The 72,089-nt window shown below is 31.8% G+C and overlaps 1 protein-coding gene and 1 long non-coding RNA gene across 5 annotated transcripts; both read right to left on the bottom strand.

Moving 5' to 3' along the window:
* Window positions 1–19,574: 19,574 nt before the first annotated feature.
* Window positions 19,575–57,015, bottom strand: LOC125050432 (hemicentin-2-like). 4 transcript variants are annotated; one of them, XM_047650283.1, is made up of 7 exons: window positions 56,807–57,015; window positions 49,225–49,460; window positions 43,168–43,304; window positions 31,232–31,442; window positions 30,276–30,375; window positions 24,053–24,210; window positions 19,575–21,184 (listed from the first exon to the last, which is right to left on the bottom strand). In XM_047650283.1, exons 2-7 carry the CDS (start codon window positions 49,262–49,264, stop codon window positions 20,937–20,939), a joined length of 894 nt encoding a protein of 297 aa, XP_047506239.1. In that variant the 5' UTR covers window positions 49,265–49,460; window positions 56,807–57,015; the 3' UTR covers window positions 19,575–20,936. The 4 variants fall into 4 exon arrangements, with proteins under 4 accessions (XP_047506239.1, XP_047506240.1, XP_047506241.1 ...); XM_047650284.1 differs by having other exon boundaries at window positions 49,225–49,409; XM_047650285.1 differs by having other exon boundaries at window positions 49,225–49,405.
* On the bottom strand, window positions 40,993–41,633 carry LOC125050433. Its single transcript, XR_007117144.1, has 2 exons — window positions 41,490–41,633; window positions 40,993–41,334 (listed from the first exon to the last, which is right to left on the bottom strand). It is a non-coding gene; the product is annotated as an uncharacterized LOC125050433 (long non-coding RNA).
* Window positions 57,016–72,089: the final 15,074 nt, after the last annotated feature.

Raw genomic sequence — 72,089 nt, 5'->3', positions numbered from 1 at the left:
ACAGGTTAAATTACAAAATTAACATAAAATTTGTTTTCTGTTTCGTATATATTGTTTATCTATGTAATCTGTTTTGGCTTTCTGTATTGTCTTAGTGTTTTGTTTTATAATATGTAATATGTATGTTAGCTGTAAGATTACTTATAATAAAATAAAACCATTGTATTGAATATATACATTATACATACGCACTTATTAAGATAAAAAGTACAGTGAGTTGTGTAACATGCGCGAACCTATCAATAATAGGTAAACATATTTTACAGACATGTTCGTTTATTTCAGAAGAAACGAAAGAGAGAAAGTGTGTAATTTAATACAAATAAAGAGAGTTCCTTAAACGTTTCATAACAATATAACACGAAACCTAAAAGGTATGGTGACTGTAAAATTATATTTGATATACTATAACTATTAAATTGTACTAATATTATCAAACCGACATGAAAAAGAGACAGGAAAAATATTTTTTCTTATTATTAGCAACACTTTTCACATTATAATTAAATCCTCGAAGCATTAATTGAAAAAATATTATAAAAATCTTTCTCATTAAGAACACGCAAAGGCATCTTATTAAAGCACCGTATAAAATACTCTAGCGAAAAGAATAAAAGGTGTGAATGAAATATTTACTTTGAAGCTTCACTAAAGCGAGCTGATTACCTACTTTCACGATATTTCAAACGGGGAATTTATATATATTTTTTGAAAGGACTTTAAAGAATTTGGTTCTAACAGACATCAAGTCAAATCATCAAAATAAGACTTTAAGTCAATACGGTATTATTTTACTTCTTTATTTATCCTTATTGGGGCTTATTCACAGATGTTATTGGTGAAGCGTGTTAGAAGTGGAATTTTCTCATAAGAAAACTGTAAGTTGGCGCAACTACTAATCTACGGATTAAATAAATTAAATGATAATACGCCAACCTAAGCCTAATATTTACTCTTGTGAACTAATAATCGCGTGAACACTACAAAATAAATAAATTAATCATACTTCATTAGGCAAAATTACCTTCTATTCATCATCTCGTAGAAATTGGGTGTACATTAAAATATAATTAATTAGCTACACAGCAAAAACCCTCTTTACCCAATTCATATTGTGATAAGCTAATTAAATTATCTATTGAATGTGGGTGGAAATTTCACAAATTAATTTTACGTACATTATCTTGGCCTCGTTCTGAGTTCATATTAAAATGGACTTGATTATTAAATTTGGCACGGAGGACTTGCGACAGAATCCCAGGGGATATCAAACATCCAAATAGAATTGGAGTTGAAAGAGTTTTGATCTAGATGTCACGGTAAGGGCACATAAATATACACTAGTGAATAATTATATTTGGATTTCGAGAGTACCCATATATAAATTGGTATCGAATAATTAAAAGGTGATTGTCACTTAATTAAATCCACGACTACTTCGAATCAACCAGTTAAGTCTATATTTCAAAATGCGTTATACTCGTAATCGCTCGAATAAGTTTAATTTGGTGGCAGATAAGAAATGCTTTATATAAACAGTATTTATGGTTTGACTAAGTTACGTATATCTTGTATCTGCTACACAAGCAGAACTGCAATTTGCGGTTTCGTCGTTGAAATGCATAGATCCGGAAAGCAGCCCGGTGAACGTAATTAGTCATTGTGCTATTCATTATGTAAGCCCCTTCAAGACACGTTGACGCTCAGAGCATAATTAGACCCTCTAGCTAAACTAGCCGCCTAGGTTCTCCTTACAAGGCTCTGAATATAGCTTAATAAAAACACTAATTCTAGGCTTTAAACATGAATCAAGACTGAACATACCTTAAATAAGAGGTTTTGTTTAATACGTATAATATTATAGATTCATTCTTCATTGTTTATTTAAGTATTTTAAGACAAAAATTTAATTTAAATATCATATGTAATAGAAAACCAAACAGAGTTAAAACCCAGATGCACACCAATGTATTTCTTCACACAGAAAGCAAATGCATAACACTTGCACGATGAAGATAAACGTCGCGAGGAAACGGCATGGACGCGCAGAAGATTGATTGCCTTGTTTATTAGATAAAATGAACAAATAAGAGACGCACCCAAGACCCATATAGGGTTGTAGCGTCACTGCATTATTATTATGTTAGATAAGCATGGCAAGCACGCCCTTTTCCAGTGAACACAAGTTACACAGGAAAAAAGGGAGTATTTTTCTTAGAACTCTAGGTAACATAATGTATGTAAAAACATGATTACCTATCAAGTTAATAAGATGTATGTCGGAACAATGGCGCTGGTATCAGCTGCCATTGTCATTACGTGTCACAGAGCTCATAAATTGACAACGTCAAAGTCGAACCAGCTTATAACTTTTAAACCTTGTTGTTTATTCGATTCGCTAATATTATAGTAGGGGAGCCCACGATGCTAAATGGGGATTTACTCGAGCGTCGTAGAGACCTATTGGGATGCAAAGCTTAGATGATAAGAAGAAAAAAATGTTATATGATATATACCTTTTCATCGGTGGGGGAAGCGGCTATAGATTGTTAAATATGTGAAAAAAAACTGTTGCATGGACATCCTCGAGCGCGTCAGATATTGATAGCATCAATGCCCTACGTATTTTTAATAATGTACGTATGTTAATCTGATCGTTTGCATGATGCGGGTGGTTGTATTTAAGGGTTGAAAATGAAAAAAAAAAAAATTATCGAGTGCGTCAGATTTTCTAAGGGAGTGTTAAGTGCACCAAAAAAAGCTCTCATTCACAAATCTGACGATTTCGATGGGTCGCAAACCCACGGCCATTTTCATAATTTGCAAAAAAAAATAGCAATTTTGAAAAACGGTTCACCTAAAGGGCCATCCCTGCAACTTCTCGCTAATTCCATTCCTGGGCGCTTAAAATTGATATTTTGAGCTCGCTGAGTTCAAAGAAATAATATTTCTTTGCATTTGAGCTCTCCCAGCTCGAAAGTCTGATAGAAGTTTCATAGAACACTATTTTTGGAATTTTCAAACCGCAATAACTTTTGAATGGATCAAGCAATTTTCACGCGGCGGCATTCGACGCAGTTTTATCATCCTCATAAGTAATTTTGCAATTTTAATTGATCGAACCACAAATATCGGAGTAATCCCGAAAAAACACTTTTTCGGGTTTCTTTCGTTCATGATATCTCTCGATCGAATCAACCGCTTTTGACCAGCTTGGTGGCGATCGACGTGGTTTTTCAAGCTCAAAGGCGGATTAGTTTTTGAAGTTGATCGATAAAGAAACCACTTTAAAAAAAAAATATTTCTTATTTTTTTAAGATTTTTCAAAATTTCTCAAAATCTATCGGTCCGAATCGGTTCAAATTCACAGGAAATGTAATTTCGAGGGAAATATTAAGAACGCCGTTTAGTAGATTCCGATCGGTTTATGGTAGGGGAGCCCAAGAGGGGATTTCGGGATTTACTAAAGCGCGGCAGATTAATATATAGGGGGATACCTTGTACCCGGTTAAGTACCTCCACAAAATATGAGGCCCATATATAAGGCCGCCCGTGAAGGAGAAAGGATCAGATTGGTAAAAAAAAATTGACCATCAGAAATTCCCGAGCGCGTCAGCTTAAGGTAGGGTGAGTTAATTACATCCTAAAAAGTGTATATTTCACTAATCTGACAATTTGAGAGTGACGGAAAAAAAGGGGAGGGCAACAAAGTTGTAAAAAAAAAACGTCATCTCGACATTCTCGAGCGTAGCTAATTTTTTTTTTATTTTGAAGGAAATAATTCAAGAATAATGAAAAATATATAATCTGACGATTTCCGCAAGCCGAAATAACAAAAATTCGTCGATAAAGTTAAATGCGTGCAGCTGCGTGATGCCTACATTTCCTTAAACCGATTGGAATCTACTAAACGGCGTTCTAAATATTTCCCTCAAAATTACATTTCCTGTGAATTTGAACCGATTCGGACCGATAGATTTTGAGAAATTTTGAAAAATCTTAAAAAAATAAGAAATATTTTTTTTTTAAGTGGTTTCTTTATCGATCAACTTCAAAAACTAATCCGCCTTTGAGCTTGAAAAACCACGTCGATCGCCACCAAGCTGGTCAAAAGCGGTTGATTCGTTTGAGAGATATCGTGAACGAAAGAAACCCGTAAAAGTGTTTTTTCGGGATTACTCCGAAATTTGTAGTTCGATCAATTAAAATTGCAAAATTACTTAATTACTTATGAGGATGATAAAACTGCGTCGAAAGCCGCCAACCGCGTGAAAATTGCTTGATCCATTCAAAAGTTATTGCGGTTTGAAAATTCCAAAAATAGTGTTCTATGAAACTTCTATCAGACTTTCGAGCTGGGAGAGCTCAGATACATAGAAATATTATTTCTTTGAACTCAGCGAGCTCAAAATATCAATTTTAAGCGCCCAGGAATGGAATTAGCGGGAAGTTGCAGGGATGGTCCTTTAGGTGAACCGTTTTTCTAATTTTTTTTTGTCAGATCAGGCGAATCCCTCTAGATAATCGTCAGATTATGAGACAGTACGCTTAGAACATAAAGATGAACCACATATATCTTAATCTGACGCGCTTGAGTATTTCAAAATTGCGATTTTTTTTTGCAAAATATGAAAATGGTCGTGGGTTTGCGTCCCATCGAAATCGTCAGATTAGTGAATGAGAGCTTTTTTTTGGTGCACTTAACACTCCCTTAGAAAATGGTCGTGGGTTTGCGTCCCATCGAAATCGTCAGATTAGTGAATGAGAGCTTTTTTTTGGTGCACTTAACACTCCCTTAGAAAATCTGACGCGTTCAATAATTTTTATTTTTTTTTCATTTTCAACCCTTAAATACAACCACCCGCATCATGCAAACGATCAGATTAACATACGTACATTATTAAAAATACGTAGGGCATTGATGCTATCAATATCTGACGCGCTCGAGGATGTCCATGCAACAGTTTTTTTACATATTTAACAATCTATAGCCGCTTCCCCCACCGATGAAAAGGTATATATCATATAACATTTTTTTCTTCTTATCATCTAAGCTTTGCATCCCAATAGGTCTCTACGACGCTCGAGTAAATCCCCATTTAGCATCGTGGGCTCCCCTACCATTAAGGAAATGTAGGCATCACACAGCTGCACGCATTTAACTTTATCGACGAATTTTTGTTATTTCGGCTTGCGGAAATCGTCAGATTATATATTTTTCATTATTCTTGAATTATTTCCTTCAAAATAAAAAAAAAATTAGCTACGCTCGAGAATGTCGAGATGACGTTTTTTTTTTACAACTTTGTTGCCCTCCCCTTTTTTTACGTCACTCTCAAATTGTCAGATTAGTGGAATTTACACTTTTTAGGATGTAATTAACTCACCCTACCTTAATCTGACGCGCTCGGGAATTTCTGATGGTCAATTTTTTTTACTAATCTGATCCTGTCTCCTTCACGGGCGGCCTTATATATGGGCCTCATGTTTTGTGGAGGTACTTAACCGGGTACAAGGTATCCCCTATATATTAATCTGCCGCGCTTTAGTAAATCCCGAAATCCCCTCTTGGGCTCCCCTACCATTATTAGATTATTTGATAGTCCATAGTAATAGTGATACCATAGTCATTATTATTAAAAATAATTTATTATGTCGGAACAATGGTGTCACTGTCAGCTGTCATTGGTTTATAACACAGAGCTTATAAATTAACATATCTACTCAAAGTCAATTTAGTTCAAAACCATTAATACCTGTGGTTTATTTGATTTGCCAATATTATGAGATCTACAAATTTACGATTATTTCATAGTCCATAGTCATAGTGATATCATAGTCATTATTATTAAAACTAATTTATTGTCGGAACAATGTCAGCTGCTATTCACATTATAATTTAATAACATCAAAGTCAAATTAATAAAGTTACCGTTATTATAGTTATTTCACAATGTTTCTAGATCTATAAATTAACGACTATTAATGGAAAAGTAATTGTGAAGTGATGATGAAAATATTTCCCAATTTTTTTTTCTATTATAACATATTATTTTATGACACTAATTTATACACTCGAAATGAAACGCGTTACAAATATTTAGTCTGTTTTAATATTTATAAACATATACATAATTAAAAATCATGCGTAAGCAAATTATAATCTTAATCGGAATAGTCAATACAAACACGATTTATAACTATATTATATCGTATTATGTCAATCATGTAATTTTAGCACATTTCTAAGAAACTTTCTGGGCCGTAAACCCTAGACCCTTCTGATTAAAAAGGATTTCCGCGCCATTCATCTTTCATTCACGCATGTGTTTTGTTCGGATATACGTAAATATTTCACTATTTTCCCAACGAATAATTCAAAGTCGACCCTTTCTTTCAATGCATAAAAATAATTCAGAGACCCAGGAGGTAGATGTGTAGTGTATCAGCCGACCCCACATTTATCATACAAGGCGAGCGAAACAACTATGTGACACTGATATACACTCTTTCATTATATTTAACTGAAATGCATGTCATGTGTTCAAATGCTGGTGTTTGTGTGCATTGAATGACGTTTATATAATAAATAATGCTTACAAAATGTTTAGTACGCATTTGTTTTTTGACGACGTTAATAGACTTAAATATTTTCGTCTATATCGAAGTTCTTTAAATTTTTAGGTTTATCATAAGTCAGTATCCTAGGTGGTGGAAGTCTTTTCAGTAGCGGGTTCCACAGTCTTAGACAAAATCTCTTAAAATTATTTGTTCAACGGCCTTTGTTACTTTTAGTAACGTACTCAATTGTTTTTTTTTTCGTTGTCTTTTTATTATTATTTCCTATATGTCGTGCAGTGTAATAATAATGAATAGTTTATAGGTATAGCGAAAACGCTTAAATAACATTATTTGTTCAGTTTGGTTTCTATTAAAAACATATCAAAAGTAAATTGTACTCTAAAGTTTATTGTAACCGTAAAAGCATTAAAAAGGTAAACAAATAAAATGTAAACACAACTGGTCTTCAAGTTAACATAATATGGACTGACACAATCTATTATGTATTATAATGATTAATGGACGTTTTACAAAAGAAAATACCCCTTAAATACAATAGGGGTAAAATGTGACAAAGATCTGTTATGGAATCCGTCAATCTTTTCATATAAATGTATGAAATTAATTTCCGTGATGGTATCTATTTTGTACCGAGAGGCTTTGTTACTAGAAAACCGGAAATACCGGAAGCGGTATTATTAGTATTTTAATATTAACCACAATAGAGGTTGCATGGTCCACGGATAGTTGTTGTATGTAACGGGCGATTTGAGTCCTGGGAAATCACTAGACTTCAATGTAAGTTTAGTTAAAATGAATGTATATTCTTCTTCCTATTCGGTACCCTCTTGACAGAGCGGTCGCTATATAGTAATAGTATTAGAAAGGGCAGAAGTGATGCGCTTCACGTCGTTTCGCCATCTTGCCTATAAAGGTCATCCTGTTGAACTCATGGAGTGAACCTCCTATGGCAGACTTGATCTGTTCAGTTCAACGCGTAGGTGACGTTCCGCGCGGTTTAGTGATTTTTTTATACTATTAAAATTACTCAAAATGTTTGAAAAATCAAATCAATATTCACTTGGCAGTTTGAAGTCCTTGATCTCAGAACTTGATTAACAGAACCATATATTGATATATTACTTAAAAGGAAAGAGCGTGCGATGCGTTGAGCTCATGGAATAAATAGCTCATCTCCAACAACAGCAGTCTATTAAAACAGGATGAGACAGTCACTCAAACAATTTAGTATGAGACCGACGAAGAAGAACTTGAAGATAACTATACACCTGTGGAAGATACGAATTATAAAGTAACTAGAGAAAAGCCTAAAAAAGAACCTAATTCTGAAACATCCTTCAGTCATATTTACCAAAACACTTTTCGTAATCGAACTTCAAAAGATGAATATTCTGAATTGAAACAAATAAAAATTGGGGTACCACAAAGAAGTGTTTTAGTCCGGTCCTGTACCTGTTATACACGTGAAACATTTCAGTACTAGAAAATAAAACAATCGCAACCTTTGATGATGATACTGCTACCATACGGCGGCTACGTTAGGAATGCCAAACTCCGATGAAAAGTTTAGCAACTCTTCGCACTTTTTATTAACATAGACTTTGTTACAATAAATTGTACTGGTTTCTTGGAAGGCGTTCTACATTATCAGTGCAAAATAAATTATTACTAACCAAACAACTCGTGATGCCTATTTGGACTTGTGCTTGTCAGCTGTGGGGCTGTACCAGTAAGAGTAACATTCAAATAATCCATCAAAACAAAGTTCTCTGAGAAAATGTCTACGCTCTCTGATACGTTAGTAATTATGGGGCTATCCATTGTACTTCCTCCATCGGGACTTTAACTCGCGACGTTAACGTCGTCACCTTCTACACTGTAACGTCGCCAAAACAATTAGAAAGATAGCTGGAGCTCGCGAACCAATACGTCACCATACCGAAAATGTATGTAAATTCTTGACACCACAAGTATCAAAAAATGAATTATTAATAAATTATTTATTATAAATGAATAAACTAGTGATAGACCTTAGCATTAAATGGAAAAACTAGACTAACACAAGAATAGAATGTGTTTCTCCTAATAGAGACTGTAAATATTTCTTATGTTAAATATCTCTATAAGTAAATTAGGTTACACTTAAATTACTTATGACATATAAGTAATGTAAGTTATGTTTGGCTTGATTGTAATATCCAATGATGTGTAGAATTATAAAAAAAATACCTCCATAGATGCACATGCTTAAGCCACAAGGCATCTTAGAATCTATAATAAAGTCTGATATTTACATCCATTAACCTTTCAACCTATTCTAGAATTCTGGTTTTAATGTTTTATGCCAAACTTTAACGCTTTTATAAGGTATAAATAAAGTAACATGAAGTTGAGTGCGTTGCCCAATCAAAAAACTTGATTTGCATTTATTACGTTACAAAAGATGATTTGTTATATCTCAAAACCAGTATTAAAACAAATATTGCAAGGAGCTCTTTTTTATCTGAAACTCACACTATATTTGTTCATCTTGTTTGAGAACGTTCTTGCCATTTTAACAGATACCTTTTACCTTGAAAATGCTTTAACCTTTTTGCGTCGGAGAATTTTCCGAACTTTTCAATCCTACCTTATAACTTTTTCCATCACAATAACTTAGGTTAAAACGATACAAATAACAAAAGTCGTTGGATAACAATCGTTGCATTGTGTTCTGTAACTCTTGGGAAAATTAAACATTTTGTTTTATTACTTGTTTATTTGTACACCAACTTTTTATCTGCTTTAATAGTGATTCGATTTTATAACGCAAATGAAACAAGTATTGAATTTATAATAAACCATTTAATTGCGATTACTCCAAATTAATGATTGAACTTTGTGTGATGAAAACACCGTCATTTTGTTAATCTGAGATTAATGATCTATTTTTATGTTCCTCATTTTCTCTGGTATTTTTCACTTTGCCTATATTTGACTTACATCCAAATAGAATGTACAAAGTTAAGGAAACTGTAAATTGTTCGAGAGAGCGGACGCTTAGTCGAATTTATGACGGGTTGAGGCAAATAAAAAAGGGATTGCATGATAGAATAGCAGAAATGAGGTTGATTTAGCAACCCTATAGACTATAGCGGCTTACAAGCACCCCAATGAAATATTGGCATTGCATATCGCAATTTACACTCCATTTTGATTTTGCTAATTCGAGGTACGTTCAATAAATGACAAGTGGGATTATCAGATAGCAGCGCCCGTGAATACTAACATTGTGAATAGTAAAGTTTTGTTCGCATTTAACCTATTTGATAGCAAACGCAAACATACAACTTGTAATTTAAACTAGGTACACAATAATCGATATATTTCAGTTAATTTTCTTATAATCAGTATGCATTTCTTCCAGTTTCGTGGTCATTTACAACAAAATCATACATATGGATATTCCGAGGTGGTTCAATTATCGCGATACAAACTACTGAAAATAACAAAATATTTCTTATCAGAACTGAATTAATTGCAGAAAATTTACTACGTTTGGTCGTAAAATTACTACACTCAAAATAATGTAAATTTGGAATGTAATATTTGATTTTTTTACTATATATTATATTTTTAAGTACTCGTGTTCGAGAGAGAAAGATCACCCACAAGGAGGAATATTCTAGTGTGGGGACCATAATAATCCATTGTTGCATTATTTTACAGACGCTGGGAATAAGTATTGATTTAAATAAAAACCTTTCATGAATTAAAAACCGTGCAAAATCCTTTTGGTAGATTTCATTTTATAATACGTGTGAATATGGAATTTTAATATTGTTAACGCAAAGCAATACAGGAACAGTTTTTGTTAATACTTAGTTATTAAATTTTTGTAAAAGTAATTTCTTTTATCTTATTCTAATTTAATCGTAAAACATAAGGTTTCTAATATGTCTCACACATACCACAGGTTTTATATCTTCATTAATCCATATCTAAAAGCGCATCATATGACACGATGTGAAAATTGTATTTTTTCCATAAATATTCGCGTAAGCGTATGAAACTTGAAAGTATCCAATGCTATAAATCTTTAGAGTTTTTGCTCAGGATTACAGGCGGAAGAAGCTATATCTTACGTGAAAGTTGCGACGGCGTGAATTTCCCCTTGATATCCTATTTCGATTATAAAAGTCAACATTGTTAAGATACTGTTTTCTATAATATAATAGGTACAAACATAATATTAATATGTGTTTGATATTTTAATTAAATATTATATAACAATGTTAAGTCCACATCAAACATCTGACAATAAAATGAATTCACTGATGAAGAGAGTATTTCATGAGAGTATTTTTATAACTTTCAGAAGTTCTTAAACGCCTCGAATTATTAATCACACAGATTGAATCGACTAACTACAAATGTAAGTAATGAAGTAATAAGAAATATAACATAAAATTAAAAACATAGTGAGTTTAATCATCGGACGTCGAGGCAGAACGAACCATATTATCTATTTCTGAACCAATTTAACTAGGGTCCTTCAAAAAGAGTGTACCATTTCACAAAAGGCCGGCAACGAGACTTCTGGCAATCTGAATATCCATGGACGACAGTACCACTTAACATCAAGTGAGCCTCTTGCCTCTTTGTCTCCTGTTATTGTAAAACAGATAATAGAAAAAAATCATAGATGGGATAATAACTCAGTTTTGTTGGTGTCAACTTGTTTAGATTAATGATTAAGACAGTGTGCTGTTATTATAGGCTATTTACCGTTTGTTTTTCCTAATGAAACTAAATAAAACAAAAGTTCCATATGTTAAATCTATAAGGGGTTTGACAAACGAAAGTACTAGTTTAAACCGACAACGTGCATCAAGCAAGTCTCCTATTACTTAAAAAGAAAAATTATCAATTAAACCGATGCAAAATTTTATACCAAGACCATAGTTTGTCTCAATCTTAAGATTTATATTGTATGCCTTTACATTACGGGCTAGAGCAGTGAGGTTGTAGGTTAGCGTGTTTAAAATTCGCTCGTTCGGTATAGAAAAACGTCGTGAGGAAATCGGCATGCATGCCTCAAAAATAATCTCGAAACAGAAATCTGATCATTACGGGCTAGATATAAATTTAACAATTTGAGCACTATATTACCATAGTTCATGCTCGCTTTATCAAGGATATAAATGTAAAAAAGTTTTTTGAGCAAAGGACTTTTGTCCTATGAATAATGAAAATATTTACTAGATGAGACGGTCAGTGGAATTTGTTCTTCAATAAGGGTCGGATGACAAATGAGCTTCTTCGTGACTAGCGGAAAATAAAGAATGGATATAAGTCCCTAGAGAATTTGAGGTTTTGTTTTATAAATCCATAGTGAATTTCGAAATACAAGAGTGATGATAATGTCTATGACATATATGACTATAAATCTTTATTTTTTAAATTTCTCTTGATGGCACATTGGACATTGGTAATTCATTTTTATATTGAACAAGATAGAGAGGCCTAACCCATCAACCCTGTTTATTTATAAGACTTATAAAGACGTAAAAAGTCCTGTTTTAAAATTCCATACATAACTTAAGTCTAGCTCCGCCATTATACATTCTATACTCTAATGAATTCTCCAGTCAAATATAGGTCAAAGTGAATGTGAACATACTAATTAGCCACTTTGGGACTAAAGTGTAGATTGTAGACATACCACTTTAAATGTAAGCCTCTCTAATAAGAGTATATTTTTTCTAGAGATTTTCTTCGTTACTGCTCGGAAATAAAAATATTAATGGGACGCGATGAATGTTATGAACTGATAAATGAATGATAACTCTTCAAGAATATGTGCAGGAAAAGGTTAATAGGAGTATTATTCGACTATTCTATACATTCTCGACCAGTGTTATATTAGCCTTATAGCTTTAGAGTTCAACTTTAGAGTAGCTTTAGGGTTGTAGATTCAATTCCCGGCTATGCACCAATGGACATTATGTTTATATGCAAATTTAACACTCCCTTATGCCTGCCTTAGATCCAAAAGTCGACGGAGCTCCGATCACCTACATTCAGATTAGAAAAAACCTAAAAGGTTGTAGTGCTACTTTTTCGTTTTCTTATGTACAATTCCTGTTTAAAGAGGATGTAGGAGGTTCAATCTCCGGTGAAACAATCAATGTATTAGGTTTTGCTGAATCACCCACGACATATTTTATAAATTTATATTGATAGCAATTCACAATACCAATACACTTTGATAGTATATGTTGAATTGTAAGCACCCGTTGTATTTATTTTACCTGACATAAAATTTTTAGTAACAAAAGTATATTTATATACTGTGTATTATTAAGCGCTGAGCGAACATAAACCTTTGTGATACTTTAATAAAAACTGCAACAGAATTCTAGTTAATATTGACAGAATTGTTGTTGCGAAATGGAAACAGGATATTATTGCATTTATATCACATTTGTAGACTTATTGTTTTAAATACACATAACAAAATACACTTCGAAAAAAAACATCCTTCTTCGGACTTTTTGTACCGTACATACAACATAAATATATTCTAACTTATTTATTTATATAATTTAAATAAATATTTTATTTATTGGAGGTTCGTTTTAAGCTTTGAATAACTACAAGTCTTGTAGAAATGATTCGCAAGGACCGGACACTTCTATCTGAGAAATGCAAAACAAATATCATAATAATACACGAATGTCACAAAAAAATAAGGATTTATTACTTGAAAAAAATCCCATAGTGATCCTTTTGTTTAGATACGTATTTTGTTCCGCAGGCGCTTTTAATAAATTCAAAGAGATCCGGAAATTTATTCAATATCACGGGTCACGCGAACGCGTAAGTGTTTACACAAAAGTTGTTTGTGAATTCAACCAAAAAGATTTTTCCAATTTACCAAAAAAGGCTTCGATGTTAGAGAGGTCACAAAGCGAATAGTAAAAATATATTCCCAAAACGTGACCGTAACTTTCCCCACCCAAGGGACTGCTACATGACAAATATAAACGAAAACGCCATTCGGTCCTAGAAAAATGTACCAACCACGAATTTGTGCCAAACTGAAAACTAACGCTTTTATGCAGCGATTCTCTTTTACGGCACAATTTTAAAATTCATCGCCTGTATCCTGTTCATGTTTGCCCTAATAGGATTATTAGAGTCCTCACATGTAATTTACAACAATATCAGCTTAAGCTTTTAACTTTTATGCTGGCTTTAAAATAAGACCATTTAAATTATGCTAATGGAGCCGTTTTTCTTATATTATAGTATCGTTGTAATATTAGACTATGATATACATATTGTCGAGCAGTATTGGCTTAGTGGCTTCAGCGTGCGACTCTCATCCCTGAAGTCGTAGGTTACTTCCCCGGCTGTGCACCAATGGACTTTCTTTCTATGTGCGCATTTGACATTCGCTCGAACGGTGAAGGAAACATCGCGAGGTAACCGAAACGTCTTAGACCCAAATAGTCGACGGCGTGTGTTAGGCACAGGAGGCTGATCAACTACTTGCCTACGGATATTACAATAATGTTTTACAAAAATTACAAAATAAAAACTAGTGGCATATCCTTTTGGAGGCCAAGCAAGCATTAAATGTGCTTAATAACGAACAAATACTTACTTACTTACTTAACTAACATACAAGTTATTTCTTTAGTATCTATTTTTAGTTCTATAGAAAATGTTTATGTTTCTTTACTGAGCTTTCTTCCAACCTCACTTTATACTAACTGTAAAGAGACAAGGTATTTCATAAATAACCATTCATTTAAATAGCTGAAGAACTAAAAATACTGAACATTGTTCACTACAAAATATTTAAAGAACAGTTCTTTCGCATTTATTACATTATTTTTAAGCCGTGGCCTACAATGAAGAAAAGCTTTTTCTTTAATGTCGCAATTTAGTATACGTTTTTAAATATGTATTATATCAGCCGACGCGGCAACACTGATTTACTATATAAAGATTATTACAGTACTAATATCTCTACTAATAATGAGGGTTGGTGTTAGAAGAGTGAGAATTAAGGATTTATATGTATTTTTAAAATAAGACGAATAACAAAAGTTATAGACGTCTTAAATTATGCCCTAAAACAGAAGTGTCAATGGGCGGGGCATATAGCAAGATGCACGGACTAAAGATGGACTTTAAAGACAACTATATCGAAAGAAATAAGGGGAGACAAAAGAAACAAAAGAGCTCTCTGGAAAAGGGCGGATAGAAGATATAGAAGCCTATGGAGAAAGACAGCCATGGATAGAGAAATTTTGGATTTTGGGAGGTGAAGGTGCTGCTCTCATTTCTGGAAAAGCAATCAATACTCTCTGAGTACCAATTACAAAGATCTAAAATAAGGCTAGCTCTGCTCTTGTTTAAATCTTACCTTAAAGGTAGACAACTGCACATTAGCCTTAGTAGATGATGATGATGTTCATTTTACCAGACGTAACGATATTATGTGTCATTTGGAGTACCATAAGGCAGCGCGCTGGCACCTACTTCCTTTTTAATACAACTTTTTAAGACACTGGAACATATAACTGGTCAATGTCCAAAGGTAAATTTAAAATACCCATGGTGCAAAATTATTATGGAGATAGAACGTTGAAGAAACGGGTTCCATACTTGCTCAATAGTTTACCCGAGGGAATAATACGTGAGCCTTCACTTGACAAATTAAGAGGTTTATTAAAAACCATTTGTTAAATATGCTGTAGCCATTAATTAAATTAATTGTATTAGTGTGACTTAATTTAGTAATTTAGAAGTTATGTTTATTTAAGGCGAGTTACCTGCAGTCAAACTCTGTAAGCAGTTTTGCGGGGCATGATTTGAATTAATATGTATCTTTTTTGTGTATAAATACGTTAAAAAAAAACAGAAGTTTTTTCTTCCCAACGCCAAAACGCCGGACTGTGTTTGTCCAACGGTTTTTTTTTGCATTTAGGGGCCCCTTCCATTATATTAGATTTTTCCCGATGTATTTATTCTGAGATTGTCGTACCATCAAAATATAAACTCTAAAGTACAAAAACATTCTAGCCAATTTAGATTTCGATTATACAGAAGGCTTTCTATATGTTTTGGCATGACTAAAAACATAACGCACGCTTATATCAACCCTACGCCATACTCTCAAAACAGATTGTATTACACACACACACATGAGCCATGAGTTACGTTATCTATTATAGATAGAACCTATATTTAAATTCGCTTGAGTAAAATAACCATTGTCGACATTTATTTTAAATTAAACAATTCTTATCTTCCTACAATTATTTAGTTCAGCGAATATACGCCATGCTACTACTAATTTTCCATCACCAACTTTCTGCTAAATGTATCTATTAAACGAGTGAAAACAATGTTGCTCTGAAAGCATTTACATTGGAAATAGCGACAAAATAACACTGAAAGGCACCCTGAGGAAAGCTACAACTACTTAAAAAGAGGAGGATAGAAAAATATGACGTTGATGTTAAACTACCAAGCTTGTTTGTTGACATTTGTTTATTATTTCTAATGGTGGCTGTACACACTCGGCGAGAGCCTCTCGCCGAGAGTCTCGACCGAGAGGACCGAGAGAAGAGCGCAGCCTGTACACACTCGTTACGTTATTTGTATTTAAAACACCGTTAATAATGGACGTGGAAACCGCTGCTGCTGTTTGTCTTTGTGCAATAAGTTATTATAATTTTCTTCACGTTTACCATAAAAAAAAAATTACGAAGCCATGGCGAAGAAGAAGATGGTGGATGGTTACTATGCACCGCAACGGAAATAGGTAATTAGGTTCTAATATTATTCAAAGTTTTAATATTATCCCAAATTGTAAATTGCTACTTGTATGTATGTTTTACCTTTTGTATGTCATTCATTTATTTTGTACTTTATTTCAGCAGCACCATGGAAAATCAATTGGCAGAGCTAGTGGCAGAACCCTCTGGCCAATTTGATAATTTTACAAGAATGTCTTTAGTCGACTTTCAATTTTTACTGCAAAAAGTTGCTCCGTTGATAACTAAGAAGAATACTCTTATGAGAGAAGCAATACCAGCAAAAATTCGCGTTCGTTAGACCACATTGTGCGATACGTCCTGTCACAACCACAGTCATCGAGCAAGTGATTGAACGAGTGTGTACAGGTCGCTCTCGTTTTACTCGCGAGACCCTTTGACTCGTGCGCAAAAAACCGACAGGCGACCGAGAGAGGCGAGACCGACTGCGAGGAAGCGAGGCGAGACGAGAGCTCTACTGTACACTCTCGCCCTCGGCCTGTCTCGGGGTGTCTCGCCGAGTGTGTACAGCTACCATAAGACTTTTTAAAGCGTTGACAAACTATGGTCTTTGTTCATCTATTTTTTAACCAATGGCAAAACTCAGATTGTTTTTACTTCCAAACTACTTCATAGTTTTTAATTTCACTCAACTATCCCCGACTGCGCACCAACTTTCTTTCTATGTCCGCATTTTACATTCGCTCGAAGGGTGCAGGAAAACGTCGCAAGGCTTGCCTTAGACCTAAAAAGTCAACGGCATGCGTCAGGCACAAAAGGCTGTACACCTACTTGCCTATTGAATTACCAAATGATCATGAAACAGATACAGCAATCTGAGGCCCAGAAGATTTAAGCGCCATTGATTTTTAAATATTTCTATTTTCTTTAATTAAGTAAGTAAGTAATGTTACGTGAATTATATAATATATTCAAAATCGAAACTGTAACTTAAGTACATGAAACCCTATTCATCAAAACATGTTAACTAAAGAAGAGCAAAGCTTCCCTGTCACAGGTCTTTGACTAACTGGGGAGGCCTCAATCTGAACTCTACTAATGTATAATAGCTAAATATTTTTGTTATAAATAATTTAAAAATTCCTATTTAATGGTATCTGTAGTAGTAAATTATATATTATGTTATACAAGTTCACTGTTTTGATTCTGGATGAATGAATAATTGGTTGGTAGCTTCAAAAAGGTGATACTTTAACCAAAAACAAACGCAGTAATTCAATAAGAAAATTCGAGACTTTATAGAACATAAATAATACTAAAAATATTCATCCAATTTTCAAATCCAAGTAATTTGTCTTCGTTTGACAAGGAAACTTTGTAACCAACCGCTTGACTACGTGATTTAGAATTTACGAAGCGAAATGGTATTACAACATTAACCATGTATTAGCTAACCTTATAATTTTTCTTATGTGCGAATACTTTCTGGCAGTTTATGTCTATTAATTTGCCAATAGATAGTGTAAAACCTTATGAAAATTAGAGTGTATTTTTAATGATCCACATATAATATATATTATATATCATATATTATATATTATGCTGCTACTGTAGAAAGTTAGTTCTACTATAGCCAAGCAGGCGTGTTTTTCTACAGAATAGGATTTAGAAAAAACATCTTTGAAGTTATACTTCTTTAGGCACGTTATGAAAAATTGATAAGAGTGAAATTTTACGATACGCGCGCACCGTTACACAAAATTATCAGTATGAAGTTAGTGGCGTATGTTGGCACGCACACCGCCTCTGTTCACTGTGTATTTATATTTATAATATTTATCCACATGCTTTGAGTTTTTACATTTAAAACACGTGTTTTCATTATACAAGTGCGAATTTTATATGTGCGTCTGAATTATAATCAGAAGTGATTTAAATTGAATATTTATATCAATACTAATTAATATTAGAAAATAATAATAAATATAAATATAATATTTATTTATTTAATTTTTCAAATGTAAACTGAACTTTATTGACTATAATGACTCCTCTTGCAGTCTTTGATTATTTAATTGTAATTAATTATTTGCATTCAATCAAAAACTATTTTTAATATTGCCAAAGAAGTATAACTTCTTACGCGCGTACATGAGTTCACGCATCCTTTTTTTTAAATATATAGTTCCAAGGAGGACACCTCCTTGTCATATCTATATATCACATAGGATTGCCAGAGTACTTACATGAATTTATTGAAACGTTTTTTTTTTAATTTTCCGCCTCTTACGGTACGGATACATTCATTTTCCGCTTCTAATTCCTCTCAATAAATGGAACATCAAAAGTTTCCCCATAACATTAAAATAATAACTATATTGTATTAATAGGATTTTCCTCAACGTTGCATTAAGATAACGGAAAACAACTTTTCTTTCTTCGCTTAGATACGCATCGCTTCTTAGAATCTTTTATCCCGTTTTGTGTTCATCTTTTCTTACAATCTTTCGCAACTTAATTATTACATTATTATTGTTGCTCAGTTCTTTTCTTTCATTTGTATTCTGATAGATTAAAATACTTTGAGAAGGTACTTCGTTCCTAAAAGGTATTTGAATGAGATTTTTCACAAAATTTGCATGTACCTTAAGTTTTAAAAATTGAATTATACTTTAATTTAGCCTATTTAAGCTATAAACAGCTGTAGTTTATAATTGAATTTTATTTTTATTCCTTAACTCCATTCACTAGTACACTAATGTAATGCAGTTAAGTACTAGCACTAAAGTGCTGCTAGAAAAACACGATCTCAAAAGATCCTTTTGAGTCTACATACTAGCCCCATATTATTGAACTGGGCGGCCTCGGATTCGTGGCGAAGAAGAAGAAGCTCTGGTGGATTTCAGGTTTTTTCAATTTGCTGTTGGCGCTTTTGTAGTCCGCAGTAAACTCTTGGGCCCTCAGGTTTTACTCCGGGGATCCAGACTCGAGACCGACTAAGAAGGTCTGGAGTGTCTATCGAAGGTTTTTCATTATACCCACCAGTGTGAATATTGACAATTCGGCTCCAATTTAAGATCATTTATACTCTTTAATATGACCTAGAATAGGATAGAACAAATCATTTCTTTAATAATGTTTTACAGAACAAAAATCACTGCTGACAATGAACACAAAAAGAAACGGGGTACCCGTAAATAAATAAAACTCAATAACTATTAGTAATTGTATAACTATAATTATTTTCTTATAAATTTTATAACCTTTTAATTCTACGTGATAGTTCATTACACAACCGTTTCGATGACTACACAAATTTAAATACATTATGTTTAAGCATCCATAATTGAATGTACTAATGAACAGACAATCTATGTACATCTTATTTACATACTTATTCTATATTCACAGAAAAAATAATTTAACATCTGCTTTGTTATAAATAGGACATTGAAAGAAATCTTATTATTGTTAAGATAATTTAAGACTCATCAAAACAAGACGTCATTTATTATATTAAAATTTGCGAGATTTTAAAAATAAACCGATTTAATTTTCACATTTTGATCAAAAATTATAATTTTTATAACTCAATTTTAGAGAAATCATAGGCCAAAAATTATTATGATGACATTAAATAAATGATATAGAAAATAGCTCACATTTACAATTAGTACAGAAACTTGATTCTTGCAATGTATTTGTGGTGTCATTGGGCATTTACGTGTACTACAACAATCATAAAAGAAAAAGATAATTTTATGTAAAACTGTAAATAATTTTAAAAGTTCAGTGTTTTCAAATAATCGAATGGACGAAAAAAAATATGCTCTGTAGATGGTTACACCACATTGATACATAAATACCTAATAGTAATAGTATCTAGAAAAACTTCAATTCCTGAGAAATATTTAAATTGGTATTGTCTGAATCGGCTACCATCTACTATAAGAAAAACAGCGGAGGTATTTCGTAGGCTTTCGTAACGAGGTCACAGTAGGCTATTTCATTCCAAGAATATCACTGCACAGTAAGAATTAAAAGCACCAAAACAAACTGTTTATATTATCTTAAATATTACGGTCCTTGATAAATACTCTTATGTTCCAAATAATTAACGAAAACCCTAAAGATAAAATAAACGTTTATAATGCCAACCGTGCTAGCATTCGTGAAACAGAAGAGTCCATCACCAGCAAGGAATAAAATATTTATTTTGTTAAGGGCTTTCGTTACACGCTGTATCGTTTAAATTCTCAATATCCATTTATTCTAATCTCAACAAACGAAAAGGAATAAAACGGATAATCGCGTAAAGACTTTAAGCGGAGAGTCCCCTAATCTCTGAATAAACATTTATGACTGGAATAATTTTCCATTAAGCTTTCCTTTGTATCTTTTAAATTGTCTAAACTGACACATTGCATGTGTAGTTAAAACTAAAATTGACGTAAGAATTTGTCGACCGAAGTCAAGTCGTTGTATCCACTATAATTAAAACGACCTCATTAATTATACTAATATTACATTTCAGAAACTTGTTATTTTACATAATTATAGGTTATCAATATTATTAGGTCATCTTGTGCTGCTTCCATAGGTATTTTGTAGAAAAATAGAAATTTGGCTAAAAAGAACGCTGCAAATTACGTTGTTGGCTAGGTGAAAGATGTCGGGTACATTCTTGTAAAAAATATGATTGTCAAGTAAAGTTGGTATAGAAAGGATTAAGAGAAGGGGGTTGATGTGAGATGACAATGAGCTGGAACTCTGCATGGCGGCGGGACGTTCTCCACTCAGGACGTGAACTATCACCGATGCCGATTCTGCAAAAAAATAGAAAATTGTACCGCATTTATATGCTTTAGTAAAGTGGTGCTTGTATTTGGGGTGTTCCCCTGGGAATCACATATTGCGATAAATTTACAAGACATAATATAGTGTGTTTAGCCTCACGTTTTTTTAAGTAATTTGACATTTCTGTTCCTAATTTGTAGTGTTCACGTTTACAATTTGTATGGATCTCGCAGAAATAACCGAATTGCAAAGACCTCAAAGCTTCGTCACATACTCATTGACGTTACAACTCAAAGAGCATTGAACCGAAAGCGCTAACTCAATTCGCCCCGTTTTCATTGATTACTAATGACTCAATAAGGTCTCTAGTTCAAATTTTCAACTAAAATGAAAATTAATAAAAAAATCTTACTAATAGTTTATTAACTATGCTTGTAAATATGACTTATAAACGTTAGTAAATAAGTCAATTACAGTTCACAAATCTATTGCCTAGAGGATTGGAGAATAACTGACAAATGACTCTCTATCACTTTTTTAATCCTCAAGTTTTTGTTTTACATATGCTTGTATGGAGCGGCAACTCCACGCTCCACATATTGAAGAAATCCTCAAGAATATTAAAAGATTATACCAGTTCATTAGAATGCCTATTATTTTCCCAGAATATTTAATGTGCTAATTAACATTTATAACAACATCCCGTATGCCTAAGGAAAACATTTTGAAAAAACCGATTATGTGTAAGACCCAAAAGACGATAACGCGTCTCAGACATAATCACCTACATAATATAGAGAAAAATATTATCACTGAAATGTTCCATATATGTTGTAGGACAGGACTATACATAATTCTCATTATTAGAAGCAACTTAGTACCCATACATGTACATAAATAGTTAACATCAAATATTTTTTCTCTTTACAAATACACTCCAATCTCCATATAGAAAAGAATAACGAAATCTAGCAAAGTGAACATTAAAATGTTACGTGTAACACAACTGAAATCCAACTGTAAATATTTGACATTTAAAAGTGTCCATAACCTAGTACAACTTGACCTAGAAGGCGCAAGTTTTCATATTTTAGTAAACGTTTCTGAGCAGCTTGCGTTATATAATTTCTTTTCAAATTTTAGTCAGCTTTCTCATTTTTACTATTATGAGTGGTTCATATTTACATACTAGCTTCCCGCAGCTCATGGATTTAGTGTATTTTAGCAATATGTGCGACCTGTTCAACTACAATATTATTCAATATATATACACCAATCTTCCTCATAATAGCCATAGATAGTTTAGGTAAAATGTAAAAAAAATAAATTTGTAGTTGTTAAGTTTATCGCGTTCATACCGAGAAATAAACGTGACTTTAGTTAGAAAAGAAGTATAAACACTATACACTGTATTTTAGATGGAGTATCATTATGTACCTACATGTTTTTTAATGCAAATGGGTAGCCTCTTTGTGATTCTAAATTTAATTGTTCCTTTATATAAGATGTACAATAAATGTTTTTTGCAAACGAGTTTATTACGTTAAGTACTTAAAATCATTAGTGCGTCAAATTGAAGAGACTAGCTGCACACAATACAGAGAAACCTAGTTTGGGGCTAGTGCACCTTCTCTTATAAAGTGGACTCCCCCTGTGCTGGCAACACTCAGTGGAAATAGAAATATACATTTCACAGATGTTTGTACCATTCCCCAATAGCGGATTGGGTTGTTGTGTAATAGTTGCAGTTACAAGTATCTAGTACAACACAAAACTTGGCGATTAAAAAGTAGCAGAGTATTTCTTTCCAGCTCCTCTCATCCGTTCTAGGCCCTCGATTTAAGAACCGGCAGTAAAATAAAGATTTTTATTGACTTTCATAAGTATTATTTTACCTATGAATAAATTACGTTTTTATTAATATACTGGTTTAAAATTTCATCGCAAACAAAAGCTATATGATTTTAAAATCCTAACATAAATATAGGCATACATTTACGCTGTTTCTACTAACGATAAATTTTAATTTCAAACATTGCTTTGTTTCATTGTAACGCACTCACATCCATTTGTTTTTCATACATTGTTATAATACAGCTATGAATATTTCAGTGTGCTGTTGTTTTGAAATATAACGCGACCAGACGCTTTAATTTTACTATTTAAAAATTGAATAAAGACAGTAATTGTACTGTTTTTGAGATCTTAAAGAAACGTCTATGTTAAAAAATCTATTTATCTATGCTAATATTATAGAGGTAAAGTTTGTGAGGTTGTAATCTCTGGATCTTCTAAACCGATTTTGAATTTTTTTACCAATAGAAAGCCGAAAAATTAAAAGGTATTTATTTTATGTAAGTTGGACAAAATACTTTCGAACAGAAGCGATTCTTACGTCACGCATGTGTCTTAGTTTTATCTATATACATATAAATAAAAATGAATAGCAAAATATGTTATTAACGCAACTCGAAGACGTCAAGACTAAATCGAGTATTTTACTTTATTTATTCTGTGAGGTTTTTTATGGAGAGAAATGTAAAACAATAATATTAAGGTATACGGAGTTCTATGCAAAGACGGGTCGCTAGTTTTAAATAAAATAAAACTGCTTTAACGAATGTAAATGAGAATTTAAAACAATATTTATTTAAATTTTCGAGTGCTTGGTGCGGCAGTCTTTCGCTCTCTACAAGTTTAGGTATCTTAAAAGTCAGAATTCAATCTCGTTAATTGTTTAATTGTAACAACTTAATTGTTTGTTGTGACAACTTGGGGTGTGATAGCTTGGCTCCATAAAATTATGATATTTAGATGTTATATGTATAGTTAATAATAATATTTTATAAAATTTGTATTTTTACTACTAATTGTTGAAAATTAATAAAAGAAATTACCAGAACTGCTAGGTGCACATGTATAGTTCCCGGAGTCGTGCGGTGCTGCGCGAGCGATCAAGAGGCGGCTTGTACGCGTGCGCTGTTCCGTTTCCACGCTGATGCCTCCGCGCTGAGCGTAGTTCACAACTTGCTCGCCACGGTACCAGTAGATAAAACTATAAAAATAAATATTTTATATTTAATTAAATACCATATCTATTGTATTACTGTTAACACGATTTTGTAAAACACCATAGAGTCGTTTCGTTTAGTTCGTTATTTAAATAACGGCTAAGTTCATAGTCATTGCAAATGAGCTAACTTCACATCACTCGTATAAAAAACGCGGGAAAAAAGATTATATTTATATTTTGTTTCTCCGAATATTAAATTTGTTCCAAATGACCTTACATTGTGTAACTTTTAGCCGCATTTCCCGAAAGCGATATTGCACCACAACAAAAGCCTCCGATAATATTATTTCTGCTTCAAGAATGCAATTTTATTGGAGATACATCAGCTATTTATAAATTGATATGACATTTTAAAAATGCTGAACTATTTCAGTATTTTATAATATTGAATATTTGCAATAGATCGTAGTCTATTTATAAATTCTAGTTAATTTAAGATTATTTCATATATGCATATACTAGAAGATAAGTTTAAATGCTAAAAAAGTAAAAATGTGTTTATTAGTTATAAGTAGATATGCATATAATGTGTATAATTGTTACACCTTTCAAGAAAAAAATACATGTATCAGGATTCCCAGCTGATTATATTATTAATATAATTGTAATTACTATGAAACGTACATTATGCATGCGCCTAATATTTGAATGAATATATTTCGATAGTTAAGCGAAATTTATTTGACAATATTTATTTTTATTCTTAAAAATGATAACTATGAAACTATGGCGCACGGGCTAAACGCAATTCGCTAATATAAGGCTAAGTTAAATCGAGACTAGCGCTAAGGGGTGGTATAAAATCCAATACGTTTTAGATTTACGACAGTCGATACTTAGCGATAAGCCTAGAATCTTCTCTTAAACGGTATTAAGTAATCAATTAAATATTTATTATTTTAACGTAAATATAATATGACATAATATATGTCTCCATAACTCGTATAGCAACGATAAGTGTCTCCTTGAATAATTAATTGCTTAGTCAACTTTTACGATATAATTACTTTAATTGCTATCCAAGCAACGAATATTATAACGTTTAATCTGCGTAGTCTTGTATCTAAGAGAAAATTAATTAGCAAAAGCAATTAATTTGCTTTAACGATTTGTCGTTCTAAACTTATATTCGATGGCTTATCAAAATATATGTCACGTAATAGATAAATGAGAATGTAATGTAGAGAGTAACGCAAGTGTGCACGTACAAAGCGTACAATATTATTGAACATACGTAAATACTTTAAAGATTTGTAAAAATGGAAGATTCCGATTTATCAATACCGTATACTTATCTAGAATTGGTTTATAATAATAAAAATTGAAATGCCTTACTTTTGTATTCATTCACGATATTAATAAAAAAATGTGTGCGTCTACTAGGTGTACACACGTAAGAAGTGAAACTTCTTTATGACCTTATTTTTCGAAAAATGATCTACTATATGCAACTTAACGAAATTGGTTAAATAAAATTTAACAAAAGGCTTTTATTATCATAGACATGAATACAAATACAACTATTTCATTTTACCTTATTACTACTAAGATTATTACAGAATTTCATTAATTGTAATAGAATTATTACTATCATTGTTATCGTTATTATATATTTTTGTTATTAATGGCTTCGAATCTCTTCGGATCAACCGTGGTAGGGACAAGAAAAAGATGGCGCGTAACCGAAAAACGTGACGATTTGCTACAAAATTTCTCCCATACGTCGATAAAAAAATCATTCTAACGCCGATTAAGAAGTTTGACTTCAAAAAGCAACATGGCGCGTAACCGAAAAATGTGACGCGTAACGAAAAAATGTTACACTAAATTTTTTCCAACCCCGATAAAGAAGTTTCACTTCAATAATTCAATTTTGCTCTTTATTTTTAAAACAATGATAATAAAAGGATGCCTTGAAAACAGCACATCGGAGAAACGACTTGTCAAGATAACAGGCAAAATGATATAATGTGATAAATTTAATTACGAATGGTACGTATATTATAATTAAGATAAGATGGTTTTAGTTTAGAAATTGTTCAATTCTATATTGTGTTTTGTAAACTTAGTTGCTTATTTACTATGCAGGATTATGCAGCTAATAAATTCTTTTGACTTTTTTTAAACTGATTCTACTTACAGCTCTTAAAACAAATTATTAACACATTAATTTATGGACAATATTATTAGAATTAATATTATTATATGTCGCGGGTATGTTCTTATTAGAGATGCTTAGAAGACATCCTTTGTTTGATCCTTTGTTTGTTGAAACTAATTTGGAAAGCTATAGCTAACAAGCTATAACTTTCCAAATTAGTTTTGTAATGCATTACATTGAAGTGTTAATAAATAAATATAAATCAGTGTACTAAGACTGTTTTACTTAAGTACTCGTTTAGTACTGTAAGGTTACGTCTAAAGCTATCATACAAAAGCGGTAAATTATTTCCACCTAGAAACATTTCCTCACTGATGAATACAATTTACTACATGACTAGGCAAACAGTATGAGCACGCATGTTTGGGGCAATACGAATCAATTGAACGTTAACAGGACACATCAAAAGCAAATAGGCTAAATTAACTGTATTCATACACAAAATTCAGCACTACAACCTGGTTATTGGATATTGTTACTTGTGTTACAAATATTATTAAATTTCAAATACGTTCTGGAATAACAAATAGCTTTCGTTACGTTTTAACTCCGGCACTGTACTCGTAAATTTAGTGCATTAAGTGATTATAGAAGTGATCACCTGCTTGCCTATGAAGATAAATAATCAATAAACACAAGCAAAAACAGCAAGTATAAATATATCAGTAAATTTCAGTAGATAGCTAAACAGAAAGCCAAAACTTCAAACATCTATTTGCAGCTTAAGAAAAGTCTTTCAAAGTTGAATTCTTTGTCGAACTTTACTGTTGTATGTAGGCCTTAGTATTTACTTGCTTCTAAACTTTTTGTTGATTTCGAATTTTCTATGTAATTCTGGTTAAACCCAATATTTAACTTATCGATTTTAGTAATAAAAAATTACCGATACTTATCCGAGCAGACTGTATAATGTAGTGTAAGTAAACTACATTACCACTCATCAAACAAATCAATAGTGGAATCTATCAGCTAATATTAGAACTAATTTATTGCAATCTCTAGTTGAAATGAGTTGAGCTGGTCCATTTAGTACTTAGCTTTAATTTAAATTGTAGGGTTATTGTAATATTACTAGCAATCCATAGCTTTACACTACTAAATATAATACATTCGGATTAAACGCGTTTAGTTACACTAATTTCTAAAAATTTCATTAAAGTATGGTGTATGTAAATATTTATGATAATGCAAATTACTCGGTATTTTTAAGACATTCGTGAATACTCGCGATGTTTTGATTGACCATACGAATCATCTCTATTTTCTTTTATTATTTGCGTATGTTGAAGGAAAATATCGTGATGAAAACCGGTCTATTAACCCAAGATTCGGACATGTGATAGGCGTTGAAGGTCGTACTTGGTTATAAAGAATATGATATCAGGTGCATAAAACTTAGGGCAATACATTTACGCGATATTAGCGTAATTGAATTATTACTAGGTATATTCCTTAATCGGAATATTCTCAAAGCAAGACTTCTAATATACGAAGCTTATTACGAGCACTCGTTATATAACCTCACTTCGCATATTACACCTTATAAACTTTCCTTACCATAATGAACCTATAAATAACCACATCAATGTCCTTGTTAGTATTATGCGGGCTTGTTCAGTATGTGAATTGCCCAGTAGCGAGGGCTAGAAGCGTATATAAACTAGACTATTAAATATGTCGCACTGCCGGTCTTTCGTAAGCTCCACGGCTATAAAGTACAAAGCTCCCTCGAGGTTCGAAAGTATTACTTTGAATTTAAGGCATGTTCTAAATATTGCTTAAAATAATTAAAAAGGATTTTATGGGGTAATGTGTTTCAGTATCGCAACAATTTTGTTAATTTAGGTTGAACGCCGTGGCACCCTCTTATGCAAGCTTTTATAAAGTATATATATTGAACTAATAATTAAGAGATTTATAAAAAAATACAATTTGGAATATATTTTTATTGTATTAACGTGGTATTTAATTTTGCTGAATATTATTTTTGTGAGTTTTATTGCTACTTAGAATTTTTTCCTAGAAAAATTGGGAACCTTTTGGGAACTCGAGCTTCTTTAATAAGGATAATACAATTTTTTATTGTACGATAACTTGTAATTTTCCGATTAAATAAATAATAATAATAATCATTGATTTAATGAAGGGTAGTGTTCGTTGTACTGCTTTTATTTCATTAAAGAACAGCGTTGCAGTTCTTACAAGGCCGGCACCGCACTCGCGAGTCTTGGGTTGTTTGTTTATAGGCGGCGGATTACTTATACTAAAACCCACTGTTCTATAAAAAGAACCATAAAACATAAAATTAATATAAACTCATAATTATTCATATTACGGTGGAAGTTAGCTATATAACTTTATTGCAGTTAACGACTAATTGAAATAGCCGTAATGGCTTTTAATTGCATCTAGGTTGATCCTCTTTATTATTTAATAAAAGGCTTACGAAATGACTTGAAACTGAAATTCATATAGTTTTCCCGGAAATTGACCAAGTATTTCATTGGTTTGTTTGATTTTAAATATAATTATTTACTGATCATGTAAAATAACTCTTTTTGGGGCGAATTTATTCGTAAATTATAATAATACTTATTACGTTTACGGAGCAAGTTTTATCTCCACAATCAAACATTAGGACCCCAATGCAAGGTCAGCACATCACAAAAATCTATACAGATATTGTAAATAATAAAAAATAATGTTTTGGCAATGAAAAAATGGTGCGTGTACGCGCACGCGCATGTACGCGCGTAAGAAGTTATACTTCTTTGGCTTTTTTTATTTTTTTTAAATATTAAATAATTAATAATAAATACTTAGCGTTAATAATTAAACAATATTTAATATTAAATATATTATTCAATTATTAATTAATATTAATAATAATCATTATTTATTATTTTATTATATTATTAATTCAATTTAATAACTAGGTATGTTTCATAACCTTTTAACTAAGTAACAATAGGTCTTTGTGAAAAAGCATTGCTAAATTTCTTTGAAAAAATAATTAAAACTCCTTTATTTGTTTAAAAGTTACTACAAATGTCATTATGGTCATTCAAAATTCTTGGCATAGCTGCTAACGTCACGCATATTCTATTTCTTTTTACTTGTAGATTGTCTTGTTCCCATCTCGCTCGCGCACGCTCGGCGCCCATACTGATAATTTTGTGTCACGGTGCGCGCGCATCGTAAAATTTCACTCTCATAAATTTTTCATAACGCGCCTAAAGAAGTATAACTTCAAAAATAAGAACAAGATAATAATATATACTTCAGAAGCTGTTCCTAGTTACATACATAGAATTACCTGATGAAAACTATTCCTCGCAAACAGTATCACTCTATCAATATTCAAATTGAAGGCTCGGTGGGCTCTCAGACACATGGTTCCATTAAATGGCGATAGGCAAAGAATACTTCACTTAGGGACCCCGACCCTTTTATCAAAAAATAAGGTTATCGTGTTTATGGATGCGAGCTCTGAATACCAGCGGAGAATCTACATGGCATTACCACTTCATTTATATATTGTAATAAGGCGGTAATTTTCTTCTACCCTTATTTTATGAACATACACAGAGTTTATTGAATCGTTATTATATATTAAACTAACTTGAAGTATTCAATTGCAGGCTTAAAATATATTATTTACAATACGTTACATGAGGCGTGTCATAGTTTGACATAACGTTAAATTCCAATTAAAAGTTACCTCCTAATATAGATTCAATATGAAAGGTCCATCTGCACAGCGAGTTCTACAATTCCTTATTTAAAATTAGCCTTGAGTTAATTACATTCCAAATACAAACTTTCAAATCAACTATACCTGTAAGTTGATCAAATGATGTAGGTTTGACGTTTAATCTGCACTTACCTCGGCGGGTCTGGGGCGTGTTTCGCAACGCAAGTGAGATTGATGTCCGATCCTGCCCTGACGAATAGCTCTGGCCCTGATAGGATTTCTGCTTTCGACACTGTTGGATAACGTTATTGATCGATTTTATAACAATAATCACTTTTCATTTAATATACGTGTTATGTGTGTGGAAAAACGATTCATGATTGTTTTAATATTTAAGATGCTACAACTTTGTATTTGTTTAGTATCTGTGTATGCTAACAAACGTTAACTATGATTCCTATATGTCAAAGATAACTTTTTGACATACGGATATCTTATTTAGCGATAAGTCTCGACTTTAATTTAAGTAAATTCCTACGTATTTACTTACGATTACTTTTTAATACCCAAAGCACTTTTTTGTCTTACATGTTTATCAACCAATATTTTTCGTGACCAGTTAAGTCACTCCGAACCATTTATTATATTACAGAATAATTCTGATAGTATATAAAATTCTTGTTTGAATGACGAAAATAGCAATGTCGGTAAGAAGGTGAATAGATCTAACTACCCACATCAAAAAGGTCTTTGAGGCTTAGCAAAGAAATGAGGTCTAAGCCTTTTATGTTAAGAGTCCGAAGATAATTTTGAATTTTTGACAGCTCTTTGATGATTCTTGTGTAGACAAAATTGGACATCTTTAACTTCATTACAAGGTTACGTTTTACATTTAATTTCTTATGTATATATCATACTTGTTATGAATTTAAAAATAATGTAGTAAATAAATGGTATAAAAGTCAATTTAAAATGACTGTCGGTATGTCTGTATCTGTTGTTGACGATACAGTCAACTATAATAATATTGTGAGACATACAACATATTATTGTGAGATTTTACTATTATATTTGTACAGCATATATTCAGACATTCCTTTATTAAACATATAGCTAAACAATGATGATGAAATTTGAATATAGCTTACCTACAACAGTAAGTCTAAATGACAGACTTATTTTAGGCTCAGTAGACACTTGGCATTCATAGACACCAGAATCGCGAGGCTGGGCGGGCGATACCCGAAGAGTCCACTCGTCTGACCCATCAGCATGAAGTGCCGCGAACCGAGCATCGCTACTGTATGTGTGTACCCCCACCGTCAGTATGTGTAGGTCCCTCTTGCGTATCCATGATACCTGAAATAAGGCAAACTTTAAGGTTTCTCATTACACGGCCCACGTAAAGGGAAGTCCCTTAAAACATCAAGTGATGTTTTAACTTTAGTCGAATTGAATTTTTAATGTGAATTATAATTTTAATTAACTAAGTTTTGGTATACTGTACACGCTGTAGCATACTGTATACTGTACACAGATAAAGGCTGACCGTCTTATTCAAAAACATAGCAAGAATCTTATGTTGATTTAATAGCTTAAAAGCAACTGGTAGCACAATTTAGTTAATAGTACAGTGACATTAGACTGTACATTGATTACCCTCTTCAAACTTGTATTATTAATGAATAAGGCAATACTAACTAACTAATATATTTTAGTTTATGTTAAGGTTAGTTATTTATTTCAATTTATATTATTTTATTATTATGTTTTTTTTTGGATGATACAATTTTAGTTTACCACAAACAGATAAGCATAATTCTATAGCAACATAATTCTGCGTTTTATCAAAATATTATTTATTATTTGCACTACTTTATAAGGCAATTGAAGGACAAGTTAACGTTCAGTACGTTCGAAACAACACGAGTGCTAACGTTAACTTACTTTAAGCTAAATGTTTACAGTAGAGAATCAGTATTTATCATATTTTAAAATTCACCAATATATAGGCAGACACAATATAAAATTTAAGGCTGCTTTATATCTATCTGCTCACCGTCCACAATCTAAAAAAATGGTCAAAGGACTGCCTTATGAACACACCTTACTCAGAGTTAGAGATGCTCCCGAGACCTAACAGTAGTTACACATAACACTGTGTGTATTCACCCACACCACTCAATCATGCACTTACACGTGTTGCAAACAGTTGAAACATCTTGTTATGGAATTAACTTTTAAGTTTGTTATGCAAGAGCTGGGAGCCAAGACACAGGTATCGCATAATTTGCATATAATGCATCTTACACATTATAATGCATTTACATTTTATTTTATCCCAAAGGTTCACAAGAAAGGCTTCAAATTAAATCATATACTATATATCAAAACTAAACATTTAAATACAAGATCGATAAATCAAATTTTGTGTTCGCCATGATATCTGTAATCTACTCGTATGTGTAGAAAAGATATCGACGATTGCAAGATTTTCGTTTGCATAAAATTATTTTGAGCATTACTATTAATTCAAGATATTGCTACAATATACAATTTGCGAGTCTTAACTGGATCTGCAATGCCAGTAATTAAGACAAGTCGATGAATATTTTGCATAAATTAATATCAACTCTTCATTAACTTGTAACTTTCAGGTACTTTGAAGAAGACATATTTACTGTACTGGAGTGTTTTACTTTCTCTTCATTCTGCTCTATTTTAATACTTATACAAAACCTTTCTTTGGTCTTGAACGGTACTGCTTAGTACAGAAAGTAACCCTAATTCATATAAAATAATTAGACTAATCTTTTATGTAATATAATGATCCAACACGATTGTAGGTTCCTGCAAGTTGTATTGTATTGTAAAATCAAGGGGAGGGTGAATACATTTTTAAAGACAAGGTGCCAATTGTATAGTGGGAGAGGTTTTTATCATAAGTTTTGACAACAATTATACTTAACTGTTCTTATAATTATGACATCATGATAATTGATATTACATTTGCACGCCTGTTTTATATGGCTGATTGTGCGGTCTTTTTTATAATTAATCAAACTAAATGTACCACTTTCTTTGCAAATAAAACTTATTATTATTATTATTATTAATGTAGACAACATTCTTACTGACAAATTGTATATACGCTGTAATGAAAAGAGACAGACGACTTTAGTTATAATAATGCAGTTACACTGATTTATTTGTTATAGTTTAAGTTTTTATTAAAAATCTAAACGCTCTTATTTGTTCGTATGTGAAAAACTATGTATTTTTAATTTTTGTTAAAAATATCAATAAGACGATATATTCGTGGTTTGTATAAATAGTAAATATGTCAATGATAATTTTGTAATAGCTATAAGAAAATAAGACACCGAATATGATAATTTTTTTTATTGTTGTGTGCCCACGTAAAGTTTAGGAAAAGATTGATCATAGATCACTCATGATTTTTTATTTCTGCGTGGCTAAAAATAATAAGAATAATTTTATGTTAAATAAAAGTCTAAGACGTAACAATGTCGTTTTAAACATCTCCGTATAACAGCAATTAAAATTAATTTATATTTATTACTTTTCATTCAAAATTCACGTGAAATAAGAATTTTAGGAATATATTTCCGTAAACAGATTAAGTTCAGACATGATTGATCCGATAATAACATTATAAATGTGTCTGGAGAAGTCGAGACAAATCAACCAAAAAGCAAATATTATTCATGATGTATTGCTAACATAAACCGTAATAAAATTATGGATCTTATTTTACGTAACACGGTTTTATGATTTTATCTTGTTGACATTACTGTATTGAAATATAATTTAATTTACGACCAAATAAGTTAATTTTAAAAAAAAGGATATGATAATTACGAAGCCTTTATTTCATTGACTGATCTGTTCAACTGTCGATTCATGTACTCGTTCGTGACTAGTTATAATATACCTTCGATTACCTTTGTACCAATGAGTTTTATTTTTAAGGGCACAAATAATACTTGCTCGTACAGTGAGGTAAAACAGTGAGGTGTGCGTCTTATTTGTATTATTCTAATGAAATGATTTACAAATACTACTTACCTTAATTTCGTTGAATGAAAATTGCTTTGAAATTTCTATGAAATTTCATCGCATAATTTGTAAAATTTCAGTGGAATTTTGCACAAATACCGACAGCAAAAAGGGTCAATATGGCAACAGTTTGATATTATAAATTAGTTTTATTATAAATTGTTAGCTGTCAACCTGATACAACTGTCTCTCGCTATAATTGGTGAAAAGTTCAAAACGTCACGTTCTATAAATAAATTCATAATTCCCGTTTAATTCAAATTTTTAGAGGGCATTTTAAGACAATATTTATATGTGAGGGGGTGCTTCTTATGGTAACTGGTTGCACTTGAATCGGCTATGTATTCATTATTTTCTAACTAGATAAGAGTTAGCTTGTTGTTCCCACAGTAATGTACCTAAGTGCATGCTCCTATTTCACCGCGCCTTGCTTGAGGTGAAACGTTCGGTTTCTTATTTCTTTATTCATTATTTTTAATTAAATTACAATATATTTTTTAGATATGATAAGGAGCATGATGTAATGGTTGCAGGTGCTTACAAAAATTTCGAAAAAAACCCCGCGATTAAAACGAGTGACGACTAGTTTATCTTCTCTTCCGTTGTCCGCCCTAGATTTGAAATTTGTTTTTAATTTGGCCTTGAACGTAAATTTAGAAGGATTAATTTGTGTGCTGTTGTTCATATTTATACTTTACGAGTTACCTATGTTAACAAAATTATATTTTCATTTTGATTTGATTTTAAGTAGGTATTATACTTAATACCTTTTATTATATGTATTTGTAAAATCAAAAACTTAAACAGCTTTCAATTACACAAAAGACCATAAATTTCACACAAATTAAAATAAATGTTAATGGTATTGTAGTAATTTGTAGCTACAGAAGTTAATGTTATATTGACACGCACAGTTATAAAAATTATTTAGGCAGAAGCTATATTTTGTTATTACTGGTTTTGGTGATTACTAATTAATTAAGATATTGAATTATGTTTTACACAACTACATTATAGAAATAGCCGACGAATTAACGAGTAAAGAATTACAACTATTTTAATCAATACTGCTTTTCCAATTATATTTTTAATACTACATTAATAACCATGTTAGCTTAGTGGATAAATGACGTTATTTTTTTCTATATACGTAATCAACTCGTATGGTGAAAGTAAACATCGTGATAGAACTGGTATGCCTTATACTTACCGCAAAATTGATCGAAGATCGATCACCCACTTACCGTAACAATAAATATGGTAAAACAAATATTTGCAATCTGAGGCCAAGCCCCAAAATTAATGCCCTATTAATATACATACCGCAGAAAAGACAAATTGGCCATCTGAGCTAAGCATATTTAATTTTGTCATAATAATTATCACAGAAAAATAACTCGATTTTCCGATGTATATATAATATGTCGGAGAAATGGCGCTGGTGTCGGCTACCATTGTCATTACAAGTCACAGAGCTCAAAAAATAACAACGTCGAAGTCCTTTTTCACTTGACCTTTAACACTTGTAGTTTATTCGATTGCCAATTACCAATATTACTAGATCTACAAATTAGCGACTTTTTGATAGTTCATAGTAATAGTTCTTTCATAGTCATTATTATTAATGTCGGAGCAATGGCATTACTGTTAGCTGCCATTATCATTATATGTCACAGAGCTTGTACATTATCAACATCAAAGTCAAATTAGTTCAAAACCGTTAACACGTAGTTTATTTAATTTGTTAATGTTGCTAGATCTATCTATAAATAAACTAAACAATAGTGACTCCAAAGCCATAGTTATTTAAACCTTTGAAACTTTAAATCAATATTAAACTAATCGGGTTCGGTCGCAAATTAGTACACGAAATGTTACGAAACTTGTTTACCACAAATTTCTATAATACATTTCAGTTCTATACTCAGTTCGATTGAGCAATCGAACCAAGCAAATGCATTTACAGAGACAACTTAACTTTTGAGATTTATGTCGCAATTAAAGTAATTTTTGACGTCAGCAATGTTGACGTCATTATCTGCAACAACTTATCTGCCGATCCATTTTTTTAAAATCAGGTCGTGCTTTCTCGTTATTGTACCTAGTACTCCTTTCCCGTTCAATATGTCTGTACATATCCTGTCATCTGTCATACCCGCTTTTTTTCGTCGATTGTCTACGTCATTTTTTCGTGTTATCTTATCTCACTCTATAACTAATAATACTAATATAGCAACTTTTGTTACTAACCTATTTAATTTTATCTTTACTATGCTTGAAACGATACCTAGTCTAGAACAATCCATCTTCACATTACACAGTTTACTTCAACCAGATTACGCACGCGAAGCAGGAAAATTGTGTTGAAAGGCTTCCTGACCTATTTTCCAATTCTTCAATTTATAGCGTATCGAGAGTTCTACTAAATTTATATTTGCTACGTTTTGCTGCGGGGCTTAAAAGTTTCTTTTCGCGTTTAAAAGCTTGGCGATACTAACTGGATATAGTGGGCTATCCCAACTCTTCTTTCGTGCCGCACTAAACTTTTTATAGGTCAAGCCTAGATCAGTCTGGATTAAATTCATTGTGGAGCGGGGACGGCATCGACAATGCATTTTTATTGCGTCTTCGCTTTTTAAAAATGTAATTACTTTTTACTAACTTTTAAAACTTGCTTACTTAAGCTTGGAATTTACTTTAGTTGGTTCGAGATGCAACATTGTTCGTGTAATGAAGTCTATACGTAGACCAATTGTTAACGTTTTTCAGAATGGTCTTGGATTTAATTAACTGAGCATCACTAAATAATATAATGAAATCATTCTTGCAACACTAATTTCCTTACTATAATTTCGTTGGTGACACGTCCATCTTTATGCATCAAATATGAAACTTTTATATGTCTAACAGCGGCAGCTAAGCGATCTACTGAATAAGTCTATAAAGTGGTTGTACATTCTTATTAGTAAAAATCAGGTTGCTTCAATACGTTTGATAATAAATTAAGGTTCATACAAAACGATACCTCTTACAGGGACCTGAATCTGAAGCGGAAATGACTCAATTCCTTTGCCAGCAATTTAGTTTCATTCATTGCGAACCTTTGCCCCTTGGCGAAATTCATAAAATATCTGAAATAAAATCTACCTAGCATGATGTGTTATTACAGTTATACAAAATAGTACATTCAAGCAAAAACATTATATAGGGTGGGTATATAAATATAGCTTACAAAATTAATTTTTATAATGAAACAAAGTTGCATTATTTTCTCTTTTATAATCCAGAGTTAACGTGTATGACTGATCAAAATAATTTATATTCAATCCAAGGTGTGAAAAGTATATTTTATATTTATCTAGCAGAAATGTTAATATACATATATTCTTCTTTGTGAACAAATAATAAATATGAAGAAATCTTAAAAGTATACTCTACTTTTACGTTGGTTTTAATTTAATTAAAATGTAATTAAAATGTTTTAAATCTTTACCTGCGAATAATAAAACGCAATTATAATTCTTGTCAAAGGAAGCACAAACAATTTTCCATTATCACATTTTGTCCTTCACTCAGTACAAATTACATCTTCATAGCTATTCTCATTTCTCAACGTTAGTTTTCAGATTATATTGCAAAATATTTATTTTTAAAAGGAATGTAATTTCCAGAGTCATTTACCTACGCCAGTTGTTTCAAAGCAACCTAAATTAAAAACTTGAAGACCACGTAGCTTGTTTTTAGCAATAATTTTTCATAGTCAAGAAACTTTTCATTTTAATTGTCACATTTTATTAATGAGCAGTTATTTTTTTATGAGCAATGACCTCTACATCGTTGCCAATCAGACACACAATCAACAGATGTGAGACCGAGAACCAATGAGCAGTCTTAGACTAATGTGTGACTCTCAACTAAGATGTAGCGTAGTAGAGCCACTTCTATATCTTTGGCCCATATTAAAATAATATAAAATAAACCTTCACATAGCTTTTTTGTTAAATAGAATAAATAAGTGTATGATATATGTATAAAGTCCTTTGTCTGAGATATTGACATAGTATGGAATTTACAATTTATTTAGACATTGTACACGAATATTTTTCATTAAATTTAAAAGAAAAATAAATATTGTCGCAGAATCCTTTGTTCTATTATTGGCCTAAATTTAATTTTATGTTTCATTCAATATTTATAGTTGTTTGTGATGAATAAATTAGATTACCTCTCAAATTATTAACTACTAGCTGCCCCCGCGTACTTCGTTTCGCTTTAATATGATTCATAGTAGCTAGATACCAACATTTGGGACATTTTGCTATGCTACCCCATGGATACAGTTCATTTTCCCGAATTAAAACATATAAATATTGGTTGTTAGGTTTTTTTGCTCAGAGTTCAAATTCAAATTCAAAAATCATTTATTCACGTAGGTAACACAATTACACTTGTGATTCGTCATTAAAGAAATACATATTAATGCTTCTAATTTTACATTTACTGCCAGTTCTCAAATCAAGGACGTAGAACGGAAGAGAAGAACTGGCAATAAACACTCCGCCACTCTTTTTAATCGCCATGTTTTTTTTTACACAACGTTTGTAAGGAGCTGCAACCATTACACCATGTTCCACATGACATCTTAAGTAATTAATAATAATAACATAAATTAAAAACACGGAATAAATTTAAAAAAAGCATGACTTGAATTGGTACAGTCTTCTTGAGCTTGGCAACACATTTTGCAACTACATTTTGTTTGAGGTCAACTCGTTAATTTAAAATTGAGCTCATAAGGGGTTATAATGGTGCTACGCATATAACATTACAAGATAGTTATGCAAAATTTATGGATTTGTAACAGGTGTAATTTTTTCATCAATAATATTATGAATGAAATGTTATCCATACTAATATTGTATAGACGTAGTTTGTGAGGTTGTATGGGGATAATCTTTGGATCCACTGAATCCGTTTTCTCTGTCTATCTCTTCGCGATGTACTCAAAAAGTACTGCATGGTTTTCACCGTTTTCAAGTTTTCACCAATATCTAGAATGATTCAAGAGGAAGGTATATTACTTTCGAAAGTTTGCGTCACGGTTTCCGGTGAAAAGCCAAGGTGGATCGCAAGTTTATAATAGCTATCTTATACACACAATTATAAGATTTTATTTACATAACTTTTCTGAAAATATCACAAATCTAATTTGTCTAGCAAATTATACCCGACAGCGAACATTAGTTACTAGACTGTAGCACTCAGCAGAAAATTACGTAACCGCGACAACCTGCTACGAGATCTTTAAATTTAGAAAACACGTCTTTGTGTTATTATTAGAGCGTTTCAAAAATGGAACTATAGACGATAGAACAGGTGCGAAATGCTACCTGCTTGTTTATTGTCGTTGTGCCGATGTATTGTCGTATTGTTACTTGCCACAGAGTACCGATAAACTGGAACGCGTACAGATTGCTTGGGGCTTTGTGTATTTAATTCTTTTGATATTGAAATTATTCTTTTATTTGATCAAAATGTAGGTTAATACTAAACAGAGAGTTATATTTTGTATTTAGCTTTACCTAAATAAGCATATGCTGCATTAAAACAAATGTTGCTTAACTGTAAGTATAATGTATTAATTCACTAAGACTATATTTATGATTTTCCAGAAGAATCCAATAATTACATTTTAGGACTCAGTTGTTTCGTTACAATTTGAGGTAATTAATGAAAATCTGTTGCCTTGATTGTATCTATTTCAATCACTATTCGTAATGAATACTCCGTTTGATTAAAACAGTAAATAGAGAATCTTTAAATACTGTTGAATGCAGCTATCTCGGCATGAAATAAAATAAAATTCTCTCTTGGATTTTGAACAATGCGAAAATCTATAACGGCTCCACCTCAGTAAATTTATTTTTAGATCTCATAAAACAGATATTTTAAAATTATTCAAGCGTAAAACACGATAGAAGTCCATTTTTTTCACCTGTCATATTTGTGTTATTTATTAAGTGTGATTTCAGGAACATTCTATACTACCAATACTAGAAATAGAATGGGCTGGGCTATGCAGACTTAATCTGATTCTGTTAATACTGGTTAAGTGCGAGTTCGTGTCATACACAATTCGTGTCTGTTGGTTGTAAGACTCGATGTTTCCCTTCAATGGGTTAAGGATAATATGAATACAAATTCAAGGAGTGATTCCATGTAGTTTTGATTACATAATAATGAATAGGTATGAAACGGGTTTACATTTGTTTGATAATCTTTGAAGATTTTTCTTATTTTAGACAAACTTGTTGCTGTGCCACGCTGTGTACTTGAGGTAGGCAAGCTCTTTATTTATCTATCTAGTGGTTTCAATATAATCAATGACAAATCTTTTTAGGAACATAAGGAAACCGTGTTTGTAATAATTGTTGAGTTCCAATATTAAATAAATGTTTTAACATTAATTTTAATACATTCCGGATTGTTACAATATTCATATGAAGAATTCGTCAAAGATTCCTCTCACAAAAGCGGATATGGAGCCACATCCACATAATAGAACGATTCTAGACATGCGGTAACGTGTCCAAGGTCAATAAAAGGAATTGCAAGGCGCCGTGTGTTACTCGAACTATTTTCAACCACTGTCATTCCCTTTACAACTCGCAAAACATGATCAACTCTTGAGTTTAAATGACATCCCGAGTGAACACAGAACTTGGCACCCACACACACCCACAGATGTCATTTCACATTATTTTGATGGGACATAAATAGACTTCTTTCACTAACAAACTCAGTTTATAGGCCTTGTAAGGCGATTCTCCTTAACCCTAGAAAGATAATCATATTTTGTAATACGGAAAAGATAATCATGCGTAAAATTTACGCAAGAATTTGAATTAGTTGTAGGTCTAGGTTTAATAGTTTATTTTAATGAATTGTATGTTATTATATATACACATATATTAGAATAATTAATACTGCAGATAATTTTTTAAACTCCTTTTATTTTTACTTAAAAAAAAAGAAAACTTTAAACGTGGTCCGCTACTTCACTGTCGGTGTCCTCACACGGAAGCTCGTCATCACTTTGCATAAGAGCGGCCAGGATTTCGTGTTCGTTGAAATTGATACTCCCCATTGTGATATATATTTGCCTCAATATCTTTAGAAATGAAATTATAATATTAGTTATGATATAAAGTATTAAAACAGTACTAAAACTGTCATATAAGCCAAAATCATAAAAATCACGATAAAGATAATCATGCGTAATTTTGACTCACGCGGTCGTTATATTTCAAAATCGGTTGCACTTACCTTATTGACACTTACGTCACGCGGCAGCTCCCAACGACGAATGAGATGTCCTAAACGCACAGCTATGGATTCGCGCTAATTAGAAAGATAGAGCAATTATTCGAAAACGCATGCGTAAATTTTACGCAGACTATCTTTCCAGGGTTAATGATTCCCAGATTAAGTTTCAGAGGCGCTGCGATACGCGCTCGTTGTCCTATTTAAGATTGTCAATTATCAATGTTCGAAATAGAAATTAAACATAATAACAAGATAGAAATTAAATGAACTGCCTTGCGATTCTGTATCTCACTTTTCGAACTCACACAGCGGTTTTCACAGCGGCGGTCGCGCTCAAATCAGTCGTAAAGCAGTCATTTTACGATTTGGCATTCTAATCAACAATAAACTACAAGGAGAAACCTTATCAGAATGCTAAATCATAAAATGATAGCTTCACGACTGATTTGAGCGCGAGCGCGAATTACAGAATCGCAGGGCAGAGCGAAAAGAACATTATTTCAGGGTGCAAGGCATAAACTTAATAATGATGAATGAAATACACTGAAAAGTGTCTCTACACCATAGGCTTTTTTTCGCTTTGAAAACGCGGAAAATCTAACGACGTCAAGCAATCTAAGCATGACTGGTAATCATATCCTAAAGTATAGTTAGCTAGATTAAAATAATAGAAAACTAATCATTATTTTAGAAAGGATATGATGCATTGACCATTTATAACGTGAAGCTTGAGTCACGATCATAAGTCATTTATTAAGTCCAGAATAGATTTAACACTCGCATGAAATATTGCCTTCATAATTATGCTTGTTACTCGACCCGATAAGGGACTTATTAAGGCGTATAGAACGTTTTTACAAGTATAATTTGTTAACTAACATGGCATTTTAGTAGTGAATAAAAGTTTATTTTCAAATGAGTCAAATATTTAATTTACGTAAATTAAGTATTCGTGTATTATTTGTGGCCGAGTTGACATATGTTTAAAAAAACATATAATAATTATTACCTCCGCCTTCTATTGTATTATATTATAAATGTTATTACATTTGACTAACTAGTACTAGTACTGTTTAATCATTTAAAGCCATTCCATCGTATATAATAATATATAAATCATCGGATATATAACCATATAATCAAATCTGTAATCTAGCTACAACATCTACACTTCAGATCTCTAAACGATAATGGGCAGGCACACTTTAATTAGCAGAAATTAATTGGACAACTCATGTTTACATTGCTAATAAACTTAGTTGTAATTGAAATAAACAAAACCTCTTTTATTATAAATAAGATAAAAGTTTATTTTTTCATATTGACATAAGAATGATAAGAAGGAAACATTTAACAGTTTTTGAGTTTTAATAGTTTATATGTTAAAGGAATAAGGGGTATAAGAAGAGAAGTAGTACTAGAACTGACAAATAAGGGCCTACAGACACTTTTCAATTACAAACCTGACTAAACGAAAAACAATATTGATAGCTATAAGTGATCACACAACTACTAAATGCATGCATGACATTACCAATGAGAATAATAATAATTAATTCCACAAAAATATCTTCTTGAATAGTTTTAGCCAGCAGTTTAGCTCTTAAATTATTACAAATTAAATGTAAGAGGCTGTTAAAATTCATCAAAACAATTGAATATATAAAACGTAACTCACCGCTCGATCGGCAAGGTTCCGAACCCTACAATGTAGGTAGGCTGGCTGTCCCACTGCGGCGGTGGCCTCACGTTTAGTGCTATTGTCGAAATACGGCTGCCCCAGGGGCTCCCAGCCTCCGCCGCCAGATGTCACACCTGTCAACAAGGAATAGAACTCTATTATTATGTTCTTACATATCTAGGACAGATTGCCTTCAAAACAATATTCACTGAGAGCATTTAAGATGTATTTCCGCGTTTGCGTTTAGCCTGGAGAATTTGGTTTCTTACAAAAAGTTGATTTATAGCGAAACGTGTTGAACCCATAATTTAGCATTGAAAAGAAACCACTTACTTAATAATATTATTATGAAATTTAATGTAGAATAGCTATTTTATAATTATAACACTACTCTACAAAACAAAATACATTTGTTTTTTAGAGCAGTGTTATATCGAACTGTCGTTCAATCGGTTTCCTAAATACAAAAGCAAACTTTATCATATATTTTTGTATATAGACGATATACAACCTAAATTACATTAATAAAACTTTCAGCTACACTCTCAAATACATGCGCATACACACCTATTCACACACTCACTCATTCACTTCATTTGTAACACTAAATTTATTATTGTCTTTTATTGACATAACTTTCACACATTTGATAATAAAACAATTTTTTACCGGATTGAAGTTATTTATTTACAATTATTTTTCATAATTTTAAATTTAACCGACGTTTCGCGTGCTTTACAGCGTGCGTGGTCACGGTGACTGAAGACAAAAGGTGTTGAATGTCAAAAAGTACACAGCTGTAGAAAAAGTTGTATTATGTGTATTTGTTTCCCCGGAGTTGGTATCGACTAAAAGATGGAGGGTTTTGGCAGAAATGGTCAGAAATTATGAAAAATAATTGTAAATACATAACTTCAATCCGGTAAAAAATTATTTTATTACTAAATTTATTACTATTATTATTTTATTATTTTCATCTTTTTTTAACTAATTTAAACATGTACCACGTAATAATTGTTTTCTAGTTACCCACAACACAGGGCCTCCCTAGTGTGGAGACTAGCGATATATGAATTCTGTCACAAACCCTTTTGTCATAAATAAAGTTTTTATTATTACTATTATTACAATTGTCGAAATGTTATGCTTTAAAATCAAAGTCAAAGTTTGGGGTGTAAGCTTTTAGTTAAATAGATGTACTATTTTGATATATTTAAGTACGGGTTTGGTTTCTCGTTGTCTCTGGAGCATTATTTGGCGTTTAAAACCCTGGTACAAATACTAGTGTCACGGTGACAAAGGTATAGTTTATTTGATAAGTATATTTAATGTTAATTTAATGTAATATTTATTAAATATTTATTTTAAGGAATAAAACCAACAGGACCTCATGTTAAAAAAAAATTACAAAGTATATTAGAAAGGAATTTAACAATAAATATATTTAATAAGGTAAGGTAAGTATAATCGTTTTGTGTGCGTGTATATAGTTTATATTATGTATAAATGGATTTGTTGCGGGCATTTGATGGAACTAGGCAATTTTTTTAATTATTCCAATCAATACTTTTTTCTTATTTCATACAACTGAGGGCCGTATCGACCTTAGAATTTTAAACCAGACGCAATAACTACGAACAGGGAATATTAACTTTTGATTTTTATACGAACGATTTTCGTTAAAAAATGATAGCGCCATGTTATTCGGCATATTATTTGAAAATTAAGGTCCTTTTTCTGTCTAAAGTGACTTCCTATCATGAAAAATAATATTTACTTTGTCATTTTTCCAACGATTTTACAAAGAAAATTTTTTCGCAAAATCCTAATAGCCACAAGGGATCTTCGTAATGGAGGCTTTCACTAAATTCAAAATCGATAAGAAATTTTATATTCCGCATTTTATTTCGCTCAAACGTAATCACTGGAAAACCATTACGGTCTTATGTTAAATATTTAGTAACGTTTTAAATCTAGAACAATGCAGGCTATGGTCGAGCGTTCGAATCACGGCTGTGAACCAAAGGATTTTTCATTCTAAGTGCGTATTTAAAAGAAAACCATCTGCCTCAGAATCAAAAATCGACGACGTGTGTCTGGCACAGAGGGCTGAGCCCCTACTTGCTTATTAAGATATAAAATGATTACGAACCTTAAGTTTTAAGTCAAGACCAACGATTTTAAGTATATTTAATATAAATTTATGGTAGGTATTAAGTAGAACCCCAGCCTTGCGATTCTGTAACTCACTTTTCGAACTCTCATAGCGGTTTTCGCAGCGGCGGTCGCGCTCAAATCAGTCGTGAAGCAGTCATTTTACGATTTGGCATTCTGATAAGGAGGGAGCTTGTAGTTTATTGTTTATCAGAATTGTTAAAAAAAATGTTAAGAGTACAATCTGCAATCCTGATGTTGTGATTTCAAATCACACCTATGGATTTTTCTGTGTGCAGTTAACGCTTACTCTGTAAAGGTTAACATTGTCAAACATAACCATATCTTATGTTTGAAAATGGCAAACGTGTGATGCGCAGAAAAAGCTATTTACTACGATGTCGCGCATAACATTACTGCTTTCTAATCATTGATCATTTTGAGACAAGTAGGTTCTCCTATCTTAGTAATCCGTCCGTCCGTCCGTCTTAGGAATAAGATTCACTGGCTTATGTTAGTCAATCATCAGTCATGCTGTCTATATATCGGCTATAATAATAATATTATGACAACAACGTAAGGATGGAACATGCACATTCTTTCAATTGCGTAAGATACACAATTTCACATAACAGAAAATGAAACACGTATATATACGTGATATACTTATAGCAGTCTGAATGATTAATTAATTTAATTTAGTAATAAGCTTATTTGAAACCCTAATTGTTACGTTTGCGAAACAATTTAAAATAAACAGCAGTTTAACCACACGAGCATATTCTATGCAGCAAAATTAACTAAACAAATACAATTTATTTGTTTGCAGTAATAAAATCAAACAACATTAAATTGTTGACTACACACTAACTGGTTTCATGGATCCGGAATGAATATTTTGGGTTAAAATATAGATATTAATGTCAACTGGAATTTAAAACTCTGTTATATAATATATTATGACTTTGGTGATTCTTTTGTTCCTACCCACATTACAATTATTAAGACATGGCTGATACTAATGATGAAGGGCATCCGCCCAGATAAAGAAAAAACGTGAGAAGTAAAAACATTTAGCTAACACTACATTACTACATTAGCTCTAGAAAAGAATATTTCGTAAAAAGAAAAAAACAAAAAAATTCGATGTGTGTAAACCACCGAGGGTTGATCGCTAAATTAACATTAAAAAATGTTTAAAATGTGTTTGAATCGAATAATATGTATATGATGATCTATTTATGGTACCAAGCATGTGTGCTAAATTCTGTTTGTTAACTTTTATGTTTCTCCTCAAATTTCTCGCAAGTTAAAGTCTAACCTTTTGATTTAAATACGAAATATTCCATGGGATTCGCAACAGTATTTGAAACCGATCAAACTGTCTACAAATTTTTCTTACGTTTGATGAACAGCAATCTCAAAACTATCTTAAAACATTGTCAAATGTCAAATATATTGTAAAGTTATTTGACAGTTCATAAAAATGTATTCGAGCTTGTATCGTATTTACAATCGTATTTCAGTCGCGAACTCGTTTACATAAGTTATCTCAAATATCATGAGTTTGAATCCAAAAGTTCCTGATTTGCTCAGTATTAACAGTTAATCGCCTATTTGCATGTTAGGAAAACATCATTAGCTATACGACTAAATTGTCTGACGAACTTTATATAAACTTGTCATCATTTTATTATATGAAATATAAGATGAGGAAAAGTAGAACGAGACAAAGTTGTTTTGAAAATGAAGAGATTAAACTCACACATTACAAAAACTATTAAATGTCTATTAAATGAACAATAAAAAAATATTTTAAGAGAATTAGTACAAAAGAAGATAAGTTGGTGCTATTGTGTGCATTGGGCACTTGATCAAAAATCATTGTACCAGTTCTGTACTCCCTTACTTGATACGTCTATAACCCGAAATATTGCTGTGTGAGTTATAACTCCTTTAATGTTTCTATAGAGAGGGCATTAGACTTTCATATAAAATACTACGCTATGTTGCGTAGTTGTACTTAAAAAAACCCTAGATTATGAATTTCTAATATGGCGTTTGGTTTTATTATATGGATCATATTATGTGTTTTTTTTGTTAGCGTAATTCTTGATAATGTGCTTACTCTTTTTTAATACAAAAATAGTTTTTATTTCATAAAATAGATTAACAGCGTCGATTTAATGTTAAAGAGTATTTTAAATTATTACGTAGGCCATAATTTAACCTGAATGGCATCGTATTTCAATGTTGAGGTTTTTTAGTATACGTAACTTATTGGCTATTATGTTAATAAGTTTATTATTAAAATTATTAATTTCTATCCCGTTAATATTTTGAGTGAAATATTCAAATTATATTACCGCATCGCGATGTTTTTTGAATTCAAATAAACATAATAATCGAATTTAACAATGTTTATTAATTGTTATCACGCTATTACTTTGTTATTTAAATTGGTAAAATATTAACTAAATTTCTATTGAAATCTTACAGCTATACATCAGAGTTGTTTATTAGGAAGTAACGGATACTTAAGCCATTTGAGATATTTAACCGCACGAACAAATATTAAATGTAAGCACATAGAGGCAAGAAAAATGGGTCGGTACTCATTTATTTATTCACACTTCGTTACATTTAAAATAAACAAACAAACTCATCCGGGAAAGAACGCACGACCTTAGGGTTGAAGAGTACTGGCTTAAATTTGGCCATTACTGTTTAAAGTACAAAGTAGCTTGAAGCTACTAACTAGTAGCTCAAGTTCGCAGAGATTTATATGCCCCAGTAAGCTTTGCAGCGTAGTAGCATTTCTATTACCCTCCTATTCCGTGTTTACGATAATGTTCTATTTTAAAATTGAATAATGCTGCTAAATTCAAGTCAAGACTAGTTCTATGTAAGCGATTTAAATACATGATTTAAATGTTTAACCTTATTGTTTGAGCTTCAGAAAACAGTTCTTCATATTTTCTAGCTATTTTCTATTATTACATGTTTTTAATTTTGTCTATGTGATCTTAAACAATATGAAGTATTACCAAAGTATATGGGTTGTTAAAAATTATCTGCAAATGGCCACATCATTATAGGGGCAAACAAGAAATCTCCAAAAAGGAAGCTACAAGGGAAATAGTTATCGAGAAAGGCTTTTAAGGGTCGTTTGTCCCTGCCATTTTGTATTTTCCAAGAAAACTATTTCGCTTCATTTAGCTATATCATTACAAATGGAAATAAAACCCTTTAGCGATTTTCGTAGACAATAGACAGCTCGTGTGGCCTCATTCGTAAAGCATATTACAGTGAAATATGAACGCTTTGTTTAATCCGAGCCATTTGACTCCGCAACTGTGCTTATTTCAGATCCCTAAGTTTCCAGAAGAAAACCATTCTCACTTTCAACTTCTCATTGACTTATTTTATATATTATAAGCCTGGTATTGCAGTTTTAGTGATGAAATTATCCTATTTATTGACAGGGATTAAGTAAGGAACACAATTGTCATATTGCGCATATGACATAAAAAATTGCAATTTTTCTAACCTAATGTCTAATAAATGTCGAAGTTCGGGCAAGTGGTTCGTAAACCACCTCAGTCGCTGGGTTCGATTCCCGGCGAAAAAGTAATCACTTGAGAGCATTGGAGATTTACGAAACAGAAATACGTTCCACCCTTGCCGAGTATTTCAAAGCGTGCAAAATTACTTACATAATACTGTTGACGTTTCAGTTTAATAGGCTTAATAGTTGATATCAAAGTAATGGCAGCTAGCTGGCCACTGCTGTAAAGTGACCGGAACAACAAGTTTTTTTAGTTATATGTATAATGACAGTGGAAGCGAGAGAGATATCAGGAAAAAGGTGTATATAAATAAATAAAGTATTAAACTTACCAAAAAGTATGAAGATACAGATGAACTCTGCCGCCCACATACTGATACACTCACATTATGTGTCCAGAACACGTTAAAACCACTTTACTACACTTGAGCTTGGCATACTTTAGCGTTCATTGCAGTTTATTTTTCGCATTGCAGCGTCACTCGTCACGGTTTTAACTTCACAATATAAGAACTTACTGGGCAAAATTTATATTTTAATATAAGTTTGCATTTTATACTTCTATTTGCTATATGAAATATAAAGAATATAACATAGAAAAAATATAACCTAGAATATTTGATACTTTTTGCGGCGATAATAAGCTTCAGAGCAATATGATCTAACATCAAATGGAAAAAAGAAACTGTTTTATAAGAAAGCTTAATACGAGGATTATTAATTTATAACATAATATGAAACTTACAAAGAAAATATAATAGGAGCAAGAGATCCTGTAAAGAAAATTATCTATCAAATAGACACAAGAGAACCTATCTTTACGACGTCACTGCAGGCGGAGCAATTACAATTTAATAGTTAACTTTTGTATTTTAAACTATCCCCATTATATTAAGGTACTAATACACTTGTTAATAATTAAAAAAAAAAAAAAAAAAACATAAGTTTCACTTGCATTTTGTATTTAATTAGGCACAATCAAATTATACATTGACATGCCTAAACTGACATTTATTAGAACTTATTTAAGATTCTTCTCAAAATTCTTCAGTCTATATGCGGCTGTAGATTACTAGTAATCATAAAATAAAATGAAAGTACCAAACACATTATTAAATTAACACAACCTTTATATCGTGTTATATGTGGTACATTTCGTATTTCTCCTAAGTAAACAAAGATATAATGAAAGCAAAATTATAAAAATAAGCTGAGTCGGCAAATGAGTGTTAAATTGCTGTGATAACATCTTTAATGGATTTGTAATGCTACGTCATAGCCTTGGTCGCAGATGCTTGTCATAAAACACCCTTGAAACGTAGCTTTGAGTGCTTTATTATATACTAACGATACGATAGTATACATAAACATAAATTGGGAATTAAAAATTTATTATATTTAATAAAATGCAGTGGTGCTCCAACCCTTTTTAAGTGTGATTTCGAGATCATTCGTTTTATCTAATAGGCAAGTAGGTGATCAGCTGTCTGTGCATGATATGTTCCATCAACTCTTTGGGTGTAGACCCATGTTGGTTTCATCACAATATTTTCCTTCACCGTACGGTGAGTGTTAAAATGTGTACATACATATACAGAAAGTAAGTTAGAACCTATGACCTCAGGTATGATAGTCGCACGCTGAAGCCACTAGGCCAACACTACTTACACTGCTTTACCCCAAAATTATATCGACTTTTTCGTTAGCAACTCAAGTAAGTTGTAAATGACCCTCATTAGCTAGACTGTATTTTTTTTATCATTTGTTTTAGTGAAGTCACCTTATTAATAAAAACAAATATCACCAAAACCAGAACCCATGTACAATTATAAAAATCAAACTAGAAGCCCAAAGTAACTCCCTGCTGAAGCTGTTATTCCAATTTATCTGTCATATGCCGCTACGTCGGAACGAAAACTTTTATACCCCAGAATTGTATTGCTATTTGTTTTGTATAGACCAGTGCAGATAGCCTTTAAAATAAATAAAAAGTGAAAAAAATTACAGTAGGATGAAACCCATTAGAAAAGGAGGGGAATATGATCAAAATGAAAGGAAAAATAAATTACGGTCGATCTGAGGTCGGAAAGGGGTGGGGGGGGGGGAGTTTTAAGGGTAAAAAACGGTTTATCTCGATTTCCGGCAAAACTAAAAGTCCTATCGAAGAAAGTTAAATGGCAAAATTGTAGCCAATAAAAAGATCTACAACTTTTGTATTTGCAGATTTTTCACATAACCTCAAAATTTAGGTGAAAAATTAAAAAAAACAACTTTTTGGTTTTTTATTTCTATCTTTTACAAAAAAAATTTTTTAGATTTTTTTTGAGAAGTAGGGAAGGGGATGACGGGTCTGGGCGTTACTGCTTACGATTTTTTGCATTTTCCGAGAAGATTTACTATGGTAATCTATATATATTTTTTTACCATAGGAAAGTAGAGATTTCAACGCACTGAAAGCACATCAACTTTTTGAAAAAAGCTGAAATTTTGACGTCAGAATTTTCGATTGAAAATTAGGGTGTTTTTTCAATATTAATTCAAAATAAGGTGAAAAAATAAATATTTTTAATCAAATAAATTACAGTATATTTGGGACAGAATAAGGTAAGTTTCCACCAAATTTCGTTTAAAAAAATAAATTTTTGTAAAAGATAGAAATAAAAAACCAAAAAGTTGGTTTTTTGAATTTTTCACATAAATTTTGAGGTTATGTGAAAAATGTGTGAAAACAAAAGTTTTAGATCTTTTTATTACCTACAACCTTGCCATATAGTTTTCTTCGATAGGACTTTTAGTTTTGCCGGAAATCGAGATAAACCGTTTTTTACCCTTAAAACTCCCCCCCCCCACCCCTTCCCGACCTCAGATCGACCGTAATTTATTTTTCCTTTCATTTTGATCATATTCCCCTGCTTTTCTAATGGGTTTCATCCTACTGTAATTTTTTTTTGGTTTCAAAAATTATCGGCACTGGTCTAGTAAGTCAGTATAAAACCTTACTTCACTCTTATTTTTTATTTTCTTTTGTATTCAACAGCTTATATACCTTGCTTGCCCTAGTAATACACTTATTTTAAGTCATTTTTTTATAGGATAAGGTACAAACGAGACTACGCCCATAAAGGGCAGTCATCGCAGCTCATAGACACCCATTTAAGTAGGTGCATTGCCGGCTTTTGAGTTAGGAGTATGCTATGTTTTTAAACAATTGGAGGTCGTAGCTCTCAGGTAAGACATCCACTGGGAGTCGATTTCACAATTCGCTAGTTCGCAAAACAACTAGTCTAATGAAGCAGATCGAAGACTACCAGCCATCAAGGTGATGCGGATGAAATATGCAGTTAATACCTAAGTTTTTCCCTATTATATAATACGTGTTTTACGTATGACGAGCGTATTTATTTAAATTAATGAATTATTTCCTTAAGTTTCACTTTAAATATAAATAAAATTTCTTTAACATATAAAAACACATTATATACTAGTTGTTTGTAGCAATCTCTCGCTGACCACAACTGAGCCATATGGTCACGTGTCATATGATTACTTAAGTCAAATATAAGTTACGCTTATCAAAGTCTCATATCGCTTCTATCTACCCTAATTTCATAATGATGGACATTAAAGGCGCACCTTAATTAATTATCACAAACAGCGTAGAGAAAATCACTTACAAATCGACTGAAAATTAGCTATAGAGACAGGAAATTTTGGCATAGTATCCTAATTTCTGAAGTTAATGGACGTCCGGCACGCTTTGACTGACCTTTTGTATAGTTTTGAACAATATAATGCATTTTAACACGAGAATTCCTTTTATTTGAACAAGCGACCGACTCAGTTTCTTTGCTTTGTTATGTAATGGACGCACTTAGTGGTCTAATTAAGTGTTAGCTCGTAGAACATTATATAATATTTAACCTGTTTAAGTTACGTAAATCACGAATCTATTGTTTATTGCTAATGCATAAGCACTTTTGATATGGTTTCGTCTGAACCTTTGGTACTTCAACGATAAGAATTGACTCAGTATATTTTATTTAAAACTTCCAAAATATGATTTGTATATAAACGTATTTAAGGTCGACGATTAGTTAGAGAATATCTCTTGATGTGATGACATAGGACAAAAAACAAAGTAAGTTCAGCTTTCAAACCACTTATGTTTTACGTTTTAAATATTCAAAAACGCGACTTAAGATGAAAAAGCCAAAAATAGTCATGTTTTCGAACATTCAACTCAAATATTAAGGCACCTAATAGTTACTAAATGTAATTTTCTTAGAGACAGACAGAATTTGTTTCTCATTAAAAAGATACTGGAAATCGCACCGTAGTAAATATTCATTGGGAGCTTCCCGTGTTTTTATCAATTGTAAACTAACTAGCCAACATTATTCAATTAAATAAATTAGGCGAGAAGCACTTGTTCGTAGATAAACAACCAATAGATATCATTTGTAAAACTAACAGCAAATCACCTAAAAGACATGTGAATGTTGTGAACAAATAGTTTTCGTTGATCCAATTCATTCACTCAGTCACTCGCAATACAAAACAACAACCTGCTGTATTTAGAGTCTATGTTTGTAAAAATTCGAATGAAAAATCTAACATTTGGCTAAACAAAATGTTGGTCGTGAATAAAAAGTTAACGTAAAATTTTGTCCCCAGAGAGAAACATTTAACGCCGTACCTGACAACACTGGTATTGAATTTGTGTACATATAGTTATATATATCGTATCGTATCTTTATCAGCTTAGTTTCTTTATAAATTCGGTGTTATATGCATTGTTCCCTTTGCATCGCACTTACATTCATAAAACAAAGGAATGCCTTAAAAAAGCAGCGTTTAGAAAAGCTTTTCTAAACGAGTATTTTGTTATTTTGTAAAAAAATATCTGACAGAAAATTTACTCTCAAATTAAAATAAACAATAACCAACTCATTTAAAACTTATTTGCGTAGGAATTTTTGTATAAAGCTTAAATTTAATAACCATTAAATTTCCAAGAAGATAAACGTAAGATAATTTGCGCCATAGGTAATTTAGTCGATGTCACAATATTTTTATTGAATAAAAGCGTGAAATATAATTAATTTAAACAGGCAAATGCGATCAAGTTTAGAATTTTATCTGAGAAATAATTGGGGGTTAATTGGGTTACCTCCTAAGGTTATCTTAGTTTTAATGAGCTTGGATCGAAATTGTTTACTTTGTTTTAACTACTATTATTGTATTGTGTTCTAGATTTATATTCTAAGTAACCTGCTGTGCTATAGTTTTTATGCAACTTGTAAAGGGCCTTCTTTAATCAAAAAAGATATCATTAGATACCGTTGTGTGATATCATTCTATTCTAGACCTTTCTAGGTCCATAAAGGTACGGCAATGTTGTGTACAATGTTAGGACGTTTATGTCAATTCAATTGATATAAAGAAGACCTAACTCTAAAGACCGAACTTGATTTTCCTTAGACAAAAAAAATTGTATGGAATAAAAATAAATAATTCGATAGCGAATACAGACTACGTGTCATACATTTAAAAAGATAAAGAGGCGTTTAAAATTGATTTTTTTTAATACAACTTATTAAGAGTTGATGCTGCACATAATTGTGCATCATAAAATTGTCTGTACATGGCAGGTCTCAGTGTACCAGTCAAGTCTAGTACACTTGAAATAATTAGAAATTTGAACACAAAAGCAAAAACAGTTCCGGTTATAAATTAGGATGCCGTCCAATTAGGGCAAAAAATTAAGAAAAATTGGGTTTTAGTTACTCTGAGGATGTTATGCAAACTGGATATTTGCATTTTGCTCCCATGAGGGCTATTTCACACCTCATAGTTAGTCCCAAGGGAGAACTTTGGCTCTAGTAGAACCTTACCTACATTATTCATAACAGAAAACTATAGAGATATACTATGTTACAGCAACCTGGCAACCTTTAATGTTGGTTACTCCATTTGGTGTTGTGCTTAGGTCTTGGGTGTTTAAATATTTATTTATATGTCTATCCATCTATAATATGTATGTATATCCGTTGCCTAGTACCCATAACACAAGCTTCACCAGCTTAGCATGGGACTAGGTCAATTGGTGTGAATTGTCTTTAAAAAAAAAAAATGTAATGAAATATAAATATTTCTGTTATAAAATAAAACAATAAACACATTAATTTTACATAAATATTCTTTACTTTTTATTAAAGCAATAAATTAGTAAATATATGACTTGTTTGGTTTGTTTCGACATTTAATAGATTTAAAATACTTCTGTACCTCTATAGAAAGCTCACGTTTATCAATAAGTAGGGTAGGGTAGGTTATATATTCAACATAATGACGCACATGTAAAATTGAAATGGCGGAGATAAAGTCTACGCGCTCACGTCTACGCGCTTATTACTATTCTAAGTTTTAATATTGACGTACGATAAAAATAGTATCGCGTGAACTTGACCAAATCGTAATAAGAATTTTAAAACCATAATAAAGGTTATCGACTGACATTTAAAACAAAACGTCGATGTGATAAAAATAGGTAAAAATCGGTAAATACCTTATAATCTATTAAAATACGCAAATCAAGCTGGTGAGATCTAGGAAAAGCAGACCAAACTGAAATTCATATATAATAATATATGAATTTGAAATAGTAATATGACAAGACATTAAAAGGAAAAAAAAATATTTTTAAAAAATCCTATCTTTAAATTCAACATTTCCCTAGGTTGGAAACATACGTTAAAGTAAAAGTGATAAGCGATATCTCTAATACCACTGTGATTAATGATGCAATTTATGGATAAACGTTTACGGTATATACTTTTACTTATTACACAAATAGATAAACATACTCAAATATTTTTTAATTCCAACTATGACTTACAAAGGTGAAACTGATAACCTATTTATCAAGTTATATAAGAATACATTCTTAGAATGCAAACTCCATACGTCAATATAACAGACATTCAAGATGTACGGCAAGGAGCTAATTATTGAAAGAATAATTAATGAACTGAAGATAGTTGTTCACACTAGAGACCAGAACAGAACCGTAAATATTATATGAGTGAAACTACTTTACGTTCTTTGACTTTATTTTAGAGAAGTTTCTGCTCTGATAAATAAATTGTACTATTGGGTTGAAGCCAATGAATAAAAAAAATATTTTTCTAGGGTTTACAGTTTTTATAGCCCACAGGTCAAAAGTGTGTGTTTTATATAAATTATTTACGTGTTTTTATTCTTCCTACACACATAGTTAAATATAATTTATATTATATCATTATTTATTACTGTAACTAAAATGAAGTGAAGAAACTATGTAATATAATATGATTCATTTAGACTCAATATGGTCATTTGTTCTTAATTTTTAATTAACAAAACATCCACGCAAATTGATTTATATGGTTGGTACATTAATGTGTATATTTAATTACTTAATTATAGTGGGCCATTAATACTTAAGCACCATAATCTCTTAAAAGTGGACACTTCTCAAAACTCAGTTTTGTGCAACGATGGTATTTAATTACTGTAGGACAAATTAATTTTTATAACTAAATTAATTTATATTTTAATATTTAGCACGTTAAAAAAATTCTACTTCTATTAAATAAATGAATCCTTGTGAATGTAATTATTATTTGAAAATGAATCAGTAAGTGGACTGCATAAAATATTTTAGAAAACGCCACTAAAAGAAACGAGGGTAAATTAAATTAAGCTATTCTCGGTTCATCCAATTTAAGACACCGTGAATATGAAACAAAATGCTGCTAAATAAAAATTATACCTTAACGGTGCCGATTTACACGGCAATAATTTGAAAAAGTACATAAAAAAGTAATTATTATTAAACTCTTAATTGCACATCCAGCAATTAAATATACATACGTAAAGAGACACTATTTAATAGACAATAAATCTCCTTTGTGCGAAACTTTTTTAACTTCACTGAACTGTCACTAAGTGGTCACTTATTACAAAAATGGAATTTGTTTACAAGTGACGCGCGCGAAAATCGCACAAGCAAACGTGGCGCGGTCGGATTTAACTGGCAAACTGGAGTGGTAGGCTATCGGGCAGGCGGTGTGGCGCGTCTGTACATGCGCACTTACAATCCTTTGCCTTGAGCTCATTGTGAAATTTGCCGCTGTAAGCTTTCCCGCATTGGCTGGAGATAAATTTGATGGTACAGGCACTACAGTTTTAACTACGCCGCTATCACTTCATTATATCCTTGCATATTATTTTGTTGATAAATGCATTAAGAACGGCAAATTCGATCATAATTTTATTCTTATTTCAGTAGACAATTTATTACATTTATAAAGAATCACAACAAATTATTATTTGTTTATTTATTTATTATTTTTAAAGCAAAGCCAAAAATACATAATTATTAACATGAATTTTACTCAGACACACTACTTAAATCTAACAATAGCTTATTAATAATAATACTAGCATGTATATAGCTGACGAAGAGTTAAGAAAATTGTTTATAATTGCGCAACATACGGGGGACGAGACTTTTGACGAGACGTTGACTTTGCTGACTAGTTTTCTATCGGACCACAGCCAACAGTAGATGCCGCCTTAACCGGGAATTTAAAAAATTAGGAAGAAAAGAGACTGTTCTGGTCATTTTGCAACAAGTCACAGGTATGACATAAACGATACAGCATGTTTAATAGCTTGAACTAGCATTTTTTGAACATACATTGTATTTGTAAAAGGAAGGCGCAAAAAATTATTTTGGCCAATTGGTTTATTGATATCACAACTATTTTATATCAGCCTACATCAACTTAAATGTACATTTGAAATATGTACTGTAATATTTTATATAATACGATACTGTAATACGACAATAGTATCTGGGGGATGAGTTTGCAAAAAGACAAAACAATGTCACGTTTCGCTTGATTGTGATTTGTCTAACGGACCAACGTATCGTGTCGCGTGTCTGTGATTGGATGAGAGTTTTATCGATCACAATTGAAATTCATCTCAATCAATTGAAACGTTTTCTTTCATTCTCACCCTCAGACTATATTTATAGTTGTAACCAATAAGAACATTTATTTTTACTGTCAAGTAACCCTGAGACTTAAGTTATATTGAATGATACAAATATAGTTCAAAAATATTAGGTATTTAATCACGCCAAAAAGTTTATAATGACTATTGTCCTTAGTAACGGATGACGATAAGGAAATTATTTTTAGCCACAATTATCATTTGAATGTTTTAATGCTGATGTTTAAGTAATACATTTAGTGATATTAGTGAACCATAATATCTAAACCACGTTTGTTACTTATTTGACCAAGAACATCTTCAGGTTATACTCACTTTGTACCACACCAAAATCAAATCAATCAAAATCAAAATACGTTTATTCAATTTAGATGCTTCTTAGAGCATGCTTATGAATGTCAACAACGTTTACAAAATTCACGAAAGAGCAGGACTACGCCATCCGTTCGCAAAACTACCAGGAGGCCTTGTTCTGAGAAGAACGGGCAAGAAACTCAGCAAGTTTTGCCCTCCCTTTACATTACAATTATTCAAAGGAAAATGTCATAAACCACAACGTCATTTAAGTTACATAAGTAAAAAAAATAAAAATCTGTTCTGTGATTTACCACATTCACCATTACACACATATTCATAACATTTCAAAGATAACAAATCAAATTATAAGAATATAATTAGAACTATTGCCAAGCGTTTTTATCTTCCAGGTAGTCATTGACTGTGTAGTAACCTTTACACATTAAGGTTTTTTTGATATGTGTTTTCAATCTGTTTAAAGGCAGTTCCAATATTTTGCTAGGAATCATTTTATAGCAGCGTATACTTAGGCCCATAAATGAAGTATTTATTTTCTGCAACCTGTAAGACGGCTGGAAAAGTTTTCCCTTATTTCTTGTATTCCTATTGTGAATGTCGCTGTTCTTTAAAAGAGAACTAATATTACTACGCACAAAAATGATACAGTTGTAAATATATTGGGAAATCCACCAAATGCGATCCTCAATTCAATTACTGAGCTAAAATACTAGAGGCACTAACAAATAATGGAACTTCTGACGTACGCATCAGGTACATTGAAGCCAAGATACTGAAGTTCTGTCGAATTACTGTCCTTGCCATGTAACAATTTTATGAAGTACATCACAAAATGTTTAGGTAAGAAAACACTGCTGGCCCACCTAGATGCCACATTATTGTATATTTCTCTCGGGTAATTTAAATATGGTAGCTCGCTAGGTTATTTGCTCGATGTATAGATTAATCCCTCCTGAGCCAGCTTGACTGCTCAAATGAAAATAGCGACACCCCCTGACATAACAATTTTACGATCGGCAAGTAGATAATCATTGCGTATCAATAATCATAAATAAACCAGTTTTACGAGATCCTCTGTGGCAATAAAACAACAGCAATTTAATGTTATTATCGCAAACAATTGTTGTTTGACAAGAACTTTGATGAATGGGTCAGTGTACTAAAATAATTTCGTAGTAGTAACTGAACATAATCAAACTTATTCTGTTAAATAGATGAAGATCTATTGTTGTTGGATTCACAATATTAATATTATTATATTAACATGTATTTAAGCTTTTCCAACGAATACGGTATAATTATATAACCACGATATGGAAGTGCGTGCTCCTATTTCACTATGCTGATAGAGCACAAATCTTTGTTTTTAATTTATTTTATTATTATTTATTACTTAAGATGTCATGTGGAACATGGTGTAATGGTTGCAGCTCCTTACAAACGTTGTGTAAAACAAAAAACTTGACGATTAAAAAGAGTAGCGGAGAGTTTATTGCCAGTTCTTCTCTTCCGTTCTACGCCCTTGATTTGGAAACTGGCAGTAAATGTAAAATTAGAAGCATTATATTTCTTTTTTGACGTTCATAAGTTTACATTGTGTTACCTACATGAATAAATGATTTTTGACATGATTTTATCAAAACAAATATAACTTACCTAAAAGTTTTAAAGACATTATGATCCTGCGTTACAGACTCGATAAGTACTTAAGAATCGCATGAGTCATTACGTAGTTAAAAAAATAAAGCCGTCATCACAACTGTCACGTTATGATGAAGCATCACCTAGGACATTTTTACGTGAAAGCCGTAACGGAAAATAACAAGTACTTATGAAAAAAGTTGGAAAATATAACCTAAGGGGCGTCAATAGAATCTTTTCAGCGAATGTTTTGTGTCATATATCACAAAAATAATAATGGTACCTGAGATATTTAAAGTTAGTAAATAGCAAAAAAGACAGTTAACACGAAAAAGGCTTTCACTAGAAAAAGAAATAAATCAAGAAGGTATTTCTTCAAGTTGCAATTAATCGGAAATATAGTATCCAACGCGCAGTTTTCCACTCCTAACGGATTAAATGAGATTTTCTCAAAGGCCACGACAATATGCAGTCTCTGAAGTGCAAACGTCACTGTTATAACTAGAGTAGTTATCTTTCGAGTAAATGACTGCGATTTAAAAGACCGCTGGAACTTTCTAATTAAGTTTAAATTTAGTACATTACAACGGACACAAAATTACCAATTTAGTTTTGAAGCCATTTCAGATTATAATATTAATAATAACTTATTTATTTTAGATTATATTTATATGTCGTTTAAGTTAGAGTTAGTAACAATTCGCTCTTAGTTACCAACTAATGTGTATGATAGTTTTGTTTAGTAAATAAAACAAAATAGAATAATGGGGCATGGACAGCATACCAACTTTTAAATATATTATACAACTGTTGTATAATTCAGGATTTATACAAATGTTTTAATAGCAACACAATTGTTTTTATATATATTTTGTATAGTTTTCTACACTCCCTAATCTCATATCGAAACGGGTATACAGGAGCAGGACGATAGACGTGTGGCGCGCTAAAACTAAACTACAATACAGCTGCTATGTTCAGGATTAATATACCTTTGTGTGATCTGAAATAGAAGAATCAAGGTATATTATACACATTATACACATAGCACGGATTTGTACCAATTATTTAAAAAAAATACGAATTTTCAGATCACTAAGACGTATACGTATTGAAAGTTAGAGACTTACCATACTTAAAACTTATACTTAACCTTTACAAATAGCGTTAACTCTAAAGTCTCGTGCCAAAACGTCTATTGTGCAAGTTACCACACAATCTTACAGGATTAATCTGTTCTCAGGATCCGATTATGAACCCGAATCCTTAGCCCTTTTAGCTTAATAGTTTATGCAAACTTTCAAACATGGGATTGGATTTTTCCTTTATAATAGATTCTACTGTGTTTTTAGAACATTAGCATACCAAACCATAATGCCCGAAGGCTCACAAGTGCGTGGCCGGTCTTTAAAAATTGTTTCGGAAATACTTAATAGGTATTTGGTTCCCCATAGTGGTGGTGCGGGGCAATAAGGACCTACGAAGGTGTTTGTATTAAGGCTGTGCACCGCCTTACGATGTAAGGGAAATCTCCCTCGACTAGCTTTGGCTGAGGACAGACTCATAAATTTGTTTATAAATAATTTTATAAATGTATATTTGAATGGATTATTATTAAGATTATTATATCTAATTGCCACAGGTTTTAAATAATTTTTTGGTTTCCCTAATAAGGCAGACAGGGTCAAAAAAATTGGTAAACACGGAGGATTTTCTTCTTCTATTTCAAAATACAAATGTAATAAAAACCATTTATTATATTTGTAAAATCCCATTATCATTTGTCATCGTCACTTAATAGCTATGTTTTCAGGTACTTTTAGAAATTGGTGTCATAAATCAATATTTTTCAATTCCGAAGAAAGAATTAATAAAACGACGAACTACTCGAATGTGTTCGTGTATAAGGACTGTTAATTATAGTAACTTGAATTATTACTATGATTACAGATAAAATCCAGATTTAAGGTGTATTATTTTATTTCTTACTTCTCGAATCAGGTAAATTCAAAGTATGAGTTTAAATAATGCCTCTTTGGGGCTTGAAGTTTTACGTGGAAGAAATATCGTAACCATGGTAACCGTTTAGTACAAGAAATATTTGTCTATTTTACATTTAAAATAGCATACCGTCGGCTATGCACCAAGTCTATTAAACGTAAATATTATTATTTCGATCATGATGAATAAAGTTTTATGTTTAATTTTTATATAAATTATATTATTGTTTTGCTTAATTTCTTTTTATTATTTCTTATATGCCATGTTTGCCTATAAGTGCTTGTCACATTAAAAATTGTTTTTTTTTATCAATGTATCAGTGTGCCGAGCGTTGACAAGCTTTTATAAAAAACAAATAAACTAATTAAATTCTGTTCTTTTTCTTTTTTGTTTTACAACCAAAATATTTGGCATGTTTACCTTATTATTTTATATTAAAAAAAATCTATATATAAAGATTTTTAATTGGCCCACAATGTTATATATATATATATATATATAAATTCATCTATTTCTGTATTGTGCATTAAATCTTCTGAATAAATAAATAAATTCCTTTAATCATTAGGTAATTTAAACAAATGACACACAATTTAACATCAATGTAGCGTGCAAAACGGTTTGCTAAAATTTATTATACGTCCGTGCGGTTTAATTCTAAGGTCTCATGTATCATGAGGTAAGTTTCGCCGTGCCTATACAGCTTGTAATTTGCATTTCGAGTAAACGCTCTACAGTTAAAAGTTTCGCTAAAAGCCACACGTTTTCGTAATGCCTGAAACTTTCTTGTCAGCCACTTTGAATCACTTTCACTATTTATTGGCGGAATTCGCCTACGTGCCTCCGTTTAGTTCTTGATTAATATTTATTATAGTTAGGGAGCTGGCGAGCAAAAGCATTTCTATATGATCAGCACACATGGCAGACGTTATTAATATTGATAATTATACCCTAAGAAACATGAAGGACCTCGTCTGCCACCATTGTGACGCTGCGTTGTCAATTTACAGCGTTTCAAATATTATGTTAAAAAAAAGGTGGGTGATATTATGTGCACATGTCTACCTCTGGGACTGATGATCATAGTCATCCTGTAAACACAAAAATTCGTAGAGGCAGACATCCAGGGCTCTGACTTTTGAAGTTTTTAATTTTTGAAGTTTTTTTTATGATTTAAAAATCTATATATGAAGTGCACACTTGGCAGATTGAAATTGGTCGATATATATATATATCTTTATTAGTGGTTACGACTATAATTTTTATAACGACTAACAAACTATTTGTTTCTTATATGTAATTGATTTAACTCAACTTCTTTGTTCTATAATTACTCATTGAATTTTGATGTAAAGTTTTAGAGTTTTACCCTAATAACCCAATTAAGTATTACGTTTTTGTTGAAATTCTGTATTCAATGGAGACCAGATCAATACCGTTAACTGGCATTGATACCTTTATGTATTCGTGACATAAAATATTATCAAACACACATGACATGTCTTTGATGTGGTAAGTATACGCTGCCCGAGATATAATATTAGGCCTGGTGAGTGAATAATTACCGTTTTGTGATAAAATTTGCATGTACACATTACCATATTAAACATTCGTAATTAAATAAAAATATAATTCCATTATTCCTCCTATATGCGCATTTCTACACAAAATACAGTATCAAAATAATAATCTAACATAAGCTAGCAAATATAATCTAAATTAAGGTATAATTTTCGCGTAAAACCAAAACGGAATCAGAGCAACATCCACACTTTTATGTAAATAAGCAATTCTCGCATCCTAAGTATTGTTAGTTTTTTAATGCATGCATAAAATAGAATACTCACACGAGACTAAAATAAAAATAGAGCTAAATCCGTCGCAATGCATGGACGATTCTCGACAATTGTGCATGAGCCAAGTGCCTTCCGGCAAAAAGTGAATGTATCAAGTGGCTAAAACTATGCAACTGAACTCATTTTGTTGTGCAATATCCAAAAATCAATGTTATTTGTTGGAACGTGTAAAATGGGAGTCTTTTTGCGACGTAATTTATATCAGTTTCGCTGGAAATTGGTTTACGAAATTTAAATTTTGATTTTTCAGTTATGTGTTTAGCTAGAAGGCTGCATTTTACAAAAACGTTTATGTTTTAACAGAGTATCTTGTAGGCTAATATGTTTTTTTATGTAATATCGCTGTTGGTCTTAGGGGCCTTTACAGCTCAGCTCGGGCTGTTTTGGCGAGCGTGGCTCGGCCGGAATGGGCTTTTTCCCGCGACTAGCGCAAGGGCATCTCCTGCGAGACTCGGACCTTGGCTTGGGCCGTCGTGGGGTGGTCAATCGCCCGAAGGGCAGGACGGAAGATCACTGCAGTGAGCAACGTACGACGCAAGGGACTACGCCTTCCCTGGTGAAGGCGGTTTTTGACCATAGTTTGATTTTCCTTTGCCACGCGGGCGGCTTTTAATCTGTCATTTTATTATCCATGGTCCCAAAAACTAACATAATTGCACAAAAACAAAGAACTATGTAAAACAAATGCCTGAATTTGAAATTAAATTTTCGAATTAAATTTATTTGAATTTCAAATTTCGTGCCAATGCTCATAGCACACAGTTAATATTTAAAATCAAATACAGTTTATAGCAAACATATTACGTATATGTTTACGCAACATAAATTTAAAACTAGATAAAACTTAACAATGAACCGAGCGAAACTTTTTTACCATTTAAATTCTGCAAGCGAAAAGCGTAGTATCGAAGATTGTTGAAGTGACATCGCGGCCCTAAAATATGTGAGTCGTCGAGTTGGAAATTCAAAGTTTGAAAGACTTAAACAGGACTGTCGGAAGCGAATATACGACGTTATTAATGCCGATACTTTCTGACGTAATATATGATACTTCACGTACTTTTCAAGTGTCCGAAGCTGTATTTTGTGTCGCGGTGTCTTACTCACATACAAGAAAAGATATATAAGTTACTAATTGACGTATTTTATACGATAATCATTAACGTGCGACTCGCACTTGCTCGTACGATGAAGGAAAACATCGTGGGGAATGCCTTAGACCCAAAAAGACAGGCACAGAAAGCTGATACCTACTTGGCTCTCAGAAATGATACAGACCTTAGAGGTTGTAGCGCCATTGATAAATATAAACTATGCGAGTACTATGTTTAATCAATTTCGTTTAATTTTGAACCTAACCTGGTAAAAACGAGTTTTCTATACAATGTTACTTCGCGTGTTAAGGAAGCTTTATATTAATAATGATCAGGGAATATTAAGAGACGATACAACGGCGTATTCTGTTTGATCTTGTTTGGTCTACAACATCTTTACCACAATTCGTGCATCATATTTCGTTCCTTTGTTCAATTATCAAACGTACTTTTGTCTTTCATCGTTTCACATTCTCACCCCCAGACTATTCATTCCTGATCCGTACATTCGTTTAAACGTATATGACCATTGTCCAAGCCTCTTTCTTTAGAACAAAAGCCATAACCAATAGTACCGCTGGGATTAGAAAGTACTAAAACGACCCTAAAGCGATACCTTTTGGAAGATTGAAATCTTTACTTCCGTAAGTACTTTGTCACAGCTGCCCATATGACATTAAAAAAGCCATATTAAATCCCTTTGTTGGTTACACGGAAAATTCCCTTGTCTTTACAATCGGAGTTGTTACAGTTTTGATATGGGTTAGACGGCGCATAAGCCCCTACAGGCGCATGTGTCCTGCTATAAAAACATTTATAAAAGGTATCATATTGTAAATAAACCTAAATATAAGCGTAGTTCGAGTACCTTTTGTGAGGCGAAGTTATTAAAAAGACCTGGTTGTCTGAAAAAAATTCGGTTAAAATAATTGTTTACGTATGACGTAAATCGTGTTTCCAAAGCTTAGCTGTTCCCTAAGTGTGATCTTGATATGAAATAGTTTCCGTGAAATTTAACATATATGTTCTTACGAAATTCAGCTTTGATGTGCTTCGAAGCCTAACAAGATTATCATAGTTAAATATTATCCAATTTCAATATAACATACCAAAGATATAAATAATGCCAAGCCAAGGATTTTCCCTATTTATACACGCTCCTGGCAGTACACTATTAATACGTAATATTTTAGTTACGATATTTTTCTACAATAGGTAAAAAACGTTGAAATATTTAAAAAAAATACTCATCAATTAATTCTTTTGTAGTCAGCTAGAGTAACTGAGAATTCAAGTCATGTACAAAATATAGTAAATTCGTGTTTTTACTCCTTCCAAATATTTAATTTAAATTAACAATTAGCCATTGGCGCTACCACCTTATATACGGCTACTAGGCCGCAGATTGTATGGCTTCTTAGATCATTTTTATTTTTACACAGAAGTAGGCGATCAGTCTTCTGTGCCTGATCGTAGATTTTTTAAGACATCTCGCGATGTTTGCTTTCACAGTAGGAGCAAGTGTTAATTTTGTAAATAGAAAAAAAACATGTCTTGGTGCACAGCTGAAGATTTGCAAAATCTCAAGATTTGGATACGAGCTACAAGGCTAATAGGGCTTATTAAACGTACTACGATTGATTATTACAATATATCAATAGTTATCTACCCTTGTCTCAAAAGCGAAGTATTAAAAATTATTATTCGAAGGAGATAAAAACTCACTCACTGTCTAAAAACTCATTAATTAAAATAACAAGACTTATAATTATACCGCAAATTACGTTAAAGTTAGGCAGAGGTAACTTTTAGGTCATCCTTAAATTAATGAATTATAATTTGAAATTCCTTTCGTACCTTCGAAGTGTTCATATTTAACTAGTTTGCATTGGAAATTCTAATTTGAAATTTGTGATATTTTTTCAAAGAATGAAATATGTAAATAAAAAAAATCCAAATCGTTTCGGGTGAGATTTAAAGGTATAGTACAATTTTTTAATATATATTTAAAGTATATTATATTCTTTCAACAGAATATATAAAATCGTATTGGTTGTGGGTTCCTTTTCCTGCAATTAAATAAAGCCAGTGTCAATACAAGGATTTTGCTACTTATTTTAGCCAGTTCTATTATTTTTATCCTTTCAGATGCCTCCTTACTTATAATCAAATGTATGAGCTACATCAATAATATTTACGAAGAAATATAATTTAAAATATCCATATTTAATAACATTAAAACTTGAATAAATTTATGATTATTTCAATTCACGTTATTTTCATTAAGCAAGATACCTAAAATTAGTCTTATTTTGTTTTTTTTTACCAAAAAAATGCTTAAACCTATCACATTTTAAGAAATATTTATGTTGTAATGATTACTTGAACGCAAGTGACGGAGTTCGATGCATATAAAAAACTATAATGTTAAGTAATAAAAAAATATTTACGAAAACTTTAAATTACATTTTGTTTAAGATCCCAACTTGTAAAATCTTAATTCATCAAGGGAGAGGGTTTTATATCAAGTCCACTCCGGTTGCCGCACACATTTTTTTATTATTGGCTGGACGAATTTAGTATCTGGGGAGATATAAAAGGAAATGAAGCTAAGCCCTTCGGAAATCTTTGAAATTGGCCTTTTCTTGGAGTGCGTGAGGACAATGATAGGATTCCAATGTCATACAGATACTTTGGTTGCTCGGGGGAACAGTTTTTACGATTGAATACCTGATTTAGGCTCGTATCGTCAAAGATAACATGTTGAATTAATCATATGTATCATGTAATGTCAAAGTTGATAAAGCGGCTTTATGGTACACGGGTATATATTGTTCGAGCCAAGGCCGTCACGCAGTCATTTTCAGGTTCCTAAGCAAAATTACATATTATCCAAAAGACGTCGTTTATAACTAAGCATGACTAATTATTTATATTAACCAAAAAATTTAGTACATACATTATTTATTAACTAATATAGTCACTTAAGTTTTGCGACTGTGACAACAATTCTATAGAATCCTTCCTAGATATTTTTAAATTAGACAACAAGGCGTAACGTATGTAAGTAAAAACCAGAAATCGTAACTACGATTCTTGGTAAAACAATAATTTCACAAGGCTATAAATGAATGATTGCTGAAAGAGTTTGCATATTAACAAACAATAAGGAATTTGAGAACTGCACTTCGAGTTTTTAACAACGATTTAGTTTTGAACTATCGTTTATTATATATTTACCAATAGAAGGAGTATCTATGATTCAGTAGCGCTGCAACCCCATTACGAGTCTTGGCCAGAGATTGAATCCATTGATCATTTTCATTTTCATTGATCTTTGATCATTTTTATTTCATAAACAAGTATATGAAAAATTTCATCAACATTACCTTGATGGCTGGAAGTCTTCCACAGTCCGTTTCACTAGTCATTTTATTTTGTGAACTAGCGAACTGTGGAATTGACTCCGGGTGGGGGTCTTCCCTGAGAGATGACCTTCAACTATTCAAAATTCGAGTGTCCTCCTCCCTCAAAGGCCGGCATCGCACCCACTTAAATGGGTGTCTATGGGCTGCGATGACTGCCCATTTTGGGCGTCCCGTACAGCCCCCTATTATATTAAAAAAAATTATTAGCCTTCCGTCTGACACATGTCATCGATTATTGGATTTGAGACATATTTATTTCTGTCAAAACCCTCCATCTTTTAGTCGATACCAACTCCGGGGAAATAAATACAGATAATGCAACTTTTTCTACAGCTGTGATACTTTTTGACATCCAACACCTTTTGTCTTCAGTCACCGTGACCACGCACGCTGTAAAGCACGCGAAACGTGGGATAAATTTAAAATTATGTTAAATAATTGTAAATTTATAAGAATACATAACTTTAGTCCGGTTAAAAAGTTTTTTTCTTTAAATACTAGTAGTTACAAATATCGCTTTACCCTTCCCAAGCAATTAATAACGCGGTTCTCATAAGAAACATAATTCATTTAGCACATGTGCCGTTTGAGAATGCTGTTTGCTAGCTGTGAAAATGGTTAATTACTGAATCAGAACTTTGATAACTTCACCTGCAACTTTACGATTTAGTGCTCTGTTAGTGTTAAAGTTTTGACAGCAACTGGCCACTTAAATAATATTCTAGTTCGGTTACTGTTTGCGAACTTATTAGAATGTTAGCTAGTCTTGGCTCACTGTGATCGCGTATTCAATGACTTTAAGTGTTTGTTTCTGGTGGCCGAGTAATCATTTTGATTATTATTAATGCTATGTGTTACAAATGACCAAATTAGTAGGGATATAATACTTTTAAATACAATATATTTCAATTCAGATAAAATGATTTCATACGAAAGTTTACTAGATTTATTAGGTGATGTTATTTTGAAAAATATTTAGATAATAAAGCGATTCTAAGTGTACATTTATAATAATATGAACACTCCAGACATGGTATACGTGTTGAACTATATTTCATAATTTTTAGGCAGAAAAAACAGCGAAGGCAGATTAAGAACTGGTAAAATTATAAAACGACTTTTGGCCTAAAGTATTTCTTTTTATTTTAACGATTTTTATATGTGAATAAAATTCATTTATATTTCTTTCATAAAATAGTGACGCTATAATAAAATTCTTGGTCTTAGCGTCAGAGTACTGTATCTATAGACACACAGAAAGAACAATTCATTAAAGCATGGCAGTGATTCGAATGCACGACCGCAAACTCAAACCTCGCGGCCAACACTGCTTTATAATCTCTTACTTATTAGACATGGTTGAACACACATCAATACTTTGAGAAATCGTTTAAACGATAGCTTTCACAATTTATCAAAGTATTAAAATTGTTATAATTTATTAAAGACTTTTTTATATATGTAAGGAAAACATAATATATTTTCTTATACAAACTCTTGTCTATATTGTATGAGCCGTCTGATCGACGATGTTTAATTTATGTCACTTGACATAATATATGAAAGATATTTTATTTTTTTCATTATATTATTTTACTTTATAAAACCTAGAATATAGGCTTTAAATGTTGTTTCTTTTATGTATATTTTTTATTAAATGTAAATTAATAGATATTTCTTTTGTAAATAAATCTTTTGTATTCACAGAGAAACGCAGTTGCGCCTTATTTATTCCCAGTATAAGCGATTGATACTATTATATATATCTATATAAACAATATTTAGAAAATGCCAGCAACATAATAACGATTGCAATTGTACAATTGTAATACTTTGAGAGTTACGATAGTGAAAGGACACAAATAAAGTATATAAAATTTAATGGTGATTTCCGATAGTGTACATAATCAATAGCTAATACGTCACCGTGGCAGATTGTGGCGACATCTATCAGTTTAGTTTGCCGGCATATTTGGCAGGCAGTACCCAAACAGGATTATGTGAAACCAGTACATACGAGTCTATGCTGAATCAGCATTAATCTGATTTACAATACAGTATGCAAGTTCAATCATATATGTAATTCTGATATTGCCAACGAACATATTATTATATCGCTACAATTTATGGCTTTTGTTGGTTTAATAGTAGATTTGATTTATTGCGGTATTAATTGTTCAATTACATTAAAGTGAATGTACGTTATTTTGTATAATTTTAAATGGCGATTAAAATTATTTGTTATTTTTAATTTATTACAACTATACGTTAAAGTTTATGCCTTTTATTTAAAAAAATCAATAAAAAACCCTTTTAACAAAAGTATTCCTTCGTTTCTTTGTGTCAAGTTCTATTTACACTTTGATGAATGATATATTATACTATACTCATAACGCAGAAATTGTTTGTTTGGTTTGTAAAACGATCTAGGAACTGGAGTTTTAAATTGAAATTCTAGATTCTATTTATAATATTTAGATCTGGTGAAACCGTGGGGAACAGCTAATTGGAACTGAAAATTGTTAAGTTGCTTTTGAATCTAGTAAACTAAGTTAATTATGAAATCACTTAAAAGGCTTTACCTCAGCCCGGCTGACAAAAAATATAAAGAATGCTGTATAGTTTTTATATAGTAACAGCATTTGATTTCTACCTGCGGCATAGTGTCAAAAACTATAGTTGAAATGTTTAAACTTACTTAATAACATATCCATTAAGGGAAGGTAAGATTTTGTATGTATTCATTCGATTTTATTCAATTTAATTGAATGACATTTCATTTCATAAATCCGGAATAAACTTTTGTTCGAAATTCAAAACATTTTCAAGTAAAAACCCAATTACTTGGATACATCGTAACGAGTAGGTCTGTGTTAATTACGGGGATAAATTACCTTCAGACAGGCACTTAGAAATAGCCAGTAACCCTTGAAGAGGCATTGTCACTTCACTCATTACGCCCCGTCTAATGATGCACCAGCTTGTTGACTTGTAGACGCCTCATAAAGCTTTTGTCTTGAATACTTAGGCGTTAAGCAGGGTGTGATGTAAATCTGTCTAAATTAAAATTTTGCGTAAAATATACTTTTACTTATATGTAGACTTTAAATTAATTAACTTGACACTCAGACTACACCACATCGAAGTTATTAAAGTCAGTACTTCCGATTTGTATGAAGTAGCGTAGTATGGACTGAGCCAAAAAGTTTATATTTGATATTGCTATAATAATATCTGTGAAATTAGTTGCAAAATTATTTAAAAAAATACTTAAATTACGCTGTGAATAGGTTTCTTAAAATTATCGTATTTATTATATTTAACTATTAATATCTTTACCACTCACTTCAGTTTTATTGCAATTCAAGATGGTTTGAATGACGACGGCATTTAGGCATCATCCTATACTTTGCGGTCAAAGTACAACGCTGAATCCATGCCATCGATATTTCCCTAGGAAAACCTTAATACCTTTGTTTTCTACCGAGACTAACCCTTAGAAAAAACACTCTCACATTAAAACAAAGATCTATGATAATAACATCTATCTATGATATTTGACGACTCATTGGTCTAGTGGTTAGTACCCCTGACTGCGAATCCATGGGTCCCGGGTTCGATCCCCGGCTGAGGCGAACATCGATGTGATGAGCAATCGGTGTTGTTCTTAGGTCTTGGGTGTTTAAATATGTATTTATATGTATATCTATCTGTAATATGTATGTATATCCGTTGCCTAGTACCCATAACACAAGCTTCACCAGCTTAGAATGGGACTAGGTCAATTGGCGTGAATTGT

Source organism: Pieris napi, chromosome 6 (assembly GCF_905475465.1).
Source record: "Pieris napi chromosome 6, ilPieNapi1.2, whole genome shotgun sequence".
NCBI lineage: Eukaryota > Metazoa > Arthropoda > Insecta > Lepidoptera > Pieridae > Pieris > Pieris napi.
This window is presented reverse-complemented; position numbering and strand designations above follow the sequence as displayed.

Excerpts from the sequence above, each read along its gene's own strand:
- LOC125050432 (XM_047650283.1), bottom strand. The coding sequence starts at position 49,264 with ATGTGGGCGGCAGAGTTCATCTGTATCTTCATACTTTTTG. Across the intron at positions 43,305-49,224 it reads CTGTATCTTCATACTTTTTG|GTGTGACATCTGGCGGCGGA; the intron begins GTAAGTTTAATA and ends CCTTGTTGACAG. Across the intron at positions 30,376-31,231 it reads ATTTAGACTTACTGTTGTAG|TGTCGAAAGCAGAAATCCTA; the intron begins GTAAGCTATATT and ends GTTATCCAACAG.